This window comes from Vigna radiata, chromosome 3, assembly GCF_000741045.1.
Source record: "Vigna radiata var. radiata cultivar VC1973A chromosome 3, Vradiata_ver6, whole genome shotgun sequence".
In the NCBI taxonomy this organism is placed as follows: Eukaryota; Viridiplantae; Streptophyta; class Magnoliopsida; order Fabales; family Fabaceae; genus Vigna; species Vigna radiata.
The window spans coordinates 870,062-925,324 of NC_028353.1; the positions used below are offsets into that span (position 1 = coordinate 870,062).

The 55,263-nt window shown below is 33.1% G+C and overlaps 4 protein-coding genes across 4 annotated transcripts; 2 read left to right on the forward strand and 2 right to left on the reverse strand.

The window, feature by feature from the left end:
* The first annotated feature begins 3,340 nt into the window (after positions 1–3,340).
* Positions 3,341–17,559, forward strand: LOC106757362 (mediator of RNA polymerase II transcription subunit 33A-like). The gene is made up of 13 exons (XM_022779068.1): positions 3,341–3,774; positions 4,185–4,295; positions 5,499–5,846; positions 5,960–6,279; positions 7,154–7,269; positions 7,528–7,885; positions 8,298–8,508; positions 9,325–9,439; positions 9,558–9,719; positions 9,952–10,609; positions 13,303–13,503; positions 14,680–15,801; positions 16,518–17,559. The coding sequence occupies exons 1-12, from the start codon at positions 3,491–3,493 to the stop codon at positions 15,795–15,797; spliced, it is 4,002 nt and encodes a 1,333-aa protein (XP_022634789.1). The 5' UTR covers positions 3,341–3,490; the 3' UTR covers positions 15,798–15,801; positions 16,518–17,559.
* Positions 17,560–17,805: 246 nt separating this feature from the next.
* On the reverse strand, positions 17,806–21,064 carry LOC106757937 (isoamylase 2, chloroplastic). Its single transcript, XM_014640796.2, has one exon. The coding sequence runs from the start codon at positions 20,770–20,772 to the stop codon at positions 18,085–18,087; it is 2,688 nt and encodes an 895-aa protein (XP_014496282.1). The 5' UTR covers positions 20,773–21,064; the 3' UTR covers positions 17,806–18,084.
* A 577-nt stretch (positions 21,065–21,641) lies between these two features.
* Positions 21,642–31,889, reverse strand: LOC106757508 (CSC1-like protein At4g02900). Its single transcript, XM_014640178.2, has 12 exons — positions 31,579–31,889; positions 30,070–30,401; positions 29,755–29,910; positions 29,323–29,458; positions 28,238–28,339; positions 27,182–27,301; positions 26,948–27,028; positions 25,106–25,446; positions 23,253–23,498; positions 22,858–23,182; positions 22,433–22,666; positions 21,642–22,062 (listed from the first exon to the last, which is right to left on the reverse strand). The coding sequence occupies exons 2-12, from the start codon at positions 30,378–30,380 to the stop codon at positions 21,850–21,852; spliced, it is 2,265 nt and encodes a 754-aa protein (XP_014495664.1). The 5' UTR covers positions 30,381–30,401; positions 31,579–31,889; the 3' UTR covers positions 21,642–21,849.
* A 6,386-nt stretch (positions 31,890–38,275) lies between these two features.
* On the forward strand, positions 38,276–51,393 carry LOC106757629 (protein HUA2-LIKE 2). The gene is made up of 11 exons (XM_014640346.2): positions 38,276–38,738; positions 39,418–39,494; positions 43,883–45,859; positions 46,700–47,153; positions 48,618–48,726; positions 48,874–48,986; positions 49,104–49,288; positions 49,364–49,874; positions 49,986–50,421; positions 50,544–50,711; positions 50,843–51,393. Exons 1-11 carry the CDS (start codon positions 38,616–38,618, stop codon positions 50,866–50,868), a joined length of 4,179 nt encoding a protein of 1,392 aa, XP_014495832.1. The 5' UTR covers positions 38,276–38,615; the 3' UTR covers positions 50,869–51,393.
* The last annotated feature ends 3,870 nt before the right edge of the window (positions 51,394–55,263 follow it).

Below are 55,263 nucleotides of genomic sequence, written 5' to 3' on the forward strand. Positions count from 1 at the left end.
TTTGTTATTTTTCTTAATACTAAAAGTTTTATGTGCTTTTCGAGTAAATGGTTTTTGATATATTATTTGATAACATTTTGTGTCATATGTTAGGTGGACAAATTTATCTTTTAATAAAGTAAAAAATATTTTATTTATTTATTTGATAAGAGAAATAATTGAATACTTTCTTATTATTGTTTCAAAATAACTAAATAATCTTTTACCTTTTTAACATGATTTCTATAATATTATTTTTATAAAATCATTCATACACAAACACATAAAATTATTGAAATTGTACAAAATTTAAATATAAAATTGTATATGCTTTAATGTATTAAAAATGTTAATATATTTAGTTGTGTTTTTACTAGTATTGATCTCCAAAGTTGCAAGACTTTTTGTTTTCTAATTTTTTAAAAAAATATTTCAAATTTACTATATAGAGACTAAATGTAAACAATTATTTCAGTTTTCCAAATTTTGTGTTTTAACGAATTATTACACTTTTTTAAAAAAATTATGGGACAATTTTCTTACGAAAAATATAAAAACCAAAATTAGATCTACTTTGAATTTTTGGAAAAATAAAAAAAAAAGATTTTTTATTATTTACTATTTATAGATTTATTTTTTAATTGAGAAATAAATAAATGTGCTTTCAAAATTCTAATGCATATATTTTTATTTAACATTTTTATTATAAAATGTTTGTTGCGTTGTCAAGGTTATTCATGTAATTAGAGTGTCTTTGATCAAGCATGTTGGTTATGTGTTGTTTTTTTTTTGGGGATTTGGTCAATAATTTGTGAGCTAATAAAGGTCTTCCATTTATTATATAGTCAATATATTATTTAAACCAGTGTTTGGGCTACATCAACGTTACATAATGAATGTCATTTTGTTTACCCGTTTTAAGTTTTTTATTTTGTTTTTAATTATGTTTTAATATTTTAAACCTTGAATTTATTATCATGTTAAATATACAACAAGGAAAAATAAAAGAGACAAAAACTATTCATCCACTCGAAATAAGTGTATACATTATTAATTCACAATATAGTTAATTCTCTTACATTCTTTTCATTTAAATTATAGACATTAAATATATAAAAAACAATACATAATTTTTAAAATAAACATATAAAATTAAAAATTAATATAAATATTGAATTTTAAGTCATTAAAAAAATATGCTTATGACAAGAAGTTAAGTTACTTAAAGTCTAAAGTCGAATTGTGGAGATAAGATAAATATGTATAAGGTGTGAGATAAATTAAAGATGTAAAGACAAGTTTGATTTAAATTTCTCTATTGTTCTTCACCTTCAATTTCTTTCATTTTTATTTCGTTATATTGCATATTGTAATTGTTGCACTAATTTAAGGAGAACTTTTAGAATTCAGTTTGTGAAAATGGTAATCCGAATAAACTTGAGAAAATGTTGTTTAATTTGAGTAATTTACCAAAATCAATTTAGTAATAATAAAAGTAAAATTTATATTAATGAAATTGTATTGAAATAATAAGAACTTAAAAATTATGATTTAAAGTTTAAAAGGAAATTAGAATTGGGTTTCGGAATATTTTAAAGTATATTTTGGACAATATTTCATACATTCAAACATTCACATTATTTAATACTTTGTTAAATTTCTTAAATCAATTTCTAAATTTATATGTTAAATTATTAATTCTTTAATTAACTTAACATATAATTTGTATTAAAATCTTATGCTTAAGAATAATGAAAAAAAAAATACGTTATTACTAACATGTTTCTATTGGTTATTGTTTCTTATGTTCACATTAAACTCACTTTCCAGTAAACACAAATATTTAGAAATTCATTATACTTCAATATAATGACAACAAAATCAAGAAGAACATTTGAACACATGATATATTGAATAGGAAAATTACATAAAAGTGAGTTCAGGACATCCAATTCCAATGAAATAAAATTCTAGCTAATCCTATATTGTTTTTCGTGTTTTTCTCTCCCCATAAGTGATTATTTTTGTCTTTCTTGAACTAGGAACCAATTCATATTTAAATAATTCCCTCAGCGCACAGTTATACATGTGCTAAACGAAAACTCAATTGCTAATCCGTTAATTGACCCCATTTGCTCAATGAGTTGTGATGGTGCGCTGAGCGATTAATGTTCCTTGTAGTAAAGTCAAATATGACTAACTCAGCAAGAAATTGCAAACAACACTCCAATGATATAAAAAGTTCCTGTACAAAGAACTACACAATTTTTCTACTCACTATTACAACTTTTCTACGAGGAAAACACATCGTTTTATGAATAAACAAAACTCTGAATTAATTAATAAATATGAAATCAAGTATTTTTCACACTTATCATAAGTTATGTATACGCTGAACTTAACTGTTAATCTTTTAATTGACCCAATTCACTCAACAAGTTGTGATCGTAGATTAAGTGAATAATATTCCTTGTAACTAAGTGAATCATGACTGACTTAGCGAGAAACTGACACTTCAATGATGTAAAAAATTTCTTCTATAAAAAACTACAAAACTTTTCTATTTACTATTACAACGTTTTTATTTTTTTTACGAAGAAAACACATTATCTTATGAATAAACACATTGTTTTTCACATTTATCAACGTGTTATAAATAAATTAACGATAAATTAATGACAAAAGGTAAAATTTTTATAAATGATTCAGAATAAAATAATAATTGGTCTATGAAGGGATTCACGTCATTTTCCATTCAAAACATTCAAACAAAAGAGTAAATTATACTTCTACAATGAAATATTCAAACTAATTAATCGTAAATTTTAAATATAAGAAATCAAGATATCACTTTCATTCCAAAATATTAAAATATCACGAAAATAAATTTATGGGCTATTCTATTTATATTTGAATCATCTTATTATTTTTATCTAATCAAATCACTTTTAATTCCTAACAAATAAAAACTTATCAGTAGAATTGAGAAATTATATATATATATATATATATATATATATATATATTATCATTTTAAATATAATATTCTATTATTAAAAAATTGTGAACTGATTGTTAAAAAAAAAAAGATGATGTAAAATTTCCTAATTTTATCTCTTTTGTTTACTTCAATTAAATATTATGAATATGAATGTATTTTATTAATCAATAATGAATATAAAATTCGTTGGTAATAAACATAACATGATAATATATTTTAAAAAATAAAAAATAATGAATAATTATTTCTATTATGCGGAAGATTGTACTAGACTTATACTCAAAGGAATGAAGTTATGCAATTCTTTAGTACAGTGCATAATAAAATTTATTTCTTCGTATTTATGTTAAATTTAGGAAATTAGGAGATGGGAAGGAATGTTACAGTTGTTGGAGTGAAACTGGAACGGGAATTGTTTTCCATGCATAATAACTCTTGTCGCATCTCTTCTCACTCGCATTCTCTTCTCTCTTCCCTCTTTCAAATTCTATTTCTCTCAATTCCCTAACTATGGCAGTTCCCGCGCAAACCAGCGAGGCTGATGCGTGGGACGCGGTCCTACGCCAAACGAAGTTGGCCGTTGAGAGCAACACCGATCCTTACGCGTGGGCCTTCGACATCAGGTCGACGCTTCACTCCTCTGCCATTGCCATCCCTTCCACCGAACTCGCTCATCGCTTGGTCTCTCACTTCTTTTGGGACAACTACTCCGCCGCCGCATGGAAGCTTCTACACACCTCCCTATCTCTCGACATCATCCCTCCCTCCCTCCTCCTCGCACTTCTATCTGCCGCGTAAAGTCACCTCCCTCCTTTTCCTTGTCCGTTTTCTCTTTTTCACTTCCTCTGATACATTTACGTTCTAATTAATTTAACCACTGAATTTGTTTCTGGAAAGTGCATTTTCATGGGCCTGCTTAATGTTCCATTTATATAATATGTATCTGAAGATGTAGAATCACTAAATGAAGGAATTCGTACTGTAACGTTGGTTTTGCTCCGTTCGTTATCGGAATTGTTTCATCGTGGTTGATGGTTAAGATATAGAGAGAAAGGGGAACTATTTTTGGTTTACTAGAAAATGAAAGTTTGACGATACTGACCTCTGATTTTCTTTTTATTATTTATTTATTTGTGGAACATTGCATGGAACTGCAACCGTAACACTGATTTACTTGTTTTCTTCTATGTGTATTCCACTGCAGGGTTGTACCACGCAGAAAACTCTACCCCACTGCTTACAGACTTTATATGGAACTCCTTAAGCAACTTCGAGATATGCTTGAACATGATGTCAGTTCTCCAAACTATGAAAAGTGAGGTCCAACTCCAACTGAACTTGCTGGACAAGAATTGTTTGTGTTAGCTTCTGAATATGTTTAGCATTTTGGATATTCTATTACTACGTCGGTTTGAATGTGAATTATCATTGCTCCTGTTCAATTCAAACTGAATAAATCCTGTCTGATACAACTAAAGCCAAATCTAGCCAGTGTTATTGGGTCTTCGTTTGTACTTGTGTTTTGTGTTTTTCTTTGATTTGATGTGAAAAATTGAGAATACGTGCCATGCAGGCGTCAATGCAAACACACTGCTCATGTCATGGTAAATCTATTATTGTAGAAATTTGCGTTGTTACGAGGTTGATGTGCATATGTTATGCCTAATGTCGATCTTATAGGCTAAAGACTCACCTTAGTAGCCTAAATTACAAAAGACCACTACAATAGCTAAAATGCAATGTTAAAAATTTCTAGTTATAATATTGGTTGAAGGTTTTTGAATAACATGCTAATGTTTTAAAAATATTTAAAATTTCATGCAAAGGAATTAGGATGTATGATCGACAATTTCCCTTGATATGATGAATCATGTTTAAAAAGTATTTGAGATAACTGGGCAAAAGCATCTGCTATCCAATTTGCTATTTGAAGTTTTAACATATTATTTACACTTAATGACTATGGTTAGGTCCTGAGCATTTTTTCAATCCACAAAAGTAAAAATCTTCTTTGTTATCAATAATTTCTTATTTATAGTGCTAGACAAAACTACTTAGGCAAAATGAAATAAAAAACAGAAGTGAATCTCCTTAGCTTTTTGTGGTACTTGAAAGTCTTACTATCAGGCTTTATGCTGTCAACCGGAAGCTACTTGTTGATGCTGCTGTTTTTAACATATCTGTCCCTCAAAGGCTCAAACCATTGACCACACAAATTGGGATGAGATTTTAGAGCTTGATATATTTGAAGGATATGTATGTTACAAGAAAGAAAAGTTGTATCTAGTGCATTGCTCGCAAAAGTAGATTTGACCTCTCTTCAAATTTCAATGTTATCTCCTAAGGCTACATTTCATCATATGCAAGTAGATATTTATACTATCTTTTAGATAAAGGAAACATAAATCTGCTCAAGTAGTTTTTTGTGTGTTTTTCTCTTTCTTTTTTCAGGGTATGGCTAGGTTCTTTGTTTATTTTTGAATACTAATAATGACATTTGAAACCAATGATTCTTTAGGATTATGAAATCAATTGATGACGCTCTTCAGCTTTCTCAAGTATATGGACAAAAGTTGTGGGAGCCTGGAATTGTTCTAGTTGAATTTGTCTTTTCAGTCGTATGGCAGTTACTTGAAGCATCATTACATGACGAAGGGTTACTAGATCACACTACAGAGAATAAGCCTATATGGCTATGCAGGTCACATGACATGGATATTGATGGACATGACATCGTAGGCGAAAAGAAAACTGAGGATGTTGAGGGGTTTCAGAAGAAAAATACAGCAATGGCTGTAGAGATTATTGCAGAATTTTTGCAACACAAAATGACTTCAAGGATCCTTTCCTTAGTACATTGGAACATGTAAGAACTTAATTATGATATGCATTGCAGTAGGTAAACCAGCTAACTACTCATTTGAGTGAATCTCAATTAAGGCTTTAGAACCTTTTATTGAAGGGAAGTTATCTCTGTAGGCCATCATATTGGAAATCTTTCGTTCACCAAACACAGCTGCTTGTGTCAAACTCTCCAATTTTAAGGAATTTGAGAAATAATACCGTAGACAGCCTTATGAGTTTGACGGAAAATATCCATGCGGTTGTTTCTCATGAATTCAAAATAAAATCTAAGGTGAAAACTAAAGAAGTCATATGTGGTGGTTCGCCCATGTCTTTTGCTGCGCAGTCTTCTGGGGATAGTTGGTCTGCACTCTGGCTTCCTATTGATCTTATTCTTGAAGATGCTTTGGATGGAGGGCAAGTGGCAGCTTTTAGTGCTATTGAGATTATTACAGGTATTATTTCTTTTAAGTGAAAATGTTGGGAAAATAACTATACAAGGAAGAAAAGGAACTCGATGAAAGAGTCTAGACATTAACTGCTTTGGGTTCATAGTTATTACGGTTCCTTTTCTTCTTTCCATACGCGCAGATATTTTGAGTCTTTCCAGGTTCGTTTTTTTGGCTTCCTTCAGAAGTTAATGTGGTTCATATAATTTCAAGGACCACATTATGGTTTTACCCAACAAAATTAAAACAAATCTTACTAAACCTTCTGATTCAAGTCAAAGAGAGAGGAGAAACTAGAAAATGTCATACCCCAGCCTATGAAACATTGACACCTTCTAGCTTCATCTTGTTGGAAGGTTGTCTTAATTGTGTCCTCTTTTGGGCCTTAATTGAAACCTCGAGGAGTGTGTTTAGCCTCAAACTACCTAGAAATATGACTTATGTAGAACTTATAAAACTTTGACAATCGTCAAATTACAAGCTACTTTTATGGGTTTGGGTTAGGCTCTAAGCCCAAATTCTAAGACATGCCAGAATCATGCCAAATACACCACAACTGACAGCCTCTCTTTTTGGCAGACAGAAAGGATTAGAAAGCAGCCAGAAAAGGATCTATAGAAATTTCAAAATGCTGAGTGAGAAAGTGGATGTCACAGAATAAAATCTGCCTTGTAACAAATAGAACTGCTGCTATTTCTATAAAAAAAAGTTGTTAAATGTGAATAGTGATCTCAAGTTTTTCCACGAGAGGATTGTGACATGGAAAAACAATCCAAATGGCATCTTTTGGGTGGGAGTTGAACTCTTGATTTAAATGACAAACTTATTTGTATTTTTATTTCCAAAGTGTCGTGTTATTTCTTTGAACTTGTAATTGCAGGTTTGGTGAAGACTTTACACGTTGTTAATGGCACTATGTGGCACAGCACATTTTTGGGGCTATGGGTCGCAGCATTGCGTTTGGTTCAAAGGGTTGGAACTGTTCCAACAAAAAGGGTATGGTGCCGATGATACTCCCGGAAATATTGCTTGATAAATTTCTTCCCGTGCATGATCATTAAAAGTGAAAGACTGTGCTGCATGTCATTTACATTTTACTTTTTCTGTGTTGGCACATGGCTCCTTTGTGTTTAATTTGATTCACTGGTCCTTCATAAAAGATCTAGAGACACTGGAAATTTTGCATGCAATTGTACTTTACATAATATTCACAACAACAAATCTAATATTATATTATTCACCCTGTTGTTTTAGGAGAGAGATTCAAAAGAAGGTCCTATACCTCGTCTTGATACCTGCATGTGTATGCTACTGAGCATCACAACCCTCGTGGTTACTTGTATTATAGAAGAAGAGGAAGGTCAACTGATTGAAGAAGCTGAACATAGCCCTACAACAAGCAAAGGGACAGAAAAACCAGCTCTGGGGAAGTGTCGTGGGGAATTGATTACCAGTTTACAGCTATTGGGTGATTATGAGTCCTTACTCACTCCACCTCAGCCTGTTCTTGAGGAAGCCAATAAGGCTGCTGCCAAAGCTATTTTGTTCTTATCAGGAAACCCTGTTGGTAGTGGATACATGGAATATACAAATGGCTTGCCGATAAAATATTGTGAGTAATTTCTTTTATTGTGGTAATGGGGAATCTGTATAGATTTCTTTTTGGCGGCAGAATTTGTACTTCTAACTGATATGTATCCTTCTATGATTCTGTTGCTTCCCCCAAATGGGTCTCCCTGTGAACATACAGTAAACATTGCTCATCAATTTATTTTTTTCTGTCTCACTCTATCTCACACATATAACAATTATAGTTGTCCATAGTTTTATTGATGGCGCTGGCACCTAGACCTGTGATATTCAATCACATTTTTGTAATCTGGTCATCTGGCAATGCTCTTTTTGCCTCTGTAATTTTCTTTTTCGTTTCATAAAAGTCTGTTCATATTTTTTTTCTGGATCCCTTACCTTTTATGCCTTTGGTGTATAGTGACGCTGTTTTTCTTGTATGTTTTTCCATGCAGCTGGCAACTTACGCCATCTAATTGTCGAGGCTTGTATTGCCAGAAACCTACTTGATGCATCAGCTTATCTATGGCCTGGCTATGTGAGTGAATGCAGCAATCAAATTCCTTGTAGCATTTCTAATCATGTCCCTGGCTGGTCTTCTTTGATGGAGGGATCACAGCTAACTCCTGAATTGGTTAATGTCTTAGTTGCAACTCCAGCTTGCAGGTAAGCTGCATCATTCATAGTTCATATGTTCTGTGACCCTTTCAGTCCCCTCTTAAATTTGGTTTCAGAACGGAAAAATTCGAGGAAGTGGTTGCTTAAGTAAATTAGATGGAAGGGTTTTTCAAGAATTTTAATCTTTCCAAAATGCTGCTTTTGCTACTTATTTTTGTCTCTTGGTGGTGGTTTAGGGGTATAACACAGTTTGTACTTTGAATTTTTGACGTTGTGTTCATTCATTCGATCAGAAAATTCATGAAAAGTCTTGGCTCTCATCATTCATGCTACTGACGTAGAATACTGTTCATACTTCAGCAGTGGTTGCATTTTGTGCTTTAATGTAATTTAAATATGTGGATATTATTGTAATGCGTAAAAGAATCTTCAAAACTTTAATCTATACAAATATTGACGTGGTATGCAAATCGCATAATATACAACGGGTAGATATGGAATAACAGAAACAACATATATATACTATACAGTATTAAGGGTTGCTATAGAGTACTATTCTTTAGTATAGGCTTTATTGCTCCCATAGTTCCTCGATAAAGGGACTTATTGATCTGGAAAATACATTGAGATTCTTGTCTTTTAGATCAAATATAGATTTATAATTCAAAGACACTAAATACGCAATACACATTTACGGAGTCTTCGTGTGTAAGTGAAAGTGGTGGCTATCTGATCAAAGATAGTATTGCATAATAGCTCCTCTACAGTACAGCATGCCGTGCATCCTTCTTTTCATGAAGCCAATATTAGATGTCCTCTTTTGAAAATTTAAAGGCAACTGAATTTCATGGATTTTGATGTAAGCTTAGCAGAGATTGAGAAAATATATGAAATTGCAATCAATGGTTCAGATGAAGACAAGATATCTGCTGCTACCATTATGTGTGGGGCATCTCTGGGACGTGGGTGGAATGTACAGGTACTGTTTTTAGCATTCCAATTTTACCAGAGGCTTCTATTCTTAGTTTTTAGCTTGTTTAATGTGTCTTCTGTCCCTTTAATTTTGTCAATTATTTGTTCATTATCTTTGTTTGCAGGAGCTTACCCTTCTTTTTATCACAAAATTGCTTTCGCCTATAGATCCTCCCAATTACTCTGGGGCTGAGAGCCATTTGATCAGTCAAGCTGCCTTTTTAAACGTTCTACTTTTGGGAATCTCATCTGTAGACTGTGTTCATGTATTCTCCCTACATGGTTTGGTATGCTCTGTTTTTTATCATTGTAGTTTAACAGACATGTTAAATTGCGAACTAGCCTTTTTCTTTTTAAGGGAAGTTTTTATTAAGTCTTTTTGTAGTATAGGAAGGCTCTATCATAAATTATGTTCTTAGTTTTCATTAAAGCTAAAGGAGGATGGAATGTTATAGAGAACTAGTACATGTTGCATGTACATTCTTCGTTCAGATGTTGTATTTATGCCATTTACTGCAGGTTCCATTACTTGCGGCAGGACTAATGCTAATAAGTGAGGTTTTTGGATCTCGTGTTCCCGATGCCTCGGGGACTGTTGCAGCCGGAGAAAAACTCACTCATTGGGAGGTATTCTCTAATGCATTTACTCTTTTGCTGAGATTTTGGCGGTTTGATCGTCTACCTGTTGAACAAGTGAGAAGCGGTGCAACAGCGCCACCATTTGGATCACTACTTAGTCCTGAATGCCTTTTATTAGTTCGAAACAGTAAATTGGCGTCGCTTGGAAGAACAGCAAAGGACCAGAAAATGCTCAAAAGATGGTCAAACATTTTAAGCTTTCCTGCAGACCCGATATTTATCGATTTCTTCCCAAAATTAAACTATTGGTACCGGAAACATCAAGATAGCATTGCTTCTACCCGCTCTGGTCTTGTGCCTGGAGGGCCTGTTCATCGGATCGTCGATGCCCTACTAAGCATGATGTTTTCGAAGGTAAGTAATGGAGCCGAACCTTCGACACCTACGACTTCAGGAAACAACAGTTCATCTGGGCTTGCATTCGATGATGCTTTAAAAGTGCCTGCCTGGGATATCCTCGAAGCTATTCCCTTTGTCCTGGATGCTTCGCTGACATCCTGCGCTTATGGGAAACTCTCTACCCGTGACCTAGCTACAGGTATGCCTTGTTCTCTATTTGTCTCCATAATTTTTAACTTCAACTTAGCACGAATCATATTGAGTCAGGACAAGATTACAACGAGGACTGAGGCTACATAATGTAATAATGTCATAGCCTGGAGATTATGTCTAACTCTGTAAGTCTTAAAATAACTTAAATAAGCAAAGGAAATAAATAAATAACCGAACACAATCCTAAAGCCAACCATTCAATGCTTGTTTTAATAATAAATTATTATATATACAGAGGGTTAAATATGTTTCTAATCCCTATATTTTGAGGCGATTTTGGTTTTAGTCCCTTTTTCAAATTAAGGTACAATTTAGTCCTTCAACTTTAGAGAACTTTGATTTTAGTTTTTTTTACCAAATTATTATTTTAACTTTATTTGTTGTTTCAAACGTGTTTCTTAGTTAACATTGAAGCAAAAATGTGTCAAATAGTGTAAACAATCCAAATGCTATAATAAAACGTGTTTGAAATAGCAAATAAAGTTAAAAAGATTTGGTAAAAAGAATTAAAACCTAAAGTTGAAGGATTAAATTGTACCTTAGTTTGAAAGAGGAATTAAAATCAAAATCGTTCTAAGTGATTAAAAACATATTTAACCCATATATATGATAATAATAAATATAAATAAAATTTTAAAATAAAATAATATTATATAAGGTTATCGAAGAATTAAATAAAATATATAAAACGCCAACTATCCTTATCTGCCTATTTTCAAAAAATTTAATAAACATATTTCTTTGATTGCTTATTCGATTTTTATGAGAAATGATGTATTTAGTGACAACTATGTTAGAAAACTTTAACAAGTTTACACATACTTCTGAACAAGTGAGAATTTTATTCTTACTTGTTCATAAATTATATCTTTATTCTAAGGAATTTTTTATTTTTCTTCCACTGAATATGAAAAATGTTAAAGCATTTCTTGTATCAAACCTCACCTAATTTTTTTCTTTTATACAGATATAGAAAATGTATCTTTCATTAGAAGCTTGGAACAAATATCCAAGCTTGTTGAATGCAAATATCACGTAGATTAATTTTTAAAATTGATTAAATAAATAAGTAGCCAAACCTTAACGAAATTATTTTAAAAATCTATACATAATGACACCAGCTAGCTCTTCCAAGTGTAGCCACTACTTGAAAATGCTGAGTTAGGCATTGGCAATATGAAAATTACGTGACTATTGTGCTAATATTAGAGATGTGAAAATGGGTTATAACCCGTGGGCCAATCTGGTTCATCACGGATTCAAGTTGGGTTGGATTTGAAAAAATTGTATTTTTTTATGCGGGTCAGATTTTAACCTGGTTCATTTAAATCCGGCTCGTGCGGATTGAACCTGTGGTGGGTCTGGTCAACCTATCTACCTAATTTTATTTTATTAAAATTTAAATTTAATTTTATAAAAAAATATTTATTATTATTTTTTTCGTTTGAAATAATTATTTAAGTTTTCTATTTTCAAAATTAATTAAACACTCATGTTGAGAGTGAAATTTAGGAGTGAAATTTGTTTAGATTTAAATTATAGAAAGTTTACTTTTTTTATTTAAAAAGATTGTATTTAAGTGAATGAGTGAGTTAATTTGTTTACCTATCAACCTGTGATGAGTGAGATCGGATTTAAATTTTTCTAACTTGTTAATAAATGAGTTGGATTGGATTGATTCATTAAATACCAACATGTAATGAACCAAGTCGGGTTGGGTCGGATTTCCAATTTTGAGAGCTAATATTGTTTAATATATCTTATGATGGTAATAAGGATTATATAATAATGATAATAATAATAATAATAATAATAAAAGTAAAGATGATATTGTGGTAATATATACTAGAGACAGTGGTACAAGTGGGTGAGGAGAGAGTAGTAATGAAGGCAACAAAACTGGTGTTCTGTTAGCCACAAACAATAAAAATGACGCATGCAACGGTGATGGTGTAGGTGTAGCACACGAGGTCAAGATTGTAACATAGATGTGTATGGACATAAAAAAAAGTCTAAATTATTCATAAATTAAAAATGTTATAATTTCATCCTTAAATGTTCGCAGATGTAGAAAAAAAATTAATTATTCTTGAATGATAAATATTTTAGTTTCGATAATTTTGAAATACATTGTTATGTTCAAATTTCAGAAATACATGGTAAATTATATAATTTAGAACTATGTTATATAATTGAGAATTTAAAATATATTTTAAATTATATTAAAAATATATAATTTAAGATTTATTTTTAAATTTGGATTTTTTATTAAATAATGAAAATATATTTTTATTAATGTGAAATACTTATATTTTTTTAATTTAAAGTATATTTTAAATTGTATAATCTTGTCATTCGCAGAGGTATTATTATAATATATATTTTTAAATTATAGCATCCGTAATAATTATCTCAGATCATTAGTTAGAAAATCTGACTAAATGACAGGACGGTCTGTCCTAACATCCATGGCATGGAGAAACCATGGAGGTGGATAAAGAAAGATCCCTTTTAAGGATTTTGCATTCTCTTAAGTAGCGGATGCGGCGGAAAAAAAATCTTGATATCGAACGTGAATCCTATATTTGAGAAATTTGCACCGGATTGTTTTGCAATGCTGATTTTTAAAACTTTTATTTTGTTTGCTATGTGATTTGATTTTCACATGCTTTTTCTCAGGTCTCAAAGATCTAGCTGATTTCCTTCCGGCTTCTTTGGTTACCATTGCAAGCTATTTTTCAGCTGAAGTTACGAGGGGCGTATGGAAGCCAGCTTTAATGAATGGAACTGACTGGCCCAGCCCTGCCTCAAATTTATCCCTTGTTCAACAAGAAATAAAGAACATCTTAGTAGATTTCAATGTCCCAAGCCTTGATATAGGTAAAGTTCTCTTCTGCTTTGTTTAGATCGATTTGCAAGTGGAAATGTAAAAAAAAAATGAAAATTGAGATTACTTTAGAATGGTAGGAAGAAAATAAAAATTGTATGAAAAAATTTGTATTAGATATGATTGATGTGATAGAAGAATTTTTTTATATATTTAAAAGTAATTTTTAAAAGTGACTTGATATAAAAGAGTTTTTTAAATATAAGTTAAAGTTAAAATAAAATTTAAATTAAAAAAATTATCAAATCTAAGTAAATAAAAGAGATATATTTAAAATAATTGTAAATTAAAATAAATTATATTATAGAGTATAAAATTTTAAGTTGATTAATTTGTTTTGGTCATTATTTTAATATTTTTATTTCAATTATTATTTTATTACAATATGAAAACATATATATATTTAGTAAAATATTAAATTATTTAATTTTTATTTATATTTTTAATGTTTTTGAATTTTGTATATTTATATTGTAAGAACATTTATTATTAAATATTATTATTTTAATTAATCATTTAAATTATCTTTTATTATAATGTAAAAACTTATACAAATAAATATTAATAATATGATTATTAAAACTATAATAATAGATTAATGTTAAATGATAATAAAACATTTATACACATGATTTCTAGATGTATATATTTTCTTTGCAAATAGACTCTGAATAGCGTCGAAAGTTAAAATTATAAAATTTCCTCGTTTTTTTAACACTTTCTTTATACATTGATTTTCACACTTTCATCTCTTTTCAATCTGTATAAATATTATTTGAATATGTCCAAAATTTCTCACTTTTCAAGTATAAATAGTATCTGAATAGATCCATACACAATGTTAATCTCCACTCTATATTTTTATTTTGTGTTTTCTTTAAAACATAAAGTAGAAGAATTCGAATAAGTGGTCTTAAGGAGCAAAAGTAAAAAGTAATTAACGTAAAAGAAAACATTTATAATATTACTTATTTGCAGCAGGAAATCGTTAATTGACATTATAACAAAGATGCATATTCTTTCAAGAGCGCAGGAGGAATTATATTTACAACTGACTGAATGGTTGACCAATGAATATCAACCTGTTACCTTTATCTGCATTTATCATTCTATGTGGAAGAAGAAAATGTTCATTATGTTGACATAGTTTTCTTCCAAATTTGCTGTAGATGGAAAGTCTCCACCCACACTTCCTTTGCCTTTGGCAGCTTTTGTAAGCCTCACGATAACATATAAACTTGACAAGGCCACTGAACGATTCCTTGCCCTGATTGCCCCTACCGTGACTGCCCTTGCTTCTGCTTGCCCCTGGCCCTCCTTGCCCATTGTGACGTCTTTGTGGGTCCAGAAGGTGAAGCGTTGGAGTAACTACTTTGTGCTCTCTGCTTCCAGCACTGTTTTCCACCACAACAGGGATTCTGTAGTTCAACTACTAAAAAGTTGCTTCACGTCCACCCTTGGCCTTGGCTCTGCTTGCATCTATAATAATGGCGGTGTTGGTGCCCTTCTTGGTCACGGCTTAGTTCCCCAAATATCCGATGGGATCTCTCCAGTAGCTCCAGGAATTCTTTACCTAAGAGTGTATCGGTCTATTGGAGATATCGAGTTATTGATTGAAGAAATTGTGCCTATTCTAATGCTTTCGGTTAGAGACATAGCGAGTGATTTGTCCAAGGGGATTATAAGGAAACCAAAGAAAACCAAGTTTGGGATCAAATATGGCCAAGTTTCTCTGGCCAGATCCATGGCACGTGTGGAGCATGCCGCTCTACTCGGCGCTTCATTGGTTTGGATATCAGGTGGACCAAAGTTCGTTCAATATTTGATAAGTGAGACTTTGCCTTACTGGTTTTTATCAGCTTCCATGTTGGAGCAGGGTGGTGGAGAATCTGGAGTTATGGTTGCCATGCTCAAAGGTTATGCACTGGCATTTTTTGTCTTCCTTAGCATAGCATTTTCCTGGGGTATTGACAACTCGCATCAACCTAAACGACTTACGAAAGTTATTGGGTTGCATATGGAATTTCTTGAGAGTGCCCTGAACAGGGCTACATCAATGCGTTGTCATGGTGCTACTTGGGAGGCCTATGTTTCATGGTTTGTGAGCTTGATGGTGAGCCGAGCTCCGTCGTGGATTCAGGAAGCTGACGAGGATTTGCTCAAGAGACTGAGCAGGGGACTAAGACGTATGGATGAACACGAGTTGGCTCTTCGCCTGTTGGAAATTGGAGGGATACGTGTGATGGGCGCTGCAGCTGAAATGATAATTGAATTTAAACGTATCTGAACGGGTAAATACTATACTAATTCATTTATTCTTTGATAGTTACTTTTGTACATTTCATTACTATTCTGGTAAAATTTGCTTTCATATCAGTTGTGGCATGAGCCGTTTTTTCCTTCAAGCTGTCCCTATGTTATTTTTATTAGAGTGCAATTCTTTTTTTTTGTGGATGATATATTTAACAAAACCTATACATACGAATGTCCTTAGCACTAAAAGCATGCAACTTCATTGTAATCCACCGATTATCTGTCTTCGATCTTCTTATGTAATGTAATTCTCATACAGTAAATTTCTTCAATCATTGCAACACCCTTAAAGCTGATGTCAATCTATCTATTAAGGATGAAATACATTGCTGCAAGAAATTCATTTAGAATATGCAGGATTGATCCACAGTAATTTTTACCTCATTATAAAGTTTAATAAAATAAACAAAATTAATTATGAGAGCATAATTCTGAAGTGACTGTCTTTAGTGTCATAGGGATAGTTTTATTCTCACCAATTTATTATTACCTCTCAGTAATTAATCTACAAACGGAGAAGATTTCAAGATTATTATTATATTGTTAGAACTTTGAAATTTTTAATTATTTAAGAGACTTTTCGCAAATAATTCTCAGGTAATATTCTCTTAAGATTTTATTGTTTGACTTGAATAAGATTTCAGCTGTTAAAAATATATATAATTAAGATTAACCCTTTTTTATTTTATTTTAGCAGAAGAGGACATTCCACAGTGGCCAAAGGGAACCAAATGCTGAACTTGCAATGAAAAAGAAATAAAGAATATAAATTTTTAGACTATGATTCTAAGGTGATGCGTGGTGACGTGAGTACCGTTAAAATGTAGAACAGAATATTGCAGTGTAAGGAAGTTGAGTATTGAATTGAATCGAAGTCCTTTTATTCAGACATTTTTCGACTAAAAGAAGACAACATCGTGTTTGGTCGCAATCTTAGCACTGCACTCGACCAACCATAACCCCAATATCTATGTATATATATGCTCAGTATATTATATCAATAATTCAATATGAGTTGAAGTGCTACATTACCTAAAGAGAATTGAATATGATAGATCATATACAAGTAGAAAGACTCGTAAACATACCGTTTTAAGATTTTTTTTGTGTATCAACATTGTAATGATATGATTAGCATATAATTTCTTCAATTAAAATTAGAATTTAGACAAGCATAGGCCTAGCTTGTAGGATAACCTATGCCGAAGTGGCATTGTAACAACAGTCGGTGTAATGCTCTGCTTAAATCCTTGTGCATGATGCCAGAAATCTGAATTGGAAAAATATTGTATCTCTCCAAAAGCAAGAACAAAAGTCACAGATAACAGTACTGCTACAAACGGATGAAATTTTTTTTCAAGGTAAATTGGATGTGCCTGCAAAATTGAAACAGCAGGAGAGGAAACACGAAAATGAAGGATCCACCAACAATCATTAGTTATAACATCAACTACTCAAAAGCAATGTTAACATAATTTATTGGTTCTATGACATCTGTTATACACTGGCTTTTTTAGCTCTTTTCTCTTTTGAGATCATCATTATCGTTGAACGAGGGGACTAAAGGTGCCATCAGTTTCAACTTGACTACACTATAAAAACTTGTTCAATGTATTGAGCACATATTTATAATTCTTTGGGAACATCAAGATTTGTCAGGATTTTTACATATTACTTATAGGTTTATTCTAAAACTGATCTAAAAACTTAGAACAGAGATTTCTCAGTTTCTTCACCCTAAGTTCTCACTTCATTAGCATTGTATTTTTGTAAGAGTTGTACAGAGAAATATGATGACCTTGACTTACTTAAACAAGAAATGATTTTGAATAAAAATTACAATCTTCTTTAAATAATTACCCTTATATAATTTACAAGCAGTGTGGGTGTAACACTTTTGAATACCAAACTGAAGTGAAAAATGAAATACCCAGAATTCTCCAGTGGGGTTAGAAGCCTAAATTTAAGGTACCATAATATATGTATGTAGAATTTTTCTTGCATATAATACTCTTCTCGATTAGAGCCTTAACCAACCAGTTTGGATATTGACACTAACAATTCTAAAGTAAATACTCCTTTATTTATCAAAAATAAAGACAATGTGAAATCAATACCATGAAACTACTTTTTACACGGTATTCAAGCATACATTGTTCAGTATGCCTTCTCACCAACTTATTATTACCTGGTAGTAATTAATCTACAAACCTATAACTGAATGACAAAATTTGCAAAATTTGAAGGGGAATGTAGTCCTTTTAAATGGTATAATTACACGCCTCAAACAAAACACAGCTGTGAGACTTCATTTTATAAGTAAACAGACCTGCCCTCATCTCAGGGACTATTTCACCACTGGCTGAGAAAAAGCTGGGAAATGGAAGAGCTGTGTCAACTAAGCGGTACCATAACATCCCTTCTGGAGGCAAGGGTAAAACTGTAGTTTCTGGGTGATCAGCTGCATTGAAAGCAATAAATAGATCCCCAGATATATCAGAAGATACAGAGCTCTCTGGGAAGTTTTCTACTTCAGCCTTCAAAGTCATGGCCAGAAACTTGCATGATGGATCTTCCCATCTTGGTGGAGCCCCATCACTTCCATACCATTCTATGTTTTCTTCTTTTAAGAAGCTCCTTCTCTGAAGAAGATCACTCCTCCTCTTTCTCAGTGAACTCATAAAGAAAATGAATTGTGAGATTTGTTTACCAAAGCCTGTTGTCAAAGTACTCCAAGTGATTGGCTTTATGTCATCATGTGCAAGAGAACCACCATAGGAGTGGGCACATTCATCTCCCATGTTCAGAACAGGTACTCCTAATGACACAAACAAGACAAAGAGGAAATTACGGATTTGTTTGAGTCGTGTTTCAAGGACACTGCTGTTTTTAGTGGCTCCTTCTTCTCCACAATTCCAACTTAATTCATCATCACTGTTTAAGCTAACCAAGTCTACAAGAGAAAATCCTAAATTCTTGGCAATGTAATTAAAAGAGAATGTTGGGCCTCGTCCGTCAGAAAATATGTCTCCACTCCCACAAAGTCTTGTTGCAAGGTCGCTAAGAAGACTTTCACCCCTTAAAAAGTTCCTCACATCATTACAAAATTTTGCATTCATTTCAGCCCATCTCATCCAATGAGGAAAGTGAATTTCCTTCGCTACCATGTCATGAGGATCCCAGCAATCTGCAATGATTTTAGTCTTGGAGAGCACTGGGTCAAAAGCAATTGCTTCAACTAATGGAGGTCTAGACAAATACTCCCCATGAAATCCCTTCAGCAGGTGTGAAGCATTTATGAAAGAGAAGCCATCAATGTGAAACTCAGTCACCCAATGCCGCAGACTATCCAGAATCAAATTGTGCACTATAGGATAGTTACAGTTCAAAGCACTCCGCATCTTCAAATCACCAACTCCATTTGCTAAATAGTAGGATGAGTCATCAATTCCTTGTAGGGCACCAACCTGAGCAGTATTTGAGAAAACTACTTCCATAAGAACTTCTATCCCATTGGCATGCATAATTTTAACCATCTCTTTCATAGAGGCCATGGTAGATTCAGGACCACCAGATGGTCCATAAATGTGCATCAGGGAGAAAAAATGGCAAGGAAAAAATGGTCCTTTTTTTTCATTAAATGTGAAAACCGGTTCCAGCAGAACAGCATTCACACCTAGATCTTTAAAATGCTGAACCTTCTCAGCCAAACCAGTAAAGGTTCCAGCTGAACCACGTGGAAGTTGGCTTGACTCATGCTGTGTGAAGCGCTTGACATTCAACCTGTAAACCACTAGTTCCTCCATGGACAAATCTGGGTGAAAATCGCCACCCCAGTCAAAAGCAGGTTCCTTTCTCAACCATCCAAGATTCTGCACTAGTCCAAGACCACCAGGACAAGAATTAGCGACAATCTTAGCATACGGGTCCAAAACAACATGTTCAGCAGAACTATCACCTCTGTTCTGCTTGTGAACACCCCCTCTGCAGCGAAAACCATAGCTCACAAAACTCTCGACACTCTCAAACGAGACATGCCACATATCACCTGACCTATTCACATAGGGATCCAAATCAACCTCCAAAGCAGGCTTCTCCACACCCTTCTCATCATACAAGCACAAAACCACACTCTCAGCATGTCTCGAGAAAATAGCAAAATTCACAGAGCCATCAGGAGAATAAGAGAGCCCCAAAGGACTCGGGTAACCCGGAAGTAACCCAACCGGCACGCAAAAATTCGTTCTCCTATGGCTTCTAATCTCCAACCCTGCATCCAAAGATGACATCAAGAAAAACGACAAGTACAAAGGAACATATTTGGCATCAAATTCCAACTCAACTCCAAACTTGCCAACAGAAGTTTGCACCAAAGGACTAACATTCATCCGCTTTGCCGCAATCCCACTCAACCCAGTCGAATCCATATCCACAAAACAAGATGCATCACCTCTATACACACCCCAACACAACACCAATGTTTCACTTTCACCACAATGATTCACATCCAACGAAGAAATCTCAACGTAAACAAAATACCTATCTTTTTTCTTTGTGACATAAACTTTCACCAAACCTCCACCAGTTTCCGTCCTAAACAAATAAGACAACGCCCCTTTCAGGTCTTCCGGTCGGGTCAAGGTTCCGACTTGTTGCTCCGTCTCCTCAATGGACAATCGCGAAGTGGCACACAATTTCGAAGATGGGTTTCGGAAAAAGGGGTAAAAGAGGTTTTGCGATCCAAGTTGGTGGTGCTTACTTTGGATCAAGGGCTTGTGAAAACAAAAACTTTTGGCTTCGAATTTGTGTTGATTGAAAGGAGTCAGTGACAAGGAGAAGAGTGACATAAAACTTGCCATAGTTGAATCTGAGGAAGGAAATTCAGTTGTTGTTAATTGAGCATTGCATGAGGTTGGACTGATAGAGATTACAGTAAGGTTGTTACGCATGTGAGTGAAGATATATTTTACGCTCCCCCATTTTCGTAGATTATATGACTCCTAAATTTCGTGGAGTTTTCCTTTTAACTTTATTTTTTTTCTTTTATTTAACCATTGTTTACATCATGAGGAATATGAATAGAAAAAAAAAATAGAATATCTAGAAATAATCGATATAAAATCTTACGGTAGACATGTTTGAAAAGCAATGGGATTCTCCTTTAACTTCTATTTTATTTTTCATCTCCTTTCATTCACTTTTTATTTCTCCAACCAAATAAAGCATTAAAAATAGGTACTTATTTTTACAGGTAAACTATTGTTCATCGATTTTATCTGGACTTCACCAACCTTACCCAGGCAATGTTAGAGGAATAATGAATGAGATAAGAGAATAAGAGATTGTGTGTTGTGTCAAATAATCCTTCGAGGGACCGCATTGCGCCTGCTGTTTGCGTTTTTGAAGAAAGAAAGGACAACCATTTCCTGTCTTCTATCAACTCTCTCACTCATTCCTCACCGTTGCCTTCCTTATCAAAAATTACTTTTTCCTTGTAATTATCATCACAAACAAACATCTCTTAATTATTTTTCATTCTTTCCATTGAAAAGTTTTGTCGTTCTTGGGCTTCTCCATCTACAAGACTGTATAAACACCGTCCAATGAACCAATCCCTATGCAATAAATGTATATAAAAAGTGGTGAAAATTTTGAGAAAATACCTAGTGTAAAAATCTCTGTAAAGATAAATTTCTTTTTGATGCGTAAATAATGATCAAACTCCTTTTCAAAAAATTGTATCACAAAAGAAACAGTTATTTTCATCCCAGAGGTTTGTTTCTGTTATTGTACATATTGAACATAGTTTTTTCTACATTAATTACAACAGCATAGAACACACTGATATTTTACACAACAAATAACATTTTTGGAAGGCAATGGATAGCAACAGGATGCTACGATGCAAGTGGTTCTGGGAATCCTGCTTGATGCATCTCAAATTTTAACTAAAAATTGCTGATTCTCATTCACTTAATCACTTCAATCCATATACTTTTCTTGGAATCTCAAATGGAAGCAGTACCTTAGCAACCGCCGTTTTCACTTTCAGATTTGCTACCCCTACGAGTATGTCTCGTTGTCTTGATTAGTGGATTCTCCTCTTCATCATCAACGGCTGCTGGTTTTTCAAAATCATTGTCCTTAAAAACTGGGTGTACGTAAGCATTCTGAAGGTAAACTCTAAGGTTTAAGTTTGGCTCAACTGCCCGTTCAAGTGTATCCTTCACCATTGCTTCCTGCCAAATATCAAGTATGTCAGCTAATACAGGACCACCATTGATATCTCCCTCTACAGACACTTAAAGAACAATCACGTAAAATGCATTGAACTTTTGTTTAAAATAAAATTTGTTTATGTATCTTTGTTTTTATAAAAATTCAGTGAATAGGAAGATAATTTTAATTTATGAAAAATGTTTTAAGTGTGTTTACTCTTCTATATGGACTTGTGAAGAACCATTTTCAAACAAATTGATCGTTTGGTTAGCAGCAGATATATCTTCCAAACCACATAGCACAACTTGTTTCCTTCTACATATAGTTGTCCTCTGGAACATACAAAATAATACTTCAACACGTAGGCATACTTATAATTGCTTAACCAACCTGTAGTGGAAATTTTACAAATGCAGATTCAAAGAGGCCTTTGCAATATCTGTGAAACCAGAATGTCAAGATAGGTTGTGCAATAAGCACTAGCGTCGACGTCTCTGTACCTCTTGTACTTAACAATCCCATCAGAAGAATTTGAGATATAATCAAGCCCATAACTACTCGGCCATGGACATCTGGCCAAAACGCTCCTCCACTCTCGTATTGCTGGTTATACACATTGATAATCTTTGGACAAGAAAAAAAAAAGTCCTGATTAAGCATTAATATGAACATGATCATTTTACTCAAACATTTAATGGAAGAAAATTGGTGTAATGCAGGGTTAGTAGTTGAAGCAGCAATAAAACAATTTTGTTTAGATATGCATAAACTACAAAAAAAAAAAAAAAAATGCTGCAAACTCTATGCAGACTCACCTGGTGCCGAAAGATCAAGTAGGCAAAACCAAAGAAGATTACAATGAAGGGGAGAAGAAAAGGTGTGACTGGAGCGTACACATGCCCCAGCATGAAATATAACTGGATGCGAGGTTCAGATGTGGCAAAATCCAAGCTTCCAGGATCCATTGCACTCTCTCTGTCTTGCTCCGTCTTCACCAAGAAAGCGTTTTTCAGGTGGAAAGTAATTAACGGAACTAACCTGAGAACCTCTGCAGCTATTCCAGCCCAACCATCGACCATTATGTATGTGATAAAAAATGTGGCTTTCATGGGGATTGTACTGCCAACTGTTTTTGTGAACCTGCAAAATAATATACATGTCAGATGCTGCCAATCTCGGTGTCCAAATAAAAGATATCTAAAGAACCTACTCTGTAGAGGTCTGATTAAGAAACTGCTGAAGTTGCTGAAATGCTGTTCCTGTTATTACACTCCCAAGGAATACGTTGATGAGAATAAACAAGTAATATTTGGAAGCTGATCTCCGATCCAAACTTGAAAGGGAAGTATAACCTTCCACTTTCGACATCGTCATCAGAATTTTCGGAAGCACTGCAAGAAATATCTTTAATGCTATCCCTGGAAGAAATCCTTGAATGAGAGACTTGATAGATGGCCTGCAACGAGCAACTCAGTGCATGAAGCCACACCCATTACTGAAAGGAATGGCGCTTTTGCAGACAATAAAATTTCCATAGTAAGCCACTTCAATATTTTAGTTTCAACATCGACTTAATTGAAGGCAAAACTCATAGGAGGAAACCATACTAAAAAATACCTTTGCGGAACTGCATTTAATACTTATCTCAAAAAAAATGGTAAGCATATATATTTAATACCTCTAAATGTATAAAAAAAAAAATTCTATGTACTACAGTATAAAAAAAACACACTTTAAAAATAAATTAATGTTGGTGTTACTTTTAAAATATTTATCGAATTTATAATACATTTCCTATAACAGAATGGTGTGTAAAAAAAAAAAAAAATCTGTGCGCATAGATATGTTTATAAAAAATTTACACTAAATTAGTATTAAACTTACTAACAATAATTGATTAATTTAATATTTGAATCACATAAGAAATAACATTTTTTTTAGTGTTTAAAGTAAATACCAAAGTGGCAGACATTTTATTATTTCAAAATTAAAATGATGATTTTGTAATCTGTAAACTGAACTGATTTTTATTCTTACTTTTAGAAAATAATTTGGTGTGTATTTAGAAAACATCTTTCAACTATTTCTAACTATGATTCTTTGAATCTTTATAAATGTACTTAATTTTCAGAATTGCATATTAGTTTCAATTTAAAAATAGGTAGGCCCCAACTTATATATATAAATTCAAAATATTGTTTACATTTTGAAAATATTTGTTTGTTTTAAGTTTAAATAATAATATACTTTATAAATTTAAAATTATTTATTCATTAAAAAAATTAAGTATATAAAATAAACATTTATTCTTTATAACTATGTAGTAAACTATTAATTTATAATGATCAGAATGATTAGTAAAAGAAACGTAATTTTCTCCAAATATATCTTTAAATTGATTATAGTTGATTACATAGGAAAAGATTTAAGGTGAATTTGTTTGAGTTTTTTTTTTTAAAAAGAAAATTACTTTTTAACAAAAAACATTTATTAATTTTTTTAAACTTTTGTTTAATATTTAAAAATACAGAAGCCAAGAATAAATTAAAAACAACTTATTTAGAATGGTTTATCAAAATAAACTATTGTAAAAGTGGCTTTCAAAAGCAAATAGGGCAACATTTAATAGAATATATATATATATATATATATATATATATATATATATATATATATATATATATATATATATAACTGTAATAAATCATTTGTACTGCTTTTGTAACAATCACTTTTCCTTTAATTTTGTTTTTCAAAAACACGTTATTTTTAAATGATCGAAAATGGCAACCAAAGGTTTAATCACAAGTAAAAATATATTTAAAAGTGTAATGCAATAACAAAAGCCTTAAATGATTACAGAATAATGAAAACATTTAATGTGTCGAGAATTTTAAAAGATATATATATGTTCACTGGTTACATGGGATGTGAGTAATGTTTAAACTTCATTTTTGTGAAAAGAAAAAGAAAAAGAAAAATCAAGTAGGAATTTATTAGCAATTTAGCATTCAAAATTAGCATAATAAAATTAGTAACCGGTATGAGATTGAGAAGACTTACTCTTGGATTATTGGCTTCAAGAAAGGTAAGACCTTCATAATCGACTCAATGTTGGCCAAGGATTGGACAAATGCTATTGGAATCATAAAGCAAAATGTGAGGAAAAATAAAGCGACATTCATGACCAATCTCCTCATGTTCAGCTCAAAATATGGAATTGCTAGATTTTCCCAAAAGACATCCCGTGGCTCTGGAGCCCAATCTGTGAGCCAAATAGTTGGATCACTGGTTTGCTGAGTTTGAGCGCACACAACAGCTCCCCATCGTGTTTTGAATGAAACAAAAGCTGCAGGCATAATAGCATCCGGATTTTTTTTAACGATTTCTCTTTCTTCCGCTTCCTGTTTCAAATTATCGAACACCAAGAAATTAATACCCATGTCAACTGAGTTAGCAGTAAGAGTTGCATCTAGCCTGGTATCACTTGACATCCACCTTTCACTAATTTAACCGTAAATATTTATAACAAAAATAAAATTAATTTATTAGTAAGTTAAAATTAGCTCATGTCATAAAATTTGTTATTTAATGTCCTTAAATTTTTACTTTTAGCTTCTGCATAAACTGATTAATAAAAATATTAATTTCGTCGTCTTTTCTAAAAATATTTGTAATAAAAATCTTCCAAACGTGTCTAATGACTAAATTTCCGTTTTTTCTTATTCTCTTTTTTCCCCTCCCCTTACACATTCAGGCGCAAGATGAATCTTTTCAATTAAATTTTCATCATGCATGGAAACTACAAATTCAAGTAGCAGTCATTCCTGAAATTTAATTTTAAAATAACCTAATTATTGACAAGCCATATTTTAGTGTATGAGTAACTGCAAGGAAAAACTGAAATCATGCATGCCATTTACAACCTGTGCATGTACCACTTGAGATTTGCCGACATAAACATGAGGATAGTAATCAAAAGCGACAACAACCAAATTAGCAAGTGAAACAAGAGCAGGGAATGAAATGAAATGTCCAGGATGTTTTCAATTCCTTGAATATAACAATCATATCCTGTGTTAATAGGCTCATTACCGATGGTTATGATTAGTTTGTAACTTTTAAAAGTTAAGGGAACCAAGTGGTGATAGGTTCATTACCGATGGTTGTGATAGGTTTATAACTTTCTAATACAAGATACTGAAAACTAAGGAGTTATGTGGTATTAGGCCCAAGGATGATTATGATTGGTTTGTAGCTTTTTAGTACAAGATACTAAAAGCAAAGGGACTATTTGGTGATAGGTCCATTACCGATGATTATGATTAGTTTGTAACTTTTTAGTACAAGATACTAGAAGTTAAGTGACTATGTGGTGATAGGACCATTATCGATTAGTACAATTAGTTTTGGCTTAGGCCTAATACCTCGGAGTATGATAGGAAGTTGTCTGATAGTTAAATAAGTCATGTTAAGGGTCTAGTAAAAGGTGAGGAAGACAAAAGGACAATATTATGAAAAGATAGTTAAATAACTTTAACCAGGATTTAAAGGAGAAAGAACCTTGGGAAAAGGAGAAGACAAAGAGGTCTGAGTAAAGAATATAAAGGGAGAACTAGAGAAGGGAAAAGGGACGAACAATATCAATCGTGTTTTGGTCAATAGATCTACTTTGTTGTTGGCTAGAACAATATCCATTTTCTAAAAGAACGGTAGCTCATCATCTCCACTGATTATAGCATGAACCAATTACCATAATTTTCTTCAAATTATTATAAAAGTGAAAAGAGTTGGCAAGATGACCTGATAAAAATATCTGTAAAAAAAAAAAAAAAACTATAATTGCAAAAAGGGATAAGAAGGATGACATTGACGTATCCATTGTATAATTTGATCAGTACTTACTTCTTTGCTCAGTGTTTCAATTGATTCAGTATAATGATCAATAGCATCGACTTTAGTCCCCACAAGACCCATGAAACCTGTCTATAGATAAGAAATCAAATCGTGAAACAAGAGGTTATTAGTGGATGCCACTTTAATTATGGCTATTCTCTTGAAAAAGGAAATGCAAAAAGGAGGTCTCTTCTGCTGAAATTAGAAAAAGTAATTTAATAGTAAATGTGAAAAGAAAGCTACCCGAGTAGTTGGCCTCGTGGAAGGATCTCTTTCGTATTTGTTTTGGTAATAAATATACCAGTTCTGTAATGCCTTCTTCTGTGCAACTATTGCTGCAAGCTTGTTCGCATTATAAACAACCTATCAATAATTCATAATAAAATATTTTTTTGTTACACGAGAGAAAATCGCTTAAGTAATACAAATTTAGGATTCATAATAGAAGATCCTCAATAAGTTGAAGTAAATCTCAGTAAATTACAAATCACAATTCCTAAGAGGAAGGTCGATGTATTAAAATGTTAGGCTTGACCCAAATTCTTAGGTGATTTTTCCCAGTTAACTGTAACTATATATCAAGATAAGTAAATATACAGTTCGCATCATGATACAGACTTTTTGTTTATCTATCAAATAAATTATTGTAAGTTACCGTGAGAGTGCAAGTCTTTAAATGCAATCGTGTACTTTGTATAACAAAGATTTGTTGAGTAACACATAAGTAAAAAAACCTAGAAATTTAATGTTTTAGTTTTGAATTGAGTGTAGTATTAAATTCATCTGATTAGACTCGTAGGTCATTGAAGAAAATCTCTCCATGTTTCTCTTCTTTGGATTTCTCAACAACTGTAAAATATATACTAGTATTGATTGGTAGGATTGTGAGAACAAGAGAGAGCATATTGTGAGTAATGTTGGAGGAAGGTTTTCAACCTCGTCCGTAGAAGTTTGCATGGACATAAGGTCTATAGCTTTGTCTATATAATTGTAATAGCAATGTGCATGAGGATTTGCAACTTATAAAAAGTTATATAATAGTGGTGGGTGAGTATTTATTCAAGGATATGGACATGTTGAATCACTTTAAAGTTTAAGCTTGATGTGTTTGCGGTATTTTTTATATTACTATGTGTTTATGATGCGTTTTTGCATATATACATCTTTTTTTCCCAGGTTCGGTCACCCTTTCTGTGAGGGTTTATGTAAGCTCACGAAGAGGAAGTGGTAATTCCCAAACAAAAACAACTAAAAAAATTACATTTTTTACAGATAATTTCTATTAATTAAGCAACATACCTGATGCATTAGATAGTGATCAGGATGGTTGACGCAAAAAAAATGTTCGATGTGCTCAGTGACTGATTCATCGGTATCGGGGGGAACATTCCTCACCAGGACCTGTAAAAAAATGAGTGGTTATTACAAAAACAATATTCAGCTTGCTAAAGGGCAGCTGGAAATGGGCTGCAATTATTAGCTCAGTCCTTCCAATAATGGGAAACAAAAGCAAAACATGCATATATATAAAAGATAAATGAACGCCGCAACTTAGAGCTCTTTCGAAAAGTGACCCAAGAATAAACATATGGTACTCAACATAGAATACAACAGACAAGCATCTGAAAAGGATAGTTTGCTATAGGGAAGTCTCCTAAAAATACTAAATGCGGATACTAACTTTCAGATCATCAATGTCCAGTCAAATTACAAGCTAGAAGACTATGCATTGCATTAAATATTCAACATAAAAGATAACGAGCCAGCAGCTGAAAAGATAGTTTGCTAGCAAGTCTGCTAAAATAAGTAAAATACGGATACTAACATTCTGATCATTAATGTCCTATAAAACAAATTCAAGCTTAAAGACTACTATCATGTTTAATTGTAGAATGCATGGCATGAAAATAGGGAGAGTATAAATCCCCATGCATGCACAGGGCCGCCAGTATACGCCGGCACGCGAGCACACTCCGTCATTGAAATAAAATATTAGCACTAGGTTCCGAATTTTTTTAATAATTTTACAGGGATGCAAAGAGAACCTGATGTTTTAACAAAATTCCTCCCTTTGAATTACTATAAAAAATATTAAAGTCAAATGTTGGATCCGCTGATCCAGGACCATTTGATCGAGAATATAACATGTCAAAGAAATACAATGGTAACTCGGCCACAAAATAACACAGAATTACATGATGTTAAGATAAGATCAACTTCCGTAAATATAAGTAGTCACTTTCGTCGTATCGCAAGAAAATGGATTTTTAGGAGCTAGAACACCATTAGTGCAGAAATACGGGTACCGATTTTCCATGGTGTTTATTTGTTATGAAGGGCAGTGAAGCAGCAAAGGAAGCTTAATGAAAATGAGACCAACTTACAGTAAATTGGTCCGGACGACGACTTTCAGCTGCCAAAAATCGCAATCTCATTGCTGCGACATTCTTGTACTCCTTGTATAGACTATAGCATGTCCAAGATGAGAAGACATATGATATTGCAATATGCGCCCAAAACCTGGAAGAAAACGAAGTGAAATCTCGAAACATCAAGCGCAAAGCAAGCAGATTACGTAACGTTTGATTCAAGACACGAAATTAGAGTCTGAAACCTATTATAATAAACGAAGAGGAAGAGGAAGTTAAGTCATTTAACAGTGAAACTTTTAGAGGTATTCTGAGTTTCTTGATAAAAAGGCAAAGATCAAGGTTGCAATCACGTTCCCAATACAATCACTTTCCATATGTTAAGAATCCACATTATGAGAGCAAGAGAAAGAAACTCAGAGCAGGGACAACGGTCATAAATCTCACCTATCTGATCCAAATGGGATGTTCGATATTGAAATCTTGTCAATATCGCTATATGTCAAATTCTTAGCTCCCTGTTCTTCTAATGTGTTCCCTGTCCAGTTCACAGGAACCAAAACGATAAAAGCAAGCAGGGTAATTGGGGCAAATATTTTTAACCTGCACACAAGTATTCCAATCAGAAAAAAGAATATATCACAAAAGAAAAAGGGTCAAACATTTAAATACAAGAAAGTGTATCAGATATTGCTATCTCTCTTAAACTCGGCCCATGTGTACGTATGTAAATTCCAATGAGATACTTCGTGCACAACTCACCCAAGAAGATATATCCGAATAAACACTGCTGAGTCAAGGCCTGCATGATCAATGAGTTCAGGTTCTGGCATATGCAACGCTGCAGGCATCCAGTTCAGAAACCTGATGTAGGTCCGAAAGTCCAAGTTAACAAATTTCTTTACCGCTGTGGAACCTGTTGGGCTGCCTCTTATCCCCTTCAGATACCATTTTGGGAAGTAGACCCGGTCATTAAAGGGCTGAAGTCGCAATACTGCAAAGGCCAACAGGAATGCCAATGCAGACAACAGATTGATGGCTGCCGAAAGACTAATATCCGCAATACTCGCCATTATCTTTTCTCAAGGTTTTTCCTGTATCATATACAAACATCGCATATTGGCTTTCCATTTTCCAACTATGAAGAAATACTATAATTTATGTATTTATCCACATTTAAATCAATAACTTCATAATTTAATATAAATATTATCTCAATCTCAACCACATAAATGGTCATTAACTGCATTTTATCCTGCATTCTAAAAAACGCAAATTTTAACAAAGAATTGTTAGTTTCTATTTTCTACCAAAATGATTCACAAGTTACTAAGCACGTTGTAATTGTATATTCAAGCATTCAATTGATATGTGATGAACAAGAGAAGTCATAAAAGAACCACTATTTTTATTAACTGCTTTTTATCCAGCACTTATTAGAGAAGTCAAAATTCAAATTATAATATAAATCAGTAACTTCATAATTTATTATACAAAGTGCATGCATTTAATTACAGACCATGACTAGCAGCATTCAATTCAACACTTTAGAGGAGCCAAATTTGAACTAAAAGTATCTTCTCTTCCTGGTTTCCATTTTTTACACCAAGTCACGGACAGTTTATAGTTATGAATTCCAAAGGTTATCTGAACCAGGGAAAAATTCAGATTAAAGAAGAAACAAATAAAACCTGTTACATCTACCTTTTTCTCCTCAGTTTCTCACTATCTCTCTAAGTCTCAAGTACGGTTAAGCTGTCCGTTAATCTTTATTTAAATCAATAATTTCATAATTTATCATACCTGTGCATGCATTTTATCACATCGATACCATTACTAATGACATTCTATCTTTCACTTTTATTATAGATCAATAACTTCATAGTTTATTATACAAATTCAGGTATTTTACCGAAATCTAGACGTTATCACAGTATTTAATCCTTCACTAGAAATCATTTAAAAACTATTATTCTCTAACTAGCTTCCACTTTCCGCGGCACAACGATCAACAAGTTACAGGCATCAATCTTAAGTCCAGCCATAGCTATGTATTCAGGCATTCAACTGTTCTCCGTGAAGCAGCAAAAAATTCAGATAAAAGAACGAGAGAAACAGATATAACCATCAATTTCATTTGCTTATAGTATTGTCTAAGCTAGCATGCACGCAAGAGCAACGATTAGCGCCATTGCAATTTCCAGAACATTTCAAAACAAGCAATAGTCAAAACCTGACACAAGAACATTGAGAGTTGGAACGGAAATTTACTGGACAATTTAACAATGAAAGCCTCTATCCGGCGAAGAATCCTGAATGTGAATGCATGTTTGGTTGATAGGAAATAAAAGCGGTGGCGACGCGGTGGTATCCCTGATTTTTAAAACGAGAGAGAGAGAGAGAAAGCAGAATTTGTCTTGTTGGCGGTATCCAAACAGCGGAGAGAAAAATGCGAAGTGAATTTTGGTTTGCAGAGAATGAATTACGCTCTTTGCGGGCAGAGAAAGAAAGGGATTGTGTTTGGCGCCAAAACGTTCGGAGGCATGTCAAATAGTTACCGTCCTTTTTTACCGTTTTCTTTATCATCTGGACTCACATCTTACTACTGCCGCTACTTACCATCCACGTAGAAAAATTAGAAAAAAAATATATTTAAGATTAGTTTATTAATTTATTTTAATAATTTAAAAGTATTATCCATGCCTTTCTAATTGCAGACTTTTAAAAATATTTTACGAATTCGTAATTGAAATTGGTGATAGTTAAGGAATTAATATGTAACTTTTAAATTTATAAATTTTAACTATCTAAAAAAATATCTCACTTACTTTCTTGAAATTTTAAGTTTGAAAATATTATGAGTGGTTTCTTTATCAAATTTGAAAAGAAAAAAAGAAAGGAGAAGCCTGATATTTAATACAAAAGTATTGGATGATAAGATAAGATTTTCCGTTAAATTTTTGGAGAAATGAGCATTTAACCTTTAAACTCTATCAAATAAATCCTTTAAACTTTACCCTGTTCTGTAAATAGATACATACAAAGTTATCACTACCTATAGTTGATCTTTAAATTTTGCTATCTTTACAAAGAAATATCCTAAAATTTAAATTTTTACCTTTTGATACTTAAACTTGTCACATGAATATCTTAATTTCAACTTTATTTCAATCAATTCTTAAAAATTACATTTTGTGTATAGCTTCTCGATTATTTGGGTTAAACTCAGGAAATCTCAACAATTATTTTAAATCTCAACAACTTATTAGTTTTTATTCTAAATAATTTTGCAAACATAAAACATTAATAAAAAATCACTTATATCTGTGTTCATATTATTAATATGTGAAAATTTAACTGTAACAAAATAATAAGACAATAACTATGAGTATTGACATTATACGGTGAAATAAAGTTTAAGGATGATTATAATAAAATTGAAGTTTAAATCAATCTTATATTTCTCTAGTATTTGTAGGGAAGTTAAATTCACAGCCTATCTCACATTTCCTAGTTAAATTTCTATCTCAAATTAAATGTTTAAAAGGTCTTTAATAATCAAACACATCACATCATTAAAATAAGAGAACAATGATAGCATTTCTCATATAAAAAATAGTTTTAAGTTATTATCTTGTTTATAGTTAGATTATAATTTTTTTTTATTGGAATAGTTGAATGTTACATTGTTTTGGAAACTTTATATATTATTTGAGGTTTTGGTTTCAAGTCAAAACCTAATGTATTCCTTTTTAAAAATAAAAATAAAAGATTTACATAAAAAAAAGCACTATTTGATGCAAATTTTGATATTTTTTTTATTTTTGTGCACTTACTTATGTTGCGTACTTGTTTATTGTATCAACAAGTAAATATATAATATTAGAAGACCATAAGAACAAATAGAATATTGTTATTTATGTAATATTTTTATAAAAATTTAATTTAAAAGACCATGGGAATTTTCAATTACAAAAATTATAAACCACAAAAAATTATTTAAATCAGGCAAATAATTGATTAGGTTAGTTAGAATATTAGTTTACATTCAAAACCGCAGTGCATACAATTTTTATATTTTATTTTGATGTATTTTCTTTTAAATTAAAGCAAACCACATGAATAACAACTATAATGCCAAATTCAGATAAGGAGGATCACCACAACTTTCTTATCTCTTTCCCCATGAAGAAAGTATCTATATTATATCACTTAGAACTTTAGTTGAATTTCTATCAAACATCTTTTAATTCATCTTGAGTATGAAAAATTATAAGTCAATGTAAACCTCCTATATATAATATACAGAATTTATAATATAATTAATAATCTCACAAGTATATATATATATATATATATATATATAATATTATTTAAAGATATTAGACCCTCTAGTTATCTAAATTTTAAAGTTTAGTAATAAACATTAAATGAAATATCCTTTTAAAAAAAATAAAATGTTTCATTGACGTATAACATCTAAACACTTGTTCAAGACAAGTCAAAACCTTAGGCTTTATATGAGAAACGTATATTGTCCAAATGTTAATATACTCTTTTCTCATGATATGAACATGCACAACAACATTTTTCTAAAGTCCATGTCGTCTAATACATTGTTTACACGAAACGTCTAATCAATAAGAAAAATCTATATAAAAGTTCTAATGTAAGAGACATCTTATGGATATATATGCAAAACAATATAATACACTCTTGAACTCTCAAGCTAAAATATCCCTTATTGAGAATTGTAATAACATTGAAGCTTAAATGTCTTGCATCAAAAGCAATGTTATAAACGAAAGTATCACATAAGAATATTGTCTAATGAAAAACGCGCTAAAATATTCATTTAAAACAACCTTTCATAAGAGTTTAATGTATTGTGTCATCTATTGTCAAAAGAGTTATACATCGTCCAACTCTTCTTAAATGATATACTTGAATGAATGCATTAATTACTAGCAAGACATATGACAATATGTTTTCAACAAGCAATATAAAGGTTATAAACGTTCAAGACATTTAATGCATGTATAGTAAAATATTATTTTGCTTGCATACCTTGTCCTTACTTGTGTGCAAAACAAGAATACACAAAAGATTAATCAAATCATTTACACATGTTGATAAAGTCGGTGAGAGAGGCAAAAAACATTATGGAATAAATCTCTTGAAGACCTTTACTTTGACAGAGGCGTACAATCCACTATTCAATGAATACTCCAATAAAGTGCTATACCTCTGATGAAAAGACAACAGTTTGACCTCTCACCTAAAAGCTACCCAATCTTATAGAAAATCAACTCAGCATCCAACAATCATCTTTCAAAAGGACCTATATAAAGAAGATCAATTGAAGAGAATAAAGTTGTTGCTCTTGAGAAAAATGTAAAAGGATGGTTAAAACAGAAATATAGAAAATGTGAAAAATAAAATAAAAGTAAAGAAGAAAAAGAGAGAGAGAGAGAGAATATGCTCACGAAAAATCAGCATTCTATCTTGTCTAATCTTCAAGTCTATAATGTCTTGTGCTTTTAATATGAATCAAAGAAGAGAGATGAAGAAAAGAAAAATAGAGTGATAAAGTATTATGCCTGAGTTGGGAAAAAGAAAATAAAAGGAGAAAGGAAATGAGTTGAATCAGTTGAGGTTGAAATGAAATGAAGGAAAAAAGAAGAATGAAGTTGAAAGCATAGTGAAAAGAAGAGAAGAAAATAAAGAGAATATGTATAGAACACTCATGTTATTGCTCACTAAGCTCGTGCACATCGTGTAAAGCTCTTATATCCAAAGGGAATAGAGAAGAGAATGAGCGTACAAATCAAGATCAGCTGAATGATCAACAATGTTGCTGCTCATTGCCTACTTCGTATGTAGCTCTTCAATCAAAGAAAACAACTTCATTGAAGAAGAAAATAAAAGATAAAAAGAGCAAGTTTTCGTCTTATTGCTCTTCACGTTTACATCGTCTAATGCTTCTCTAATCAAATGAACAACCTCACTAGAGAAGAGAAAAAAAAGCAAGCACAAGCATGAAGATTGAAGATCAGTACTGCTGCTCTTCAAACTTACATTGTCTTATACTTTTCAGCAAAGGAAGCAACCTCAAAGTTACAAGATTGCATATCATTATACTCATCCTCTCTAGAAGAGTAACTTGAGTCTTTAACTATACAAGTGTCAAATTGTAATTGTAAACATATTCTCTCGTTGAGAGTTAAACACATGTACCTCTGTGTGTATCTTGTAATGGATTTGTTGTAAGTTTTAGAGAGAACTAAAATACTCATAACTAGTGGGTTATACTCAGGTGTCAAGAGTGGTTGTATACTCAACCAAAAGTGGGTAAACTTGGTCGAGACAATTGTTTATGGATAGATCATATAGAGGCTAAACTCATGTTAAACATCTTGTGTAGGGATGCAGGGAGTGGCCAAAATACTTAACTAAAAGTGGGTTATACTCGAACCAAGAGTAGAAAACTTATTCCAATGATATTGTGTCGGCATCTTCATTGTATGCTTGTATGGGGTGGATGTGAAAAAAGAGTGGCAACACTTCTTGAATATATTGTCATTTTGAATGTTCATTGTTGTTAGTGACTTGGAAATTTGCTCTCCTATATATTGATATGAAGGGGTTCCACCAATTAGGTTGTTTCTCTCAATAAGGAGGACACTTTGATGTTTAAAAGCTACAAGTTGTCAGTCAACAATAGTACACATTCATCTTCTTAAACATTTGCTTCATCCAATGCGTCCCTTATTCTAGAATCCACCCAACTTGAAGAGCAGTAAGTTAAAATGACAATAAGAAAAAGCTTTAATAAAATATAATTAAAATTACTAAAATGTAGAAAAAGTATGACGATACAATTATGCGAGTAAAGTCCTATTAATTATCTCATTTGTGGAGAATTAAGTTGACATTAAAATTCACTTCTGTCATATGTCGGTTTATATCTAAAGTTAAATTAGATAATTTTTCTTCAATTTATTGAATACATTCTTGCATATCTTACATTCCTTATTGTTTGCAAGTCTTACACCTCCTTCCACATTTGACTTAACAAGTCACTCTCATTTTTAAATTCTTATTTGTGTAAATAATATCACAAAAAAAAAATGAACACAACATTAATTTCTCACCATTCAATATATTAATTTATGTTTTTTACCATTAAAAAAAATATCATTATAACACACATGTCATTACTTAATATACAACTTAAATAATATATATATATATATATATATATATATATATATATATATATATATATATATATATATATATATATTATCCCAAATTTGTGACTCTAAAATTTATATTCTCAATATCCCTTTTTCATATAACATAACTTCCTTTTTCATATAATATAACTTTTTAAATAAAACTACAAATGAGTTAAATATACAAATTAATATTATACTTACATGTATATTCACAATTAAGAGTTAAAAAAATATTTTTTAACTCTTTTAGTGAAATCTTATTTGTTTTAGCAAAAGTTTAACCAAAAATAAAGATTGAGATACAATTCTATTTTTTAATGAATAAAAAATATTTTGTTTAAACTAAAATATGATCAAAAGTAAAGATTGAATTTAAAGTATATTTTTCACTTAAGTGAAATCTTTTTTATTTGAGAAATAAAAGATCAACTTCACGTAATCTGTTTTAAAAAATTTGTTCTTAAAATATTTGACAAATATAATTTTCAAATAAATTCTTAATATCAATATAATCATAATTCAAATATCACCATTCAATCATTTCAATGCAACTTTAATAATTTAAATACAAAATATATTTTTATTCACATCAATTTCATAATCATGGCTCTGATACCATAGTAGAAAGTGAGTTTTAAGTCTAATTCAACCCTACAAAATCGGTTTGTAAGGTGAAGATTGCACCTCACTTATATATTATAAATTGACCTTATCTTTAGTCGATATGAGATTTCCAACCAAACATCTTAACATAAACATCAAATTTGATATATTTTAAAACAATACATCAACCAAAAAGTTAGAAAATGTTCTCACTCAATTTTACACATCTATATTGTGTTTAAAGAAAACATAATACCAACATAAAAATCAAGATATTATGACTAATTTATCTTTGTATCAACATCATCCATCTTAAGTTTATATAAAAAATAAATTATTTATTTTACTTGTAATTATTTGTTCTAAATTAAATTTCAACTCAAAAAACACAATTATTCAAAATTTAAAGACCTAAAGTAAAGTATTCAGATATAAAAAATAGTATGAATTTAAGTTGAATTTTTTCTTAACTAACCCAATCAAAATGGATTTTGTATATTTGAACATATTAACATTTTTATCCAAACATGTAATAACAATGTCAAATGATTAACTAAAGTGTAACAAAGGGAAGAAAGAAAGAAATAAACTTTTAAAATTGAAGATATACAAAAGTTACAATTGAGAATGTTCATCAGCATTATGTATTTAAATTTCATCCCCTATATCATAATTTTTTTTATTATATTAAATAATAACAACTTCTTTTGCAGGGAAAAAATGTTTTTCGTAATAATTCATTTGAGTGGAACAAAATTTAAAAATAAATGTGATGTATTAAAAAAAGACTAGCAAGTTGATTCATTAGCAATGTGTATTTGAATAGTAACTACTGTATCCTAAGCTTTTTTTTAATCATACTAAGTAATAAAATTATTACAAACAATGCTTTTATTTCTCGTAGCAATAATAAAGTTTGAAAATAAAAGTGATCTTTTTAAAAAAATTAAAAAATATGTAATTTTATTTACGATAGTATACAGTGGTAGACTCAAGATTAGTTGACTATAAGGGCTGATTTCACAAAAAAAGAGATTAGAATTTTTATAGTACCGAGATTAAATTAAGGTTTATTTGAGGGAGCGGTGACGTGGCAGAGGGTTTATTTAGTTCATTTTACAGTGAGCGCACCGGGTGCACATTAGCGCACTTCACGGAGTGTGTGAATGCATATACCCAGAACCTTGCGCACCCTAAACTAAGCCACCACCGCACCAGTACAAGCAGCACCTTCTTCTATTCTTTGCCCAGACTTACCAAACCAAACTCTTCTCTCTTTTCTTATCTCATGGTTTTCACTCTCTCTCAAAATATCTTCCTGATTAGGGTTTTCTCCATTCCCAATGCCTGCTAATTCTCTTTGCCAATTCCCAACCCTGCCAGCTCCTTCGATCCTTCACCTAAGTTCCTTCGCCGTTTTCTTTTACGCTCCGATTCGGAGCGAATCCAGAGCTGCTTCTTGCCATGCCGCCTAGTCGGAGAAAGAGCGGAAAAAAGGCGGCGGCGGCTGCCGCCGCTTGCAGTCGGTTTAAGGTCGGCGATCTCGTGCTTGCTAAGGTTAAGGGGTTCCCTGTTTGGCCTGCGAAGGTGAGTGCTTCCTGCTAATTGTTAAGTAAATGCTTGAGTTTTCGGATTGATTGTGTTTTTCGGTCCAGAATAACACAGCACCGCCCCCCCCCCCCCCCTTGGAGTGCGTATTTTGTTGGTTCTCCTTTGGTGAATTGTGGTGCAGTGGAAGTGTGCGAATCGATTAATTTGGGTGGTGTTTTGTTTTAAAGTGTATATTGAATTTTATTGAAGTTTTGGGGTCTGACCTTGATTATCTAGTTTGTCTTAGCTTAAGTTATGTGTAAGTGGTTGCCTGTTTTTGTTTCAATTAATTCGGATGTTTTTATTTATGTATTTTATTAAAATCTTTTGGGTCTGACCATGTATGTAGTATGCCTTTAGCTTAAGTTTCTACTTGTTTTGTCTAATTTTGGTAGTACATGGATACTGGCTTAATCAAATAATTATCTTGTGGAAATATTTAATGAATGACTTGGTTGGGTGTAGAGGCTACCGGAATTTGGTTAGGAACAAATATGAAGAGGGTAAGAGACCAGGGGCCGTTGTTAAACAATTCAGAGCTTTACTTTTGCATTTTCTGCTGTCCTTTACAGCTTATACGTTTGTTATGGACAGTTGGGCAATTTTCCTCCTGGTTTGGTTTGTATTTTATGATAATTTTATTTGCTGATTAAGTTGTCTTTTATTTTTGGGGCAGGTGGATGAGCCGCGGAAGTGGGGTTACTCTGCTGATCGGAAGAAAGTATTTGTTTACTTCTTTGGAACCCAACAAATGTGTGTATTCAAATCCATGTCTCACATGATTGAATTGCTATTGGTATGCATATGGTGTTCATGTTTGATAAGGGAATGAATATAAATGATGAAATTTCAAACCAAGTTGTTTTCAATGGTATAAGTATGATGTGACATGGTTCATATCTTGTTTGACCTAGGGATTCTGTACGGTTTAATTGTGGTATTCTTGTTCAATTTTAATTCTCTCAGTGTTTACTGGAAATAAGATTTTAAAACATAAACACAGATTTTCCCTAAATCAATTCATGCAAAAATTGACTCTTCAAAGTCTTAAATCTCAAAATTTAGCCAAATGAACCCTATCAACAACCTACGATAGTAATATATATGATGTGATGTGGTATGACTTATTATTTTAGAGTTCTGCTTATGGTGTTTTTGTGGGTAGAAATGTTTATATACTGGATTGCGAGTTAGGCTTCGTGACTGTGAATGCTCGGATATGAAATGTTTTGGTTTCTGCTTGGTCCTCAGTGTGTTTTTTTTTTTTTTTTTTCTGTAATAATTTTCCTTCTGTTCTTCATTTTAGATTCTTTTGGCTCTATGGATTTTATGTTTTCTTTTGGCATCCTCAAAATATTTTTTCTTGCTAAATTCACCCTGTAATCTTTCCTTCAGCCCTGTTACTACTTATTCTTATGGTTATTAAAACTAATTTGGAACTTTTTGTGGTTCTCTATTTAGTTGATTTACGAGGAATTTTATTATCAAGAGACGAAGAAGGTATTCTATTCATAAGAAAACATGTCCTAAGAATAATACCACCCTCGTGATGTAGTACACTTGCACCAAGTATTTCAATTAAGTGTCTATTTTTTCTTTCTGTTACACCATTTTGCTGAGATGTATTAGGACAAGTGAATTGATGTAAAATTCTATGTGAGCTCAAATAGTTGTAAAATTAGAAGAAAATACTCTTTTGCATTATCATTTATGAATGTTTTGATAACTTGTCCAAATTATTATTATTTTTTATTTCACTTAAGAAAGATATAAACGTAGACAAAAATTCAGAACATTCTTTCATTAAATAACCCCAAGTACAATTGCAATATTGATCGATAAGGTAACAAAATATTGGTCACTAATGTCGGAGTGAATGACTAGAAAAAAACATATTTACATATTGATTTATTGCTTGGGAAAAAGGATCTGACATGTTTTCTGTATTGATTTAAGACTTTAAGTTTACTATGTTTAGGAGCCATTTTGTTTTAATTTTGAGAAGTGTGGATAACCTAAACAAGCATGCAAAAATTTAGGAGAAGGTCAGGCAAAACAAGACACAGTTGATCTGATCCCAAAATAGGACAATCCTCTACACACATGTCCTTTGCCAATCAGTCAATCCATACATGCTCCTGTTTAAGCAAATGAATTGATTTCAAATGTGACAACAAATTATGACTTAGTTAATTGACTTAAAGGGATACGGCTAAAGGGGATACAAGAATAAATACAACAAATTTTTATTTAAATGAGAAAAGGAAACTTGACCAACTTCTTGAGAAACAACTTTGGATTTGTTGGCTAAGGTTATGAGATGAATACATTTAGGAGAAGAATTAGAAGAGAACAAGGAGGTATTAACATAAATATGATCAAAAGTGTGTGAGTCAATTATCCTTAGATTTTGACTTTCTATGGATTGTGAGATATATAGATTTTTGAGAAATTGGGATGTGTGGAAGATTGTGCTTGACTGCTGGATTTTAACGTCAAATATTCTTGCTATTCTTCATTAGGAAACTTTGGTTCAATTGTTTTGGATGTGAAGATATTTTTTGTCTTGTTAGGAAAGCCATGGCAAGAGTAACAATTTTTTGTCTTTAACTCCTCAAAGTAGATTGACATTCAACAATTAAAGATGTCATCTTATGTTTTGTCTATTTGAGAGATGGCAGTTTATGTACAAAATCATGAAGTCTCTGAATGTCATTTGAGAAGATCTTCTAAGCCTTCTTCCAAAAGGATTTACATGTTTTGAGGGTCCATAATATATTAGGTTCAATAGGTTGCTACAACAGAGCACAAAATTGCTAGTTGAACTTCTTTCACTGTTCAACACTTGATGATATTTCACTGCTGTCTTTTTTCCAGTTGATCATCAAAACCTTAGCCAAGAAACCAAAATTCAATACAAGCACACTAAGATAAATAACTTTTACCATTAAGTTTTTTAGAAGTAATTGTTGGAACCCAAAAAATGAGTATTCCATAGCTCTAGTAGAAACCAAAAAGCCAAGACGAAATGGGATTGTTTCACACATTTGTATGCATAAAAGAAAAGAGTGTTCTTGAAATTTTTCTGAAAACAGGAAATATGCACTCTGATGCTTTTCCATACTTGCAAGATTCACAATGCAATGTGTTTAAAGTCCAAACTCTCAGGCAAAGCAGGAAGCGTAGATTTCTTCAAATGGACTAAACTAAAAATGCTTTAACCACAATTCATTAACACTAAATATGAGATTTTATAGGCAGGACAAGTAATGGATAGCTGAGAACTCTCTGACACAATCTATGTGATGGTAAATACTTGCCCTCTCAAGATAATGTAGTTGATTAATGTATCCAGTCGTTGTCCCTACCTGGTGATGTTTCCTGAAATTCACTAGAATCATAGTTTTTGGATCAGAATGACATTTTTCGATGTAAGTGTTGACAAGAGTTCATTATTTTTCCCCCCTTAACAGTCTTGGACTTTTGGTCAGCAGCAAAGATGGAGTAATTATTAAAATTGGGCTTGTAGATTTTAAAAATTTGTGAGGAGCGAGTCGCTATTTACAGCTGAATATATGGGTTATGTCATTGGAATTGGATTATTAATCTTTAAATAGTTACTGGAAATGTATTAAGTTACATGACTAGTCACTTTTACATTATTAGCACAATACTTTCTTTAGAGTGATTGTGGATCGTGGCATGTGAGGCAGAGAATTCAGTATATGAGAAGGTTTGTTGAGAGAACCTAGTAATTACTTGAATTGTACCCTTAACAGAATGAACAACAGAGCTTAAGCGGATGTTAAAATTTAAAGACAGTTTTGTAGCTTTTCTTTCTGTTGAAAGTAGGAATTTGAAGGTGTCACTTCCTTTTCTTGGCTGCTGTTGAGTTAGCTTTACTCTGTCTCTGTTTTAACCAGTTTAATTTCCCTGATGTTCTGTTGGTATAACTATACCATAAATTGTCTTGGTTCAGGGCTTTTGCTTGGTTTTGGTCTATACCATTTTTATTGTTTTCTCTCTGCATTAGTGAGAGCTGAATCAGTGTTGGATTGAGAGGCAGGGGTATTCTATCCAGTATATTTGTATGCTTAGACCAGCCATATGAATTCAAAACTCAAGCTCTTCTTCCCACTTAAAAGTCTGATTCCAGCTTTGTCTCCTGCCACAAACCATTCTTACATGAAATTGGATGTGGCAGAAAGGTTACTTAGTTTGGTATGAACAAGTCTTGCCTTAACTCAGATTATAGCCACATTCTGAGCTTTCAAATAAGGTTTTAGACATGTCTCATATTTTGATGTCTCAAGTTGCATAAAATTCCGAGATAACTCAATCTGCACTGAGTTCAGCTACTGGTTGTGATGAATGTATGCTCTACGTTCTCATTGTTACTCTAAGGTGGATTGTCACAGAGATGCAAAGCCTCTGCTTCCCATTTAAAATTAGCACCAATCTTGTCCAATGTTATATAATTTTTGCCATCCAGTTGTACAGCTGTCCTCAAATTTACGAGGCTGTAATTGGACTATTTGTTTTAAAGGGTTCTATAGAATAGGCTGTTGCACTGATGGGGGCATTGGGCTAAGGAAAAAAAGGAAGGATGGTTGCACCTGAGTGCCTTGAGTCCCTGTAAAGGCTATGATAAGATGTGCTGTAATAATTTTCCCATATTTGAGTATAGGCACTCTCCTATACTTAAAGATAATTGGTAACTAGAAATAAGGTTCAAATTTCTGCATACTTGTTGATAGATGACAAGTTTCTACGTAGTTATTAGATCTGAGGAAATATACGAACTAGATTCCTTATGATTAAATAAGGTATGATGTGAGTTAATATTGATTAAATCATTCTACATCCATACTTAATCATGGAAGGAAGTGACTTACACCAACTTGAAAGGGAAGAATAATAAGTTAGGTGTTGAAATTTTAATTTCTATTTCTTAGTTGATGATTCCATTGACTGAATGTAGATTGTTTTGAATATAATTTATTTTTAAGCTAACTGTAAGACTTCATAACTGTGTTGTGTTGTGGAATCTCTCTCAACCTTTAATTATTTCCCCTTGCACAAGGCTTATATTTATACAGCTTGAAAGTTGTCTTAGTTTGGAATGTGATTTGGTTTTTCAGAGCATTCTGTAATCCTACCGATGTAGAAGCATTTACTGAAGATAAGAAACAATCTCTTGCCAAACGTCCAGGAAGGGGTGCTGATTTCGCACGTGCGGTAAAGGAGATTATTGAAAGTTATGAAAAATTGAAGAGTGATAATCTAGATGATGACACTAGTTCTGATGGTGAAGTTGCCATTGCAAATTTATCAAATCCACTTGATCCATCTGCAAACCTATGGTCAAAGGATGAGATCAAGGCTCCTTTGGCAATTGATTCACAAAAGGAATCTTCAAATTGTGTGATTGGCATACCTGAGGTAGTTTGTGCAGCTGAGGATGCTGTTGAATTGAGGAATGAGTCGGATAATGTAGAGGCATCATTGGATGAACCTACTGATAATGCTACTGTGACTGCAACTGTAAAATCACCTTTTCCAATTACCCTGAGAAATGAACCAGCTCGAAGGATTAGAAGCACATTACAGGTCCAAGCCTTTGTTGTACCTTGTAATGATGGTGAAAATATCGGTGATGGTAATAGTGATGACTATGTATTAGCTGATGCAATTCTGAATATGGATATACGAAGGTGTAAACATACCAGGAAATCTCCTAATATCTTAGGTTGCGATGATACTGATTCACTTGCATTTGCCTCAAATCTTAGCATGGAGGATAATGGTTCTGAAATTATTACTATAAATTCTGATGCCTTTACTTTAAATGAGGGGAGTAGAATAGATTGTAATTTAAAACTTGAACAGTCTGAGCCTTTTGAGTGCCCTGAAGGTGAAGATGATTTGAACAAAGGTCTTGATCTAGAAATAAAGACTATAATCAGCAAGAAGAAAAGAAGACCAAATAGGAAGAAAGAAACTAATGATGCTGGTGCACTGAATGCCAGTCAAACTTTGCTGAATATGAGTGAAAATTCAAAAGAGAGATGCCCAGACCAAGATGGAGATGAACACTTGCCCTTGGTGAAACGAGCCAGAGTTAGAATGAATAAATCATCAACAGAGGCAGAACACAATAGCACTATAGAAGTCCAGGTGAAGAGTGGCGACGAAGATATTACTGACTCACCACATCAGCTAACCACATCCTCAAATTGTGAAAATGGTAGCCATACTGAAGTAGGCTCATTAGTCTTGAAAGAAGCTTTGGTTAATATTTCTCCTTCCAACTTAAAAGCTCCATGTTCAGAAAATGGTTCTCATATTTGTAAAATTAAGAAAGACCAAATGATTGGCTTTTCTGTAAATGATGAAGCTGCTCTGCCTCCATCTAAACGTATCCATCGTGCTTTGGAAGCAATGTCTGCCAATGCTGCTGAAGATGGTAAAGCCTGCATGGAATCATCATCCTCTATAGTGGCATCAACTGGTAGGTGCTGTATATCTACTATCAAGAAATGTCCTTGTATGACTGATAATAATGAAGGAGGTAACGATTTAGACCTTCAAAGGTTGGATTCTTGTGGCATTGATTCTTCTCATGTTAGTGTATGTAGTTTCTCAGCTCGTTCAAATACAATTATTTCCATAGAGAATGAGTCATCTATAGAAGTGGATGAGCAGTTGGCCAAGTACGACAATGAAATCGGGAAGGATGCCATCCCTGGTGATAGACAGCAAGTTGGTGAAGATCTTAGTGATTCTGTTGTTTGTTTTCCTTCCAAAATAGTTTCTCAAATTCACTTACATGGCAAAATTTCTCCTAATCCTGATATGAAATATTGCCAAGTTGGGAGCAATCAAGATTCACCAGTTCCATCCTTGTTACCAAATTGTGATGGCAACATCAGGCCTTTGAACCATTCAGATGCATCAGATACATTAGAGCATGACGGAATAAGTCTTGATCCTGTGTTTGGGGCCAGTGAAAGTGATAAATTATTACCTCAAAACGGAATTAACGTGCCCCAGAATGTGGTGGTTGTTTGTGAGGATGTGAAGCAAGTAGTTGGTGACAGCAAAAAAATTAATGACACGTAAGTTATTTTAGCTTGTACAGTTTACTTTAATTATTTATGCAGATTTGCTTTTTTATTTCTTTAAAGAATTTTTGTTTTGGAGAGGCTAAAATTTTAGCCTGAGTGAAGCTCTAAACAAGCTGTTTTCAGTCTACACTGAAGCATTGAGTTTCAAATATTGCTCAACCAAATGTTGAAGAAGTTATAACAGTCACAAACTTCATGCTTTCCTTTCTCTGTTATGCTATTATTGATCATTATGAAATTTGACAGGATGAACCTTTGCATTCCTTGTTTTGATCATACTTGTGCAAATAGTTGTTTTCCAGCCTAAATTTTTAGTTGGTACAACTTCTGATTAAGAAGAGAAAGTAAGCACCTACCTATAGCACTGAAACTAAGAACACGAGTTGAGTTATTTTCCTTACTCAGGAAAAACAGAAAAGAGAATACCGCTCTCAATGAAATAATTTTAAGCCCTCATGTATCTAGTATAATCCATTTGATTTTCATGCATAATGTCTCCCTATATGCTTGCCCTTTCCTCATCACTTTCCACGTGTTGTGTGGTGAATCTTCCACCTTACCCTTTCCATTAGTTGACTGCCACCTTCCCCAGCTTGTTCTTCTATCCATTTCCACAAACAGCGCTATTGGGTAAACTTGTCACCCTTCTGTTGTACATCCTTTTGATTGGGGTCAATGAAATTCAATCACTGGGGGTCATATGATAAACATATTTTAATCAATCTGTTAAAGGTAATGCTAGTAAATGAAAAGAGAACAATTGTGTGATGAAAGTATTGTATGGTGCATTTCTTCCAATTCAATAAATCTTGTGTTATTATTTCTTTTCAGGCATGAGGTTGTTAAAGAAGTGAAATTTAAAGGACAAGAGGAGGATATGAATTCTGTTTCAATATCAAATGATTATTCAGGTGAAAAGGGTAATTTAGGGATTGTGTCAAGCCCATCTTTGACTGATGGCAGAGTCTGCCTTCCACCTGGTTCACCTCCAAACACAACATCAGTCTGCAATATTTCTACATCAGACAGTAGTAATATCCTTCAAAATGGAAGTTGTAGCCCTGATGTACACCAAAAAAACACTTTATCGGGTCCTACTGATGGATGGAAAGATGGGATTGTGGCAAATGAACGATCAAGATCTGTGGGCAAGTCAACTGAAGCAGGAGATGCCGCTTTGTTGTACTTTGAAGCAATGCTTGGGACATTGACAAGGACAAAGGAAAGTATTGGTCGAGCAACACGCATTGCTATTGACTGTGCAAAGTTTGGCATTGCAACTAAGGTAATGTGATGGTGCTTTGTAGATTTTTATTTACTTCCATTTCAATAGGACATGTTTGACCATTGAACTGCTAATGCTTTTTTGATTATATTAGTTTTACTTCAGTCAAGGGAACCCAATAAGACGGGCTTAATAGTGGAGGGTTGGGATAGTTTGTATAGGGGCATAGGTTTAAATCTTGATGGTGTGGTGCTGCCGTTGTATACACAAAAGAAAGCTTTTCATAGTCTGTGTGCCTTTCAAGGCCTTTGCTTTCTTGTTCTTCAATGTGAGCTTGGTTTTCTTTGCTCTTTTTATGTTTTTTAGAGGTTCAGGATGTATAAAAACAAGGTGGTTAAACTCGAGATTCAATCTAGACTGGAAAAGGGGATACAAATACACAAATCGATGAGTTGTAACATGAAGTGTAATATTCTGCAATGTATAATCTTCATATATATGCATATGAAAGTCAATGACTAAACCGCATACAAAAAACTCACAAGTCATAAACATCAAACAGAGCTGCTTAAAATACGGTTGTAGTACCAACCAAGTGACTACTAGTGCAAAACACTACACTTGAAAACCTAGACTAGACCTCTAAAAAAGATCATCCAATCATAATCACTCAAGAGATCTTTATTTCTTTGGACAACCTCAAGGATGCCAGAGAAGAGCTCTGGTTGCAGTGGTTCATGCAACGATTTTGGGGCTTGGGTGAGAGAGAACCAGATTTTGTCCTAGGGATTGAACAAGATGCAGGGATGTCAGGTCAGTGAAGGTGTTTCCCTATGTTATTAGTGTTGGGGTTACAGAAAAGTTGTTTTGGGGATTAGGTTTTATGGGCTTAGGATTACAAAAAGCCCAAAATGAAAAAAAAAAAAAGAAACTTGACTCACTAGTGAAAGTTGGCACATTAAACGTGATCCATGCAAACTTGGAAAGCTCTCTGATTCCACCAATTTTACAGTTCCCCATGGCAAGTCTACCTATTCTGCTCAGCGGTGATTATGAGCAGGGACGAATAGAAGGCTGAATTGAACTTATTCGTGTTTGTGGATTATAATTATGACATTTTGGATACAAATCTCCTGGTAGAATTTGGATTTCTTTAGGAGGAAACATTTGGTTTTGTGATAACCAAAATATTGGAGTCAGTTTCATTGGGCATGCTTGGATCTTGAAGATTGTCTTGTGCCTGTAAAACCTTTTTCTTTCCCTAAATTATTGAAGAATAAATTGCTTGATGGTTTTAGATTAATGCTCTCTTCTTTTGGACAGTCTTCTAAATTATTTCATCATTTTTTTCACTTGGGCATCATTCATCTCGCTTTTGGCATTCCAGTCTAGTTTTATTTGTCCTTGCTTAAATAAGTTTGAACCAATATGTTTAGAATTAAATCTTACCATGATGGGAATTAAAAACTTGTCTTAATGATATATGCATTTTTCGGGGGGCTGGGCTTTGGGGATGTATTCTAGGTGGTTGAAATTCTTGTTCGTAATCTGGAAATTGAGACGAGCCTGCATCGGAGGGTGGATCTGTTTTTTCTTGTTGATTCTATTGCTCAATGTTCTCGAGGGTTGAAAGGTATTTTTCTTTTTCAATTGTTGTTTCTTCTTGAATCTTACAAGCACAACCAATAGAACATGTGCACATGTATCTGTTGATGATGTAATCATAACAGAACTCATGGTATTAGTATCTGTTAATGTTGAAAATATATTTATTTTCCAGGAGACATTGGTGGAATGTATCCATCCGTCATGAAAGCAGTGCTGCCACGTCTATTGTCTGCAGTTGCACCTCCTGGAAATGCTGCAAAAGAAAATCGTCGTCAGTGTCTTAAGGCAAGTTAATGAGTTTTTTCCTGTTTACTGAAGTTAATCCGAGATGTTCTCAAGTCTTCCCTTTGAAATATTTTTTTGGGTCATTATCCTTGTTAACTTTTCCTCCCAATTATGTAGGTATTAAGGCTATGGTTGGAGAGAAAAATCCTTCCAGAACCCATTATTCGGCATCATATGCGGGAAATAGACTCATATAGCACTTCAGCTTCTGCAGGTGTGTTCTCACGCCGTTCATTAAGAAGAGACAGGCCTTTTGATGACCCTGTCAGAGACATGGAGGGCATGCTTGATGAATATGGAAGGTGTGATGCATTATTGACTCTGCTTTTCTCCTACTTCTTTAAGCGTGTTAACTCAAGTTGCATTTGGTCTTGCAGCAACTCAAGTTTTCAGCTACCTGGATTTTGCATGCCCCGAATGCTTGAAGACGGAGGAAGTGATTCTGATGGAGGGGAGTTTGAGGCTGTTACTCCTGAGCATGATTCTGAAACACATGAAGTGCAAGAAATGGCTCATGCAATTGAAAAACGGAGGCATGTGTTGGAAGATGTCGATGGTGAGCTAGAAATGGAAGATGTGGCTCCCTCTGTTGATATTGAATTAAATTCAATTTGTAATGTTGATAGAGTAAATGTCCCAGAGTTTGAGAAGAATCTTACGTCATTTGCTCCTCTTTTGCCACAAGATGTGCAACCATCATCCCCACCACCACCTTCATCTCCACCACCACCACCACCACCACCTCCTTCTCCTCCACCACCTCCTCCTCCTCCTCCTCCTCCTCCTCCTGTTCCTCTACCTGCACCCCCATCTACTGCACAGCTCACATCAGCTACCTCTGATCAATTTCATGTTGCGGTTGATTCAAAAGGTTTTGAAGATTCACTGGTATGGTTTACACTTTTTCTTGTTTTTTCTAAACTCTGTAACAAGTTGCAGCATGTGACAACTGATGTCATAACCTTTTCCTTTCTACTTGGACTTTGCTTCTTTTTGCAGACCGTGAAAGTCAATGCACTGCATCCTATGGCTCAGCCCTTTGTTGAACCAAGAAATGGTCAACCTGCCAGTGAGGCAATGCAGTATACTGTCCATGAATGTAGAGACAAGCCAATGCAGATGCAGGCGTCTACTTGCTCTTTCAACACTCTCCCTATACAATCAACCGAAATTTCCAGGAACGCTGATGGTGGTACTATGCATAATAAATGTTACTCGATACCTCCACCTCACCATGTGCCATCTAATCAGTTTTCTTTTGTTCATGGGGAACATCGTATGAAGTCTCAAAGGGAGGTTCTGCCACCCCTTCCCTATTCCAATGATTACCACTTTGTTCCCAGTATGAAGAGAGAATTTGGTTATGAAAATCATGAGAGATTAAAACCTCCTTCATGTGATTACCAAGAGATATGGAATGTTCCTCCTTCTTATGGTAAGATTGCCAAGTATGCTTTTGGATTGTCAATTTTGAGGTGAAGGTTGCAGGCATGCCGTGGTTTTATTTGGTTGTATATGTATTAGTAATATTATCTTTCTTGGGATTTCTGCTTTCAGGTCCGTGGTATCATGATAGAGGTGTGACTGCTCCTTATGGTTGTCATCCAAGTGAACCTGCCTGTTTTCCGGGTCATGGATGGAGATTTCCTCCCCCAGCACTGAATTACAGGGACTCCTTGCCTTTTAGACCTCACTATGAAGATGCAATTCCAGTAGCAAACCGAGGTATATACCCCCCCTCTGACAGATTTTCATCAATCTCTAAAACATCTTTATTATCTGATGTACATATGTTATTGGAATTCTTAAATATTACGTGTAATTTTGAATTGAGGTTTATGATAATTATGTTTCAGGCCCAAGTTTTTGGCAGCCCAGGTGAAGAGAAATTACCAATAAATGGAGGTCGGCATGCTTCTGTCTATTCGGAGGCTTGTTTGTTATCCTTCACTAATTAGTAACCATTGTTACCTATAATTCACTCATTGAATGTTTAGATACTACCCACATTTTGGCGTGGGTCCTGCTTTTGTTTAGAAGAGGTGGTCTTGATTCCATCTTTCTGTACATGGAAGAAAAAATCTTTATAGAGTTCCGCGGAAACTGCACAGAATATGGTCACAATTTGCTAGATTTGTATATAAACATATATATTGCAGCCTCTTCTGCAGAATGCAGAGCAGGAAGAAGAGTCTCTGTACAGTCGTTGGAGAACTGTAGCTTATCTCTAGGCTGTCAATTTATCAAATTCTTTTGTTGCAGATTATATAATTTATTTCAAGGAAGCTCTTAATGTTGGTGATCAAAAATACAAAATTTGTTCAAGGGCTGTTTCCTGAAATTGTTTTCATAATATAGAAAAAACTCCCCTTCGGTAACTAAGATGAGTTAGCTGTATTCTACTTGAGTATTGGCTTTATTTATTTATTTCTCAGAAATTTCTTTTTGTTATGCACTCAGTGGGAGTACTCTGCAGCCTGTAATTTGATGTCTAATGATAAAACCTTGGCCTTAAATTCAAATGTCTGGGGCCATTTCTACCCTCTCCATGCCTTGTTAGACTTGATTAATGTTGTTGGTATGTGCAACTACGCAAGTGTACCGTCTCATGGAGGGCATGCCTAGCTGTTACCCTCTTGAACATTGGAAAAGCTTTCTTAGAAGTGAAGAAATATGTATTTGCTTTTAAAATTGAATAAAAAAAGATCCTCTGCAGTTTTAAAAAAAGCTCGCATTATATCTCAGTCATTCCTTTAAATTTTGATATTTGAGATGTTGCATGAATGATGAGATTAAGAATTGCACAAGATGAGATCCATTCCTTACGAAGAGGTGACTGGATGTCATTTATGCCAGTTGCTCAGTAAGTGGGGAACTTTTGTAGGCTTAAATCGAAAGTAACATTATATATGCTTTATAAAGATATTAAACCGCTAATGACTTAAACAGTGTAAAGCCATGGCTGGTGACAAACGAAATAGTTTTATCTTGATCTCCTACAAGTAGGTTTTATCTATCAAAGGCTTTATCCTTCGTGCTGCAAGATACAGGAGTCTCTTGTCCAACATGTTAAAAAAAGGATCCTCCTCCTTGGGAACTTGCCCAAATCCTACTAGCCATTCAAGAACTGAAAAAGATTGCCCAAGTTCCACCAGCCTTAAAAATTTATGGAAATGGGAAAAGTATTCTTCAAACAGATTCTAGTGACCATTACTGGGGAGCAATATTCATTGAAGAAAAGAAAAATAAGAAATACTATTGTGGGCGTGCTAGTGGTCAATTCAAAGAAGTAGAAACGCATTATCACACCACCTTCAAAGAAGCATTGGCAGTAAAAAATGGCATAAAGAAGTTTGATTTTCATTTGAGAGGGCATCAATTTGTAGTTCAAATGGACAGCTCCTCATTTTCAAAGGTTATTGAGTTCAAAAACAAAATGCCTCCAGATCCTCAAATACTCATTAAAGGAATGGTTTTTGTGATATGATTTCTCAGTCAAACATATTAAGGGGAAACTGCAACCTAATACTTGATTTCCTCTCCAGACCAAGGAAATCTATCCAATATATTTAAGTCTCATGTTTTCCCTCTCATATTAATGCTAAAACATTTATCTTCAAAATCCAAAAATGGAAAGGTATATCCCCTGCTGAAATCCTTAAATATGCCAAAACAAGGATTTTTTTCTTTCTTCCATGACACCATAAAATACAAACATTTTTATTCCAGAAACTTGATTTAGAGGAATCTTTGAATTATTCTATGGCACCGGATGGGATATTTGTGAACCAACTCTTTGGTTAATTTGGTGCAATATTATCCAATACTCTACCCCATTCTTTACTTACAACATCTTCACTCATCTTTACAAAGATGATTACTATTTTTTAATCTTGTTAGAATGATTTTCTCCTAGCAACAATAATAAAAAGTAAGGAAATGATATTTTGGCAACATTTTTTTAACAACATTTTAACATCATCTACTTGTTATTCTCTAATTAGTTCAAAATTACTCCACAATCAATAATAATAATAATAATCATAAACACCACCATGGACCAATCACAGAGTGACATGTAGATGATATTAAAATAGTAAAAAAAAATGTTGTCAAAGTATCATTATCTTAAAAATAACTATAGAATTTGAAGAATTGAGAAGATTATCCCAAGTTTCTCTTAATTCTTTAGTTTCTATATTCATCATCCATTGTCCATATTCCAAGAATCCAATTAGGTTGTTGTGGTCTAAAAATGAAACATACATGTAAGGATCTTTTGAAACTTATCCATTAGATGAGAGTTACAAGATTCAAGATTCAACTAGTCGAAAATCTATATGAAGTATAAATAATTGTCATCCTAAACCCTTAGATTCAAATATTGTCAGTTCTTTTCAAAGATCACTCAACTTTAATCCCTTAAATATAATTATTCCAAAAAAAGACAACACTTAATAGATAAGAAATTTCAAGTCTGTCACATAATATTATGCTTATATATATTAAGTTTATGAAGAAACCTTCTAAAAGGCTAAAGATCTGATTGATAATTGCAAGGAAGAACTAATGGATGAAAGTGATGATTCACAAGCACATGTATCCTTATTGGGATCCACTAGTTGGGAGTATGACTTGCAGTGAAGCATGACAAATGAATTGTTCAGTCTTTACTTGCTTTTGACTGGGATAATGTCATGTTTGAATAAGTAAAAGAATCTAATTAGTGATAGATTCACTATCTCACTAAGAAGATCACTTTCGCATATTTTGTTTGATTTTGATAAGATTGTGTCATTTTTACTTTATTTGAATTTCAAATTATGTTAAATGTATTTTGGTGTCTAGGCTAACGGAGTTTGAAATCTATAGTTAAGTTTGAAGTTTGAAATCTATAATTAAGTTTGAAGTTTGAAATCTACATAGGTTCCTTTATAAAAGAGAATCTCTCCCTTTTGTATCATCATTTGAATAAAAATGTGATTGATATATATTCTCTACATCTTTCTTTTAAATCTTATGTCTTTTTGAAAGTTCAAAATATATAACTTATATTATCTCTTCTTCACATGAATACAAGTTTGCTTTACACTTGTTTTTGTTGAGGATTTTGTATATAATAAAGTTTCAGACTCATGAATCATTTAAGATAATAATATCTTTTTCGGATATTTGAGATAGAACTAAAAGTGAACATTGCAAGCCTTGCATTGTAAAAAAAAAAGAAAGGTTATTACAATCTCTTACGAAGAAGTTTTATCCAAAATGGCATTAAAGTCTAACAATTTTCCAAAAAGACAATATGATAATAGTATAAGTTATGTATGAGAAGGGAACAAAGAGGAAACAATCAGACACTGTTAGTTAATTTATTGTTTAGGTGTGTCAGTTAATTTATGTGTGTCAGTTAATAAAGCTCTAGTATTAAAGAACTATTAGATTGTCCTATTATTTAGGAGATAGTTAAGATTTTTACTCCGCTTTAATAGCCATTAAGATAGTGGCTCTGTTGCAGTTTACTTTTCCTGTCATGTAAGGCTTATATAAGCCAACTCCTCTGCATTAATAAAAGACATTCTCTCACAGAGCACATTTAGAGTCATTTTTATCTTGAGATTTAACATTTGGTATCAGAGCTCCGCAAGGGGCCTGGTACGTTGAGAGAACAGTGAGTGAAATATACACTGAGTGAAAAATATTGTGAGTGCAAAGGATGTCTACGTCAGAGAAGTTTGTTCAGCCGGCTATTCCTAGGTTCGATGGCCATTATGACTTCTGGTTTATGACGATGGAAAATTTTCTACGAAGCAAGGAGTTATGGCACCTCGTAGAAGAAGGCATACCTGTAGTTGAAACCACACCCTGGGGAGAAGCACACAAGAAGAAGGTGGAAGATGCCAAACTACAAGACTTGAAGGTGAAAAACTACCTATTTCAAGCCATTGACAGGGAGATTCTGGAAACTATTTTGGATAAGAGCACCTCAAAGACCATATGGCAGTCCATGCAACAAAAATATCAAGGATCTACTAAAGTGAAGAGAGCCCAACTTCAAGCGTTACGACGAGAGTTTGAATTACTAACCATGAAAGAAGGCAAAAAGATTGATAGCTACTTAGCAAGGACTCTAAGTGTAGTCAACAAAATGAAATCAAATGGTGAAACCATGGAACAAAGCACTTATTGAATGCTTTAAGTGCCACAACTTGGGTCACTTCCAATACGAGTGTCCAGAGCTAGAGAAGAAAGCCAACTTTGCACTTGAGGAGGCAGAAGA

Bases quoted from the DNA above. Each gene is read 5' to 3' on its own strand.
- LOC106757362 (XM_022779068.1), top strand. From the start codon at position 3,491: ATGGCAGTTCCCGCGCAAACCAGCGAGGCTGATGCGTGGGACGCGGTC. The intron at 5,847-5,959 runs GTAAGAACTTAA...TTATCTCTGTAG, and splicing joins TCCTTAGTACATTGGAACAT to GCCATCATATTGGAAATCTT. The intron at 7,886-8,297 runs GTGAGTAATTTC...TTTTCCATGCAG, and splicing joins TGGCTTGCCGATAAAATATT to CTGGCAACTTACGCCATCTA.
- LOC106757937 (XM_014640796.2), bottom strand. From the start codon at position 20,772: ATGCGTAACAACCTTACTGTAATCTCTATCAGTCCAACCTCATGCAAT.
- LOC106757508 (XM_014640178.2), bottom strand. From the start codon at position 30,380: ATGGCGAGTATTGCGGATATTAGTCTTTCGGCAGCCATCAATCTGTTG. The intron at 29,459-29,754 runs GTGAGATTTATG...GTTTTCTTCCAG, and splicing joins ATCCCATTTGGATCAGATAG to GTTTTGGGCGCATATTGCAA. The intron at 28,340-29,322 runs GTAAGTTGGTCT...ATTTTTTTACAG, and splicing joins GTCGTCCGGACCAATTTACT to GTCCTGGTGAGGAATGTTCC.
- LOC106757629 (XM_014640346.2), top strand. From the start codon at position 38,616: ATGCCGCCTAGTCGGAGAAAGAGCGGAAAAAAGGCGGCGGCGGCTGCC. The intron at 47,154-48,617 runs GTAATGTGATGG...GATGTATTCTAG, and splicing joins AGTTTGGCATTGCAACTAAG to GTGGTTGAAATTCTTGTTCG. The intron at 48,987-49,103 runs GCAAGTTAATGA...CCAATTATGTAG, and splicing joins ATCGTCGTCAGTGTCTTAAG to GTATTAAGGCTATGGTTGGA.